Source organism: Mobula hypostoma, chromosome 19 (assembly GCF_963921235.1).
Source record: "Mobula hypostoma chromosome 19, sMobHyp1.1, whole genome shotgun sequence".
Taxonomy (NCBI): Eukaryota; Metazoa; Chordata; class Chondrichthyes; order Myliobatiformes; family Myliobatidae; genus Mobula; species Mobula hypostoma.
The window spans coordinates 50,969,916-51,030,863 of record NC_086115.1 but is presented as its reverse complement, the minus strand read 5'-3'; the positions used below and the strand labels follow the sequence as shown (position 1 = coordinate 51,030,863).

Below are 60,948 nucleotides of genomic sequence, written 5' to 3'. Positions count from 1 at the left end.
TCCCTTCTCACCATATCCTTTGATGCCCTTATCAATCAGGAAATTATCAACTTCTGCCTTAAATATATGCATGGACTTGGCCTCCATCACAGTCTGTGGCAGAGCAATTCACAGATTCACTACTCTCTGGCTAAATATATTCCTCCTTACTTCTGTTCTAAAGGTTTGAGGCTACGCGTTCTGGATACCCCCACCATAGGAAACATCCTCTCCACATCTAACCAATCTAGTCCTTTCAACATTTGGTAAGTTTCAATGAGATCTCCCTGCATTCTTTTAAATTCTAGTGAGTACAGGCCCAAAGCTGCTAAATGCTCATCATATGTTAACTCCTTCATTCCTGGAATCATCCTCGTGAACCTCCTCTGGACTCTCTCCAATGACAACACATCCTTTCTGTGATATGGGCCCAAACCTGTCGACATTACTCCAAGTGTGGCCTGACTAGTGTCTTATAAAGGCTCAGAGCAGAACACTAGCTCTGTAGACATACCCCCTATTCTCTCAATATTGAAATAAGAAATAAGGAATGAACTTACCAGCTTACCTTGCGTCTGCCTGTCTTCACTGAAGCCTTGTGGAGCCAAAGCCTTACTACTCTGGTTCAGACTACTCCAATGACGACCGCTCCCACGGTGACCGCTCTGCTAGGCAGTAGCCCTCTTTTATAGAGACTGGGTTTTTAAAACTCTTTGCTGGAGGTGCACAGGAATGCTTCTGTTGCTTCTGTGCACTGCTCCAATCAGCTACTCCCTTTGAAAAATTTCCTGCTTTTTAAAGCTTTTCACCGGACCTGCGCAGAAATGCTCCTGTTGCATTTATTCAGTACTCCAATCAACGACACCAGTCGAAATATTTACTGCTTTTTAAATCTCTTCGCTGGACCTTCACAGGAATGCTTCTGTTGCGTCTGCAGAGTACTCCAATCAACGACAAGCTTCGAGCCACATCGCCCAGCAGCCCCCAGTTTAACTCTAGCCTTGTCATGGGACGGTTTACAATGACAAAATAACCTACCATCCAGTTCATGTTTGAACTGGGGGAGAAAACAAAAGCTGCTGGAGGAACCACCCACCCCCACCCGCAGTCATGGGGAGAACGTACAAACTCCTTACAGACAGAGGCGGGAACTGCCCCAAATCAAATGGCTGTGGCACCAAATCAAAGAGTAGAAGGGTTATCTGAGACCAGAGCAGGAGATGTAGAGCCTTGCAGTGTGGTGGCAATGGGTGAATCAGGGCAGGAGTGAGTGAAACTACAAGTGAAATGTACAAGTGCGCATGCGCCGGTCGTGCATGCAGCCTGATACAAGCATTGCGCTCCATTCTTACTTTCTTCTTACTTTTTAACTTACGTTAGTTTTTGTTTTTTTTTCTCATGGTAACACGTTGAAGCTGCACCCTCTCTAACATGCTGGTAGAGAGAGTTTTATTTGGGTTTTTTTTAGCGCTGGAAATAGATACATCCCGACACGCGGGACAGAAGCAAGGTCGCATTGTGTATTCCAGAAACCAGCTAATGCCAGCCGGTTTAGTGAGCAGAGCGGCGGACACCCCTGCTGAAATCCGGAGGAAAACACACAGAGGATGCAGAGGGGGATCACAAAGTCGAGGAAAGAGGACCGGGTTGAGACAACACAGACTTATGGAGAAGAGGAGTTCGGTGACTAATACCATTCCGCCTGACCGGAAGTGCACTGAGAGCGGTAAGCGTAAAGGAGTTGGGTGCTTACTGATCTGGTTAACAGCAGATGGTGCAATCTGGGTTATATTATGTTCGAGGAACGTGTTTGTAGACTGGATATCAAACTTTTTACTGTTGGACTTCGGCCATATTCCACCGAGATACAACACTGGGCAGCATGGGAGGTCATTCTTGCCTGTGGCCATCGAACATGCAGCTCCTCCCGTGGAGGGTCAGACACCCTGAGCCAACAGACTGGTCCTGGACTTATTTTCCACCTGGCATAGTTTGCATTTTGTTGCTTGATTGTTTGTGATTTTTGTATTGCTATATTTAAGCTCTATTCTTGGTTGGTGCGGCTGTAACGAAACCAAATTTCCCTCGGGATTAATAAAGTATATCTATCTATCTAACTGCAGATTCACACTCCAGATAGTGCATTCTGTTCCTTGTAAGAATTTTATTTCATGTGGAAGAAGCACCTTTTGGCCTCTTTTGACCCTCGGTCTTCACTGTTGTAATTTTAATTCCACAGATTATTAAAAAACAGATGGGCCGTAATTGCCTCTTCAAACCTGGTCTGCATGTATAAAGTTGGACAATCCTACCATCCAGCATGTGTCCATTCCAGGTGCCGAAAGAATGGTTTAAAATGGTTTAAAGTTTAAGGCATTTAGTAGACCTCAGATGATATATTCCATGGGTATTCTTACACTCCATCCATCCATCAATTCTTCTTAGCTTTTTGTAAGAAAAAGCATTGGCAGAATATTAACATTATCATTTTTGTTTTCAAATTAAAATTAAGCTTCGCTAAATTATTCCAGTGTCCCTCTCAAAACTAAGATCATGAAAAACAAAGGCACCTGACATTGCAAACAATCCAAGCTCAGTATTAAATGTCCACGCCATCGTGGCTGCTGGGCCTATGCCCTGGAACTCCTTTCAGGTAAAGAATTAAAATTCAGGCCTTGTCTGTTTTATCAGGTTGGCACTGAAGATCCCAAGGCGCTAGTATGAAGGCAAATAGGGTGTAAAATGAGGTGTCCCTGCTACAACTTACACAGAAAATCTAATGCTTTGTTGCCCAAGTGAGTTTTTAGTGGTGTACTAAACTGCAATTAATGTTCAAGAAACTCTCTGACCAAAGGCACAATTTTATAAATGTATTATAATTACCTCAGGTAAATATTCCAAAATATACAGCTTTGAAGCGTAGGTGATATTTAGCTTGATTAAACTAATCACATCCAAATTTTCCGGTAACACACACAAAATGCTGGCGGAATGCAGCAGGCAGCAGAACGAGAAGGTTTACAAGGATGTTGCCGGGACTTGAGAAACTCAGTTACAGAGAAAGGTTGAATCGGTTAGGACTTTATTCCCTGGAGCGTAGAAGAATGAGGGGAGATTTGATAGAGGTATATAAAATTATGATGGGTATAGATAGAGAAAATGCAAGCAGGCTTTTTCCACTGAGGCTAGGGGAGAAAAAAAACCAGAGGACATGGGGTAAAGGTGAAGGGGAAAAAGTTCAAAAGGAACATTGGGGGGGGCTTCTTCACACAGAGTGGTGGGAGTGTGGAATGAGCTGCCAGATGAAGTGGTAAATGTGGGCTCACTTTTAACATTAAGAAAAACTTAGACAGGTACTTGGATGAGAGGTGTATGGAAGGATATGGTCCAGGTGCAAGTCAGTGGGACTAAGCAGAAAAATGGTTTGGCACCGCCAAGAAGGGCCAAAAGGACTGTTTCTGTGCTGTGATGTTCTATGCTTCTATAACAGGAAGAAGTACTGTCGACGTTTCGGGCCGAGACCCTTCATCAGGACGAGCTGAAAGAGCGTTTTGTGTGTGTTTCTTGAATTTTCAGCAACTGCAGATTTTCTCGTGTTTGCTAATTTTCTAGTTCTTATTTAACAGCCTTGTGTCCTTTTTGCTTCCTATGCTACCCATGAGAATTCTTCATTATCAGTATTTCAATCAATTAATCAATGGAAATTAATTGTCATTGAACCATACATGAATACTCATGAATACGGGCAAACGAGACAGCGTTACTACAGGGTCAGTTCAGCTTGATGATGTCTTAAATCCAGCTACAGATATCAGGAAAGGGACACCATCCACTGCAAGGATTCCTCAGTCTTGATGAAGAATGGTCTTCAAGGTGAAGTGTGCATTTTTGCCATGCTGTTGATTAAAATTCTGGACTAACAAGTATTAGGTTCTGCTCATAGTGAAAGGAGAACATTTAATGGTTAAGATTACATTAAGATTTAATGGTTACATCAGCCATTTCAACTGAAATATAGATGACATAAGGCTTGAGTTTTCTAATTAGGTGGCATAATTGAGGTAGGAAGAGGAGACAATTTTAAAGTACACACCAAGAATTTTCTTTACTCTGCGAAACTGTGTTGTGAGTCACCTTAAAAATCCCAGGCAGAATACGATCTTCAATTACCAGCACTCTGTACAGATCAATTTCTGCATGTGTAACTCTATTAAACTATTGCAAGTGCTCAGAGCGTAGCCTCTCAATGATGACTTTGACAGCCAGCCCTTAAAGGGACATCCACATAGCTGCTGAAAATTTTGCTGTTTGCAGTCATAGAAAAGGGAGAGTGTTTCCTGTGGTCAGATAGACTAGGCAGGTAGGTGGAGAAAAGTACCTAGAAGAGCCATGTTCTATGTGTAAGGGGAGTGTGGGGTTCTTCCAGGGTTATTGTAATGTTTTCCTGGCAGGAGGTTGCCAGGGAAGCTTATATTTGAATGCCCACCCTTTCAGGAAGCCTGAAATGCCATAAACGGCTTTCAACCTTCCTTAATATTGTTATTCCCTGCCCACTCTGGGTTGCAGGAACAGTAGGTGAAGTCCTCAGTCTCTGAATGGGAATCACAAACCATGAGATGCGGCAGAGAATGGTGGTGACCTGTAATGGTCCCAAAGGCAAGAAGCTGAGAGTGGCTTGATCAACCTCCATAAGGAAAACAGTCCAGTCACACATCTGCATCTGAGGTCACTGAAGGTCATATATCTCAGGGAGGACTGTCTATGTGATGAATAGTCTATGTAGCCATTACTCCTTGTTATGAATATGTGACCTCTCAACTCCGGATAGGTAAGATACTGAGTGATAAGTCCTTTTTTATCTTCTCCTACATTGTGTATGTCTTCCTGTCCTGCTTCCAATAATTCTAATCCAACTCTATGTCACCCAACAAGAAAGACAGGGATGGAGGACACTGTGTGAGACTATAGAGCTGGGATGTAAAGGTTCTGTTGGCTGCTCGTTGCGCAGAACCTACTCTCTCCTTGGCATTGCAGGATCATCACTGGTGCTGCTGAGTGGGCCTGCTGATGGCTACGGGTCTAGAAATGTGACCTATAGACCAATGCTGCTGGGACACAAGCCAGGGCCTGATCAACCCAAGACTCGAAACACCCATGACCCCAGGTTACGTCACTGATGATATGTCTCAGCACACCCCAGGATGTATCTCAGCATCAGTATTAAGTGTAGACATCTTCCCATTGGAAGTCAATTTACTGAAATGAACTTCTAAGGATGGCTCAGTTTTAAGTGTGAGTAGTGTTCATGTTGAGAAGCTGCTGAGCACCGACGAGCAGCTCACTAAGGAACGGTTTGAGTATCCGCCCTTTGAATCAAGAGAGGCCGAGTCTGTAAAAGCAGGATGTCTGTGAGCACATAAGATGCAGTGTTTTTCAGACCAGTGCATTCAAAAATAAGTTGGGAGGTAAAATTGATCTACTTCAGGTCAAACCTGACTCCTACTGTACAGCATTTTTTATGTCGTGCTATGCGAAAAAAATTTCCAGGCCATTTTTTTTTTAGAAAATATTCGCAATAAGGGAGTAGATATGATGTTAGCAGGTTGCAGGAAAAGAAAAAAGATCTGTAGCTTTGTGAACCATTGTTTTTTAAGCAGATCTTCTAATTGCTAAGTGTTGCTCTGGGCTGGCATTAAACAAGAATAATTATTTGAATAATTGTTTATTTAACTTTCGCTCTGGCTCATTAACAGCGCTACACTTTCCAGTCAATTATGCAGAATGAATGTTGTTGCAGTCACTTTTTTTCCACTGATGGCATGCATCTCTGTCAGAATGGGAGAAGTATTGACTTCGCCCTAGAGGGGAGTGACTGAGAGATTTGCTGAGTGTAACACTGATACTCAACTGCAATAAATCGCTGAAAGGATTTTGTCTAAAATACTTCCCAGAGGCAGTGACTTTCAGCAGTTATCCCCATGTTAGATTACTAGTAAGGTATTTGGAATTAAGTAGGAACATTTCATAAACATTGTACACTTGACTACTATTACAGTGGCTTGGGAAAACGGACCACAGCTATTTGTAATTAACATATAATAAAATATAGTGGGAGTAGTCTCCATTTTTTTGAAGTGAAGTTGCAGAAGTGTTTTTTCAATAATTTCATGATGAAATGGAGTGGAATTGCTGACAATGCCCATCAGGGTTAATCTATGAATATTTGACATCACTATGAAGGTACATCGGATGGCGGGGAAGAGATTTGTCTCTGCCCAAGGAGGTGTAACTGCTCCTTCTCTCCACTAACCTGCAGGTCACCCTTCGGCAAGGTGTGGTACCTGCTTAAACCCCCCTCACCTCTTCCCCCCCCCGACCAATCAGAGTCACATGAATCCACGGGAGCAGGTGGTGGATGGCCGGTCCATATCACAAGTCCTGGTGATGCGACCACTGACATCAGGCAGACAATCTCTGAAGAGTATTGATAGTGGCTGGGGTCACCCATCTTGCAAAGACAGTGCCTAGAAGAAGGCAATGGCAAACCACTTCCGTCGAAAAATTTGCCAAGAACAATCATAATTGCTTGTGTCCTTCGACACAGCATATAATGAAAGAACAAGCGATGGAGGTACAGTTATGACAACATTTCAATGTTTAAGGAATTGTACTAAGGACTACAGATAATCCTTGATGCAGGTAACTGAAAAAGCTTAATAACAGAGTAATCTAGTAAAATGTCAATTTTGGATGATAAGACCATAAGATACAGGATCAGAATTAGGTCATTTGGCCCATCGAGTCTATTCTGCCATTTCATTATGGTTGATCCAATTTTCTTCTCAGCCCCAATCTCATGCCTTCTCTCCATATCCCTTCGTGCCCTGACTAATCAAGAATCTATTAACTTCTGCCTTAAATACATATAAAGACTTGGCTCCCACAGCTGCCCGTGGCAAAGAATTCCTCATATTCACCACTTTCTGGCTAAAGAAATTCCTCCTTATCTCTGCTTTAAAAGGATACCCCTCTATAGTGTGGCTGTGTCCTCTGGTCTTAGATTCTTCCATCATAGGAAACATCCTCTCTACATCTACTCTATTAAGGCCTTTCACCATTCAAGAGCTTTCAATGAGGTCTAAACTTCTTCTAAATTCTAGTGAAGACAGGCTCAGAGCCATCAAATGCTTTTCATATCACAAGCTATTCAATCCTGAAATCATTTTTGTGAACTTCCTTTGAAAGCTCTCCAGTTATAGCACATCCTTTCTAAGGGGCCTAAAACTACTCACAATACTCCAAGTGAAGCTTCACCAGTGCTTTATAAAGTCTCAGCATTACATTATTGCTTTTATATTCTAGTCCTCTTGAAATGAATGCTAATATTGCATTTGTCTTCCTCACCACAAATTAACTTTTTAGGGACCTGCACAAGGACTCCCAAGTCCCTTTGTACCTCAGGGTTTTTTTGTATTTTCTCTCCATTTAAAAAATAGTCAACCCTTTCACTTCTTCTACCAAAGTGCATGACCATGTGCTTCCCACCACTATATTCCATCTGCCATTTCTTAATCTAACTCCGGCTTTAGCCTCTCTACTTCCTCAAAACTACCTGCACCTCCACCTACCTGAATATCGTCTGCAAACTTTGCAACAAAACCATCAATTCCACATCTAAATCATAAAGGTATCAGTCCCAGCATAGACCCCTGTGGAACACCACTAGTCACTGGCAGCCAGTCAGAAAAGGCTCCCCTTATTCCCACTCTTTGCCTCCTGCCAATCAGTCACTGCTTTATCTTTTCTGTAATACTACAGGATTGTAGTTTGTTAAGCAGCCTCGTGTGTCAGCAGCTTGTCAAAAGCCTTCTGAAAATCCAGATACACAACATCAACTAATTCTCCTTTGTCTATCCTCTTTGTTATTTCTCCAAAGAATTCCAACAGATTTGTCAGGCATGATTTTCCCTTGAGGAAATCATGCTGACTTCAGCCTATTTTATTATGTCCCTGTAAGTACCCTGAGACCTCATCCTTAATAATCAACTCCAGCATCTTCCCAACCACTAAAGTCAGATTAACTGCCCTATAGTTTCCTTTCTTCTGCTTCTCTCCATTCTTGAAGAGTGGAGTAATGTTTGCAATTTTCCAGTCTTCTGGAACCATTCCAGAATCTAGTGATTTTTGAAATATCTTTACTAATGCCTCCACAATCTCTTCAGCCACCTCCTTTGGAACCCTGAGGTGTAAACCATCCATTCTACGTGACATCTATTTTCACAACCCTAAAGTTTCTCAAGAATCTTCTCTCTAGTAATGGTAACTTCACACACTTCATGACCCCTGACACCAGGAACTTCTACCATAGTGCTAGAGTGTTCTACAGTGAAGACTGATGCAAAATGCTTATTTATTTCATCTGCCATTTCTGTGTCCCCCATTACTACTTCTCCAGCATTCTTTTCCAGCAAACCAATATCCACTCTCCTCTCTTTTACACTTTATGTATCCGAAGAAACTTTTTTGTATCCTCCTTAATATTACTGGCTAGCTTATTTTTTTATTTCATCTTTACCTTCTTAATGACATTTATAGTTGCTTTCTGTTGTTTCTGTTGGCTTTTAAAAGCTTCCCAATCCTCTAAATTCCCACTAATTGTTGCTCTATCATATGCCCTCTCTTTGGATCTTATGTTGGCTTTGACTTCTCTTGTTAGCCACAGTTGTGTCATCTTGCCTTTAGAATACTTCTTCCTCTTTGGAATATATATTCCATTGTGAATAGAATAAACAGCGTGAAGCAAGGAAAAGCCAATGTTGTAGTTAGTGGATTATTAGATTTTATGCAGTCTTCAGTGATCTTTGATGGTGGTCTGTATCCTTAGTGTTTCACTCCCACTCTATTTTCACCATCGTGTCCCTTTGTATAAATCATCTCACTCTTCCTCTCACTCCCATGGACTAAGCTGTGCAAAGCCACAAATAAAATCTCTCTTCCTGTGATCTGTTATTGTTTCTGCCAAATCTTCCAAGCCCTGGCAATGATTTCCATTGTTGAATTTAGACAGAATGAGATCCTTTGATCTTTGCTGCATAGTTTCAATCAAAGGTTTCAACTGAGCTTCCAATACAATAAGTGCAACATTCAACTCTGCCTGTGTGCAATAACTATAGAAATGGAATAGCAACATGAATGTTAAGTGATCAGAAAGATGGGGGATTAACTAAGCAACTCAATCCTAATGTTGGCAGCACTCTGTTCTTCAGTTTCTTCACACCTTCAAAATTTAAAAAATCAAACCTGTCAGGAACTGGAGCACCAGCCCACGGATAGTTTGTACCTCAGTTTTGGGATTAGTTTTTTCCATGGCTAAATATTGTACAGCTGTCTGGGTTGTCACTTCTCATAATAAATGTGTTGATATCCTGCTAATTTCCACTATTCTTGCTGTCACCAGGAGCCTGAAACTTACACTAATTTACCAGTTACTGGTGCTGAACGAGATTACTTCTCCAGATGTTACCTGCAACAAAGCTAAATTCAGAAAGGCTAGACGCATGCTTCCCTAGTCTCCCAGCTCACTGCTTGGTCTTCTGGAAAACTTAGCAGAAATCTGTACAACTTTGCAGCAGTGTGAAGCAAAGGAACGAGTGGGACCATGATCTAGAACAAACATCGAATCTTCAACCCAACAGCAAAGTGTCCTGGTCATGAAATGCTGCATAAAATGTGGAGAGGTCCAAGGTGAATCCAAATGGTTGTTGTGGATATTGGGTGGACAATGGTGTGTTATTTCTGTAACTTTGGCAATGCTAATCAGGCTACTGACCATTTAACAACACTTTCCCCTCAGTATAGATTTGCTTGTGACATTGCAGAGATGCACTTTGTCTCTTTTAGAACAGTAAGCTGATTAACTAGCATTAAATTGGATTTATAATTGGAAGTCAATATCAGCCAAACAAAAAAAAAATTATTGTGATTACCTGTTACTGAACTTATGTAATTCCAGACACTGACGTCTTCCCCCTTCTTTTCCAGTCCAGAAGAAGGGTGTCGACCTGAAACATCACCTGTTTATTCATGACCATTGAAACTGCCTGGCCTGCTGAGTTCCTCCAGCGTTTGTGTGTGTTGCTTTGGATTCCCAGCATCTGCAGACTTTCTTGAGTCCAGAATTTAATAATGTAGGTTGTCATTCAAAACATAAATAGATCAATTGCTCAAAGTATTTCATAAATTTTAACTCCTGTAATAATGGCCCTATGGTGTAGACAAGATTTATACAATTATCTACATGCTACACTAGGAATACACTAGAGTGCTTTGTCGTGAAGTCATGCAGCATGAAAACAGCCCATTTACTGAACACATGGTGACTATTCACACTATTTTATTCCTCCCAATTTCCCCCGGATTCTACCACCCAGCTACACAGGGGATAATTTACAGTGGCAATTAGCCTATCAACCCACATGTCATTGCAACGTAGGAGGAAACCAAAGCACCCAGAGGAAACCCATTTGCCCACAGCAAGAACATGCAAATTCAGCATAATAGACATCACTGCAAGTCAGCATGAAAATCAGACTACTGAAGCAGTGAGATAGCTCTTCTCTGAGGTATGCTTTTGTGGCACCTCTTGCTTTTCTCATAATTCTGTTATGGTTCACAGGTTTTCTTCGACTATCATGTTGGAGAGAAAAAATTAAAGAGAAAGTATTTAAGGAGGAAATATTGTCGGAATACCATGGCTGGGAAGTGAGATTCTGGCAAAGAATGGGCACGTAATGTCCAGCTCACTTCATTCACGTCGTAGTGATTAATGATCACATCATTTCCCTGACGAAAAAGAGAACAACTTTTCTAAAATGGAAACTAAAAGTTTGAAAGCATTTAGAAAATAAAGGAAGGACAGGAGAGACAAAGAATCTTTTATTTAAAGGGTGCCAAAGTTTGTATAATAACAACCATTGTCAAAGAATATAAATATAAGGTATAGGGGCCATTACTAAAAAAAAATGAGAACTGGCCTTCAAAGTGTTTTTAAATGCAATATACAAATCAAGGTATTTTGTACCATCCTGACATCAATCAGGAGGTCTTCAACACCAGGGTGTTACCAGTTAGCACTTCAAACCTGGTCATAGTCATATTTGTTCTGTCAATTAATACTTGTGCAACAAAGAGCTAGCCTTTGCAACACCCTGGTGAAAGATGGATGTCTTGGACTTCTGGGTTTCATCTTCAGAAGCTTCTGGAATTTCAATGTGAATACATTATCCCAACAACAGTTCAAAGGTTCATTTATTATTGAAGTATACAACTCTGATATTCTTCTTCTCCAGATAACCATGAAATGAAGAAAATATGACAGCTAAGAAAAGAACAGCAACACGATCACCAACTTTCAAATCCTTCCTACCCATACAAAAAAAAGAACAAAAACTGAAGAGGTGCCATCTTGACCGGAAACAAAGCGGTATGAATGTTCACAGTTAGACTTGTCAGTTATAATGTGCTCCCATTGCAAATAAGTAATTCTATTGATCCATTTATCCACAGCCAAATAATAGAGTAAATAATGCAATTGTAAATCCGAGCTTGCCTTTGTATTTAAAGGATGGTAAAAACTCGAGGCAAGGATCTTCTTCTACCAGGTTTCCTCTAAGTAACTGCTCATGACGAATAAAGACCCATCACTTCTACAGGACCATTCCCTGTGTACCTCATTCAAAGTCACAGCACTGTATTTGCCCCACAGGGCATCTCAAGGTGTGTCACAACCAGTGAATAACTTGTGGAACATGCTCACTGTTAGGATGAGAAACAGGTTTCTACCCAAACCACAATGTATATTTTCTCTTTACTAATTTCTCTCCGGGAGTAAGAGCATGTTAGAGCGTATTCTAGAGGTAGGCAATATAGCAAATATTAATTTTAACAGCAAATAGTTTTCAGATCTGAATATGGATTGTAGATTAAATTTTAAATGCAGTTATGAACAACGGTCTTCCTGAAGGTGCATTTTAGAGTAAATTGCAGACCAGGAAACATGCAATTGACCTGAGATGTCTGCATAAGCATGAATACGACTCAAAGGCTACAATAATTAACAACCATTTTGGGTGTGTTGGTGGGAAGATCCAGGTATTTAAAAAAAATACATGTAACTCAAAAGAAGCATTATGAAAACAGTCATGACAAGCATATAGGACTCTATTTGGTATATATGTCTTAATACAACACATCATTTGCACCCATCTGATTGGGCATTTCAATATGAAATTCACCTTGGCACAATTACTGTTTCACCAGCAATATTCATACATGTGGCATCATTAAAGATGACAAACACTCACCTGTCCTCTGCACACAGAAACTGAAGCAAGATTTTAACTGTTGTAAAACAAACCCTACAACAAGTTTGGCAGGGACACTAAGTTATTGCTACCTTTATATTTCGAATGCTACTTATCTATTACATAATTGCTGGGTCTCATGTATGGTCCTCAAAATTATTACTAGATGCTGAAGGTAAGCATGCAAGTTCAGCAATAGATTTTATTTAACTATGATCCCTCCATGTAGTGGGTAGTGGCACCATATGTCACTACTACAGGGCATGACAACCCTGCCTTACACGAGTCCTGGGCTCAGCTGGCTCCGGCTGACAGTACCCGGTATGGGCCCCTATCCAGGGTTACAGATCCTACTGCCTTATGGGTATCTTCGGGAGAAGAGAAGGCTAAGGAGTAAGTCCAATACAAATCAGGTGTGGAGCCCCTAAGGCGGTTGGATGACGTATCACGTCACCTCCCGGCAGCTCCTGCAGCCAAGCTGATGCCAAATGTACTGCTTCGCATTCCTTTGGACCACATCCGCGAGGCCGAGAGGGGGATCTTGATGTCTGGGCAGCCCAGGATCTCCATATTTATCGCCCAAGTCTGTGCCCCGGAAAGGGCGCATCCATTGTCTACTTAGACAGACGGAGCCATGAATGATCTCTCCAGTCAAGGGGATGATTTTAACTGTTACACTTGACCCTAATCAGTATAACCAGCCTCCGAATACGTTCAGTATATTTACTGCACAATTAATGACCAGAATACAGCTATTCTAAAAAAGTGTCGTCTTTTGGTTGGCCATTCCTGTTGAAAAGTTACTGGGGTGCTCCGTACAGTGACCTGATCGGGCAACCATTGCCTTTGGCCAGGAGCCAAACCTTCACAGAGTGTTTCAACCCCTAACCATTACACTCCCCTGCTGGGGGGTCAGCACTGGTTGCCAAGTCACAACCCATCTGCTCCTGACTTCCAGTTCAACTCCTCTTGCCTGCGCCATATCAAGCAAGAGGTTCCTTGTGCTTCCTTCTCCATCCTGCTTGGTTCTTGCTCTTTTCATCAAGGCCCAGCACTGCCATCCTTTGTCCCTGCACTCCTGGACTCAGGACTGGTACTTCGTGAGCCTCCACGCACCCTTCCTCCTTTGCTACTGTGAGCTCCACCAGGATGATTTTGTTGTCTTCGGTAGACCTCAGTATGGTGTCTAGTCAAAGTGTGGTTTGCACCACCTCCAGAAACTGCAGTTTCCTCCCCTCATTGGCCCTCATCTCCCAATATTTTGGCAAGTTGGATTTTAATAATTAATATGTTCTGATCCAAAAGCAACAAACTTTCCAACATAAGCAAGATGGCTTTGAAGTGTCATAGAGGGAAGTTTGGCCCATCCTCTGCTTTAAGTGTTAGAAATATCATTCATGGAAAGGCAATAGCATTAGCTATGGGTACTTAAAATGTAACTTTGATGGCTAGGCAATAGATCTAACCAGAGGCATCCTTCAGCTAGTGTATTAAACCATAAATGTTAATAAAGTTTCGCTTCAGAGAAGGTCAAGAACGTTGCTTTCAGACGTCTTGTCTGAAGTGGAACCTTCAGAGTAAATGGATCTGCAAATGTATATGGTGTGAGATTATACTTGTGACACATAACTTTGATGTAGGCAAAATATAAGGCATAAAGGAGCTGTTTTTCAAAAGAGGGAATGAAAAATAAACTTAAAGCTGAGAGCCTATTGTTAATCACAGTGGAACTGATTCTTTAGCGTAGGTTTCAGCGACATTTATTCCGTTCTCTGCACTTTCATGTGCTCTACTTTCTTAAAACATTTCCGTGAAGTTGACAAGGGAGGAGACTGGATAATAGGAAATATCTTGTCTGATTCCAATTCTGGGTCTATTTTTATCAGTAAATTAGAATCCTGAGCTCTTCTTGACACATTAACCTGAATTTTGGGAGCTGAAGAGGCCCAGCAAAACAAGTTTGAAATTAGTGCTGGGTCTTTACAGAAATATTCCGGGCTACCATCATCCCAGTAACCTCATCATTGTCACTGACCGGTGAGGCCAATACTGGGCAGGGTTAGTCTGCTGAGCTGCTTTGCATTGCACCATCGTGATATAAATGAGAGCAGGTCCTCAAAGTTGTGTACCATTCACTGAAGGCAAGCATGCTGCTACAGAACGCGATTCAGAGGGCAAACTGCACGCTGGCCATTTGAGTATAAAAGCAGAGTTGTCTGGTTATAAATGTTTGTAACCCCCAGGTTTGGCAGACTGCAATAGTCTAGGGAAAGACAGTCGTCGTGCCCTCCCCCCCAAACTGGTGAAATCTTGTTTAGGTGGACGCTGCATGACGTGTCCCCTGTTACAAATCAGTACCATGAAATAACAAACAGTACACCATATGCAATTAAATGATTTAGCTTTATAATTCTTAATTTGACTAGAGAGTTAATAAAGAAAACACAAAAAGGGCCCAATTTAATAAAACAGTCTAATGTGCACATTGGAGCTCATGATTTCCCATCCGTTAATTCTCCATCGATTTCCCCCAGGCATGTTGACTCCTGACCCCATTACACGTCCACTCAGTCATGCAGTCTACAACCTCTCCATTCCAGCATCTTCTCTCTCCATCCTCCGTCGAACAAAAGCCCACGAATACCTTGCTCTCGGGCACACAAGAAAGAAAACACTCCCCTCATTGGACAGCGCACATTCCAAAACTCCTGTTATCTCTAGTCATAACCCAAACACTGCTGCTACAGAGAAACCATTATATTAGCAGTGAAACCTTTCCCAAGGCGCTACATGTATAAAGTTGTCAGCGAGACTGTAACTTGAATATTTTGTGCACCTTTAGTCTCGGCACTTGTTGATTAAAGTTTTCACTTTCTGTAACTATCTACCTTTGCCTTCTCTCTATACTGAATTCCAGCAAATCCCTGATGAGCCTGATCCAGCCTTAGCTAGAACTCTCCAGGTGTGGTGCTGCTCCCAAAAGACCTTGTCAAACCACTGTCACCTCCCAGAAAAGTGTGCTGATGTCCCAAATTCCCACCATCGAGATCTGAAAGTTCAATTCAGTTTTTGGTGTCTATTTATTTATTTAGTATTAGGGGAAAAGAGAAGACACATTTATCATTTGGAATCTACTGTTTTCCTACGACAATCTGGTCACTTCTCATTTTCCTATGGCGTGCCACAAAATATTCACATCTTTCACCACTGTTCTTTCCTCTTGCGCTATTGTTTGACTGATAGATACAATGTTGTTATCTGCTCTCCAATCCTCATCTCTGGATTTGGACAGCTCTCGATCCTTAACACTAAATCTGTTTCTGGCAGCAAACACACCTTCAATTTCCACATACAATCCTGCTGCAGATTAACAAGTCCATCATAACACCAGAAGGAAGAGTTGCTAACATTAATCGGGCTAGCAATCGGAGCAAGCTCTTCGAGTCTGTGACGTATTTCAGGAATTGGCTGAAATTGACTTCCCCTTTCCATTATGCTTGAGTTCACCAGACATTAGAGAGTTCTGAATGTAAATTGTGGACAAGAAAAAACTATAATTATGAGACAGTGGAGAGTCGGTAAGACTCTATTTGTCCAACAAGCTAGTGCACACAATACTGTCATAACGCATAGTTACTATATTCTATTCTGAATTTTGTCCTAAGAATACTTAAAGGTATTGCTATTCAGTAGCTGTTTATATGTAAACATACTGATCTGGCCAGGTTCAATAGCAGAAAGCAGGTACCCAGAGCTTAAAGGCATTTATTCCCTCATTCAACAGACACAGTCATCAGGTGTAAAAGGGTTAGTGTTGGTTCAATGAGAAAATTGGTTTGTGGTGGTTGACACAGAATTGTTGGGCAGAAAGGCCTTCTCCATGCTGTATCTCTCTGTCACTCAATGGCTCTAGGAAAGGAGAAGAGAACTGAAATGCTGTTCAATCAGGCCGAGAGGGATCAAAGAAAATTCTGCTCTTTCTTTTGTTTTCTAGCAATGTTATTTTTCTCCCTCAAACTTTGACATCATCTGCAGAATCACTGTGATCAGGACAGATTTTAGTCAGTCAGAGAGGGGAACCAGCCATTTTGCCAGCAACAGAAACTCTGCCTGAAGAAGCTAATGCTCTGCTTGATCAGGTTGTGGGTAGGAGCCTTCCTAAAGTTATCAGGTAGATGGGTAGCACACTGAGCCAGCAACTAGGTAGTCAGAAGTTGCCATGTCGCTCAGTTGCTACTCTTTGCTTTGTCTGTTCATACTGCAAAGAAAATGGCACAAAACACTATTGTCACGTTCAAGCCACTTTGATCATCATAGAAAGGTACAGCATGGCAACAGATCCTTTGGCCTCAGGAGACTGTGCTATCCATCAATCAACCCTCCCCAAATTCTTCAGCTCACCTGCGGACCGATGTTAATTTGCCTCCCGTTCTTTGGAAAGCAGGAGGAAAGAAGAGCATCTGGGGAAAGCACACATGGTAATGACAGTCCAACAAACTCCAGAGGGCAGTATCAAACCCAGGTCTCTGGGGCTGTGGGATACCATTTAACAGTGCCAGAATACTGAAGTGACTCATCAGCTGAACAAAGGGGAAAATATTAAGCTCCAGTCACTGTAATAAGTCTTCCAACAGGACCCTCTTATGGATGTGGAAAACTTATTAATGTGAATTGTTAGTCCTCTTGGGAGCACTTTTGAGTAGTGGAGGAAATTGGCTGCAGCTTTCTGTCACATAAATCTGCAGGGAACCCTTATGAAAAATAGACATTATAATGCTTACATCCTGACAAATAATTGCAACTCTAAACTTCAATGATATAAAGTCCACTCACAACTGATGGGACACTGGATTATGATAGTCACCAATCAATATCCCGGAAGCATTGATGATGCGTTTTCTTTGCAGTAGTCCGCTGAACAAAGTTCAGAGTTCAATCCTGGTGTTCTCTGTAAGGAGTGTGTACATCCTCCATGTGGAATGCATGGGTATACTACGGGTGTTCCGGCTTCCTCCCACAGTCCAAAGATGTACCACTTTGTTTGTTAATCGGTCATTGCAAATTGCCCCATGATTAGCATAGGGTTAATTTGAGGATTGCTGGGGGTGCGGCTCAATGGGCCAGAGGGCCTATTATGCACTGTATCTCTAAATAAAATGAAATAAAAGTTAAAAATGACACTAATACTAAATATTCAAATATTTTTCCTGAGCAGGTCATCTAGGTTAATATTCCAAAATCTTCTGAACACAAAACCCATACACTTAAAATATTCTTCTTCCTCCGCAATACTGTGAGGGCTGCCTTTTTGAATAGAATGCCCCAAGTGCTGACTAACAGAACAAATATGACCATAACACATTTGATGTGCTAAGCGGTAAAGCTGGCAGTCTGGAACTTCCCTCAATTAATATTGTAGTAGTGCAAATTATCTTCACACAAGATGTCGAATGCTTAATTCCAATGTCTGGGGATTTATCTATTACATAGTCACAGATTTGACATAGTCTATTTATCATAGTTCCATTATCTATGTTTGGCCAAAGCATACAAAAATTTCATTTCAGTTTCCAAAGCATATCTCTTAACTCATCCCACTATGAGCCAGAGACCTGCTCCTTTCACAAACAGCTGTGTTACTTCATGCAGCTGCAGCTGGTTTTGTAATTTCAAAACAATTTGTAGTTACACTTACATTTGAAAATGGTTTGACAGCTAGTTCTTGTTTAATGGCTACCATACTTCACACTTCCATTTCCTAACACGATTTATTCCCAGATTTCAAATACTGCTCTTTTTTGATTCCATACTAGTGGTCATCCGCAGTTCCCTTGCTGATTGCCAGTTTTCCATGAGTCACTGTTGTCTTGAACAACCTGAGAGATGAATATTAATTTTTCCAGCTGGTGGTAGTTGTCTTCCCCCCTCCTCTCCTTCACTATTCTCCACTCTTGTTTCCCCTTCACATCTTTCCTTCTTACCTGCCTATTACCTCCTTCTGGTGCTCCTCCCCTTCCCTTTCTTCCATTGTCTTCTACCCGCTCTTATTAGATTCTCCCTTCTTCAGCCTTTTATCTCTTTCACCAATCAACTTCCCAGCTCTCTACTTCAACCCTCCCCTCTCCCTGTTTCACCTATCACCTGCCACCATGTACTTCTTCCAACCCTCCCCCCACCTTCTTGCTCTGACTTCTCCCCTTCCTTTCCATTCTTGATGAAGGGTGTACGCCTGAAACATCAACTATTTGTTTTTTTCTATAGACGCTGCCTGGCTTGCTGAGTTCCTCCAGCACTTTGTATGTGTTACTGTTGGAAATCGCAGGTTTTTTTGTTATACTTTTTATAAGATTTGCTCTTTTTAACAAATTCATATATTTTTCACACACTGGCAGAAAGCGATACAGCAGCCAAACTAACGGTTTATTACCTTTCTCACTCTTCATTGGCTAAGCATTAACACATTACCCACATGATGTAAGTGTTTTAATTATGTAGCCTACTTACTAATTCATTCCTATCTAAGGTATTTTCCTTCCTTATTATAAAAGTGATAGATTTTTCAGAGGCGACATCTGGGCTTCTTTGTTTCTTTATTCCTTTGTCTTACACCCTTTAGCATCATTTCCCACTCTTTATTTAGTTTGTTTAGTGTTTGTACTCTGAAATAAAATGAAATTTTGGAATTAAGACTACTCGTCATTCCTGACTGCTGGAGGAACAATTAGGATCAGAAAATAGCGACAGATACAATGCCATCTTCGCTTTGTAATACAGGTCACTCTTGGCAATTTGATGGATATAGACTTCCCCACTGACTACATTATTTTAATCCTGTTTGCCTGCATGAATTGAGAGACATAGAAATGTTTAATGTTCAAACATTAGCACAACAAAGATGCTTTGATATGGATGTGTATCAGTATTTTCATATGTTACGATATGTATATCACTTTCCAAACCTGCTTGAGACAGCACTGACCATCCTGTCTGCATCTCCATAATGTATGTATTTCACTGTGGCACCATTCACATGCAAATTTCTGGTGACAGGCACATTGCAGAATTCAGAGAGAAGCTTGTGTTTGTATAAACAAGTTCTTCAAGATTGGCTTTCAGTTTATTGTGGTATGTCAGTTCAGCAGAGCCCTTTTGGTTCATTACAGCATGCTGTGAAAGAAATTTCAATTAGTTTCTGGTCAATCTAGCTATGCAATGGGATTAACTTTTTTTTGCAAAAGATTTTTAACTGCAGATTTTCTTTACATTGTGCACAAGGTACTGCTTTGATTGGAAACATCTATTTCCAGTCACACAGAATATTGATCTTCCCCTTTTAGGAAAAATCAGGCAGTGATAGTCCTGCTACACTGGGCTCCATATTCCCTTTAATGCAAGGAGTATTTCATTATTTAGATGCAGTTTCTCTTCCTGGAATGCTCCACACAGCAACATTCCATTTACAAGACATTCGTGGATCTGTTAATGGTTGATTATCAGGTTTGTTTGGCGCAGTAGCATAATGGTTATCACAACGCTTTACAGTACCAGCATCCCAGGTTCAATTCCCTGCTGCTGTCCGTAAGGAATCTGTACTTTCTCCCTGTGACAGTGTGGGATTCCTCCGGGTGCTCCGATTTCCTCCCGCAACCCAAGGATGTACTGGTTATTGGTCATTGTAAGTTGTCTTGTGATTAAGCTAAGGTTAAATTGAGGATTGCTAGCTGACGCGGCTCGAAGGGTCAATTCCACACTATCTCCATCAATCAATAAATAAATAGATTAATTCATTCATTCACCTACAAGTCATGGAGAAAATGATTTATATATGCAAACAAATTGCTGCATTTTTCTCTGAATACAACCCACTGGCTCTTGTAACTGCTCACCTGTAATAAAGACCCACACCAGCTGCAGACATCTGTAAATATAAAAAAAAATCTTTGTTCTTTCACTCAAGTGAATGATTAATGACATATTTTGGCAGGAATTAAAAATGCAAGATTTAATATCGTTGGCTGATTATTAATGTGTGATGTAAAAACAATGCAGAGAGGCATCAGTTGTGATGTCCATCTTTGCCAGTAACAAGCTGGTGAAACAAAAACTGTAATGATTCACTCTGTGCTGTCTTATTTGGGGAACTGTGTGCAATGAGCATCACGGCTTTCAACCTCTGACATGGATTTACTTTGTCAGAACAAAAGCAATGTGTGAACTCAAACTGTCACACCGTCCAAAATTACATCAATGACTTGCAAAAGGGCCATATCCATGGACAGTGCCAAGGCAAAACTGTACAGTTGGAAGAAAACCCAGATTAATTCCAAAATAGTCCTTAAAATGCAACATTCATTCTTTTTTGATTGTATTTGAGAAACTCAGAGGGTGAGTGGAGCTATGATAGCTCTTAACAGTGGCTTCTTCCAGCTCATCTGTGGAAGCAGCTTAATTTCTACCTTTGATGTTTCTCTTTTTCCTTTTCAGGGTAGGTGGGCTGCTGTTGAAGATCTTGACCTGGAGTTACACTCAAACTTTGGTTCTTCACGGTGGTAGGACCTGCTCCCAGGGGCTCGCGTCCGGCTGCTTTTCAAAATCTTAAGGATGCTGCCTAGAAGATGAGCACACTTTTGGGGTACCAAGCCTTTGTGGCCCTGCGAACAGGCTGATTCTATGCCAATACTGCCCACCGAAGCAACGAGGGAGAAAACAGAAGATCGGGAGCAGCCAATCAACTATCGAAGGCTCTGCACTCAGCGAACCATTCTCTCTCTCTCTCTCTCTCTCTCTCTCCTTCTCTCGTTGGTGGGAGAGAGTTTGTTGCCAATTCTCGAGTTGGAGAACTCGGGGAAAAAGGCAACACAGCAGGCTTTATCATCGCAAATCAGCAAGTTGTTTTGCTATGTCACCCCTCTCGCTGAAAGGGGGACACCTCTCTGTCCCTTTATTAGGGAGAGAGAGAGCCTGTCGTATATCGAATTGATGGGTGAACAATTAGTTTTTGTTGTACTGCAGATCATTGTCTTTCTTGGAGGCTTTCCTGTTGCTTGCTTGGCAGGTGGAGGGTGCTGATACTTTTTATGGATGTGGGTGGGGTGGGATGGGGTGGGGTAAGGTCATTGTGCAAGGGAGGACATCCATGAGAATTTTACTCTCATTCATTCATTGGGGCACTCTTCTGTTTTCAGGGGTGTCTGTAAAGAACAAGAATTTCAGGATGTATATCTCCAATATTAAATGGAACTGGTGAGATAAAAACAGAACTACTCTATCCCTTTCTCTAAATATCTAATCTATATTCTACCAAATATTGAATTTTATTGCAACAATGAACTGAGTAGAACTATCAACTACTATTGTATATGTGCACGTGAATCATGGTTTGATGAGTTATAAAATCAAAAATCTAGTCACTGCAAGGAATTTTTCCTGTGGTATAGATGGATGTTGATCTTGACACTATGCAAAAGCCCTGAGATTAAATAGTGATAAACTCACACATTTAATAGGCTTCAAATCACAATGAAGTAAAAACTGATTGCACTCCAATGTTTCTGGACAATGTCTTTGTTTGACCATGGAAAATTAAGTAGTGAAGATGTAAAGAGCTGGACGATAATGCTAATGCTGATAGTGATGATTTATTGAAAGGCTTAAGAGTGCTTCAGAAGAGTACTGTACAGAGAAAATTTGCAAGTATGTTGCCAGGACTTGAAGAACAGTTGAAAAGGTTAGGGCCTTATTCCCTGGAGTGTAGGGAAATGAAGTGATATTTGATGGAGATATACAAATTTATAAGGGACATAGATAGGGTAAATGCAAGCAGGCTATTCCACTGAGTTTGAGTGAGAATAGAACTAGATTCAAAGATTCCAAAAACTTTATTGTCATTCTAACCGTACATCAGCTCTGCAGGGCAGAATGAGACAGCGTTTCCAAGGAGCAGTGCAATCATAACATAACAAACACAACACTAAATAATAAACATAACAATACAGAGTAAAACACAACAGCCACATGTCAGTTAAAATCAAGTTATAAGTGTCCAGTGCAAGTTAAAAGTGTCCAAAGCAGAGTCAGGTAGAGCAGCTATTCAGCAGTCTGACTGCCTGTGGGAGGAAGCTGTTCAGTAGCCCTGTGGTTTTAGTTTTAATGCCTGATGGCAGAAGAACAAATGGTTCATGGAGAAGGTGTGAGGGGTCTTTAATGATGTACCGTGTCTTCTGGAGGCATTGACTCTGAAAGAGGTCTTGGACAGAAGGTAGGGAGACCCCAATAACCTTCTCTGCTCCCCTAACCACCCTCTGAAAGGCTGGTTTGTGGGGGTTTGTGGGGGCTTTGTGGAGGTTGTGGGTTAAGCATGAAAGATGAAATATTTCAGAGGAACATTTCTTCACTTAGGGAATGGTGAGAGTGCAAAACGAGCTGTTAACAGAAATGGTAGATATCAATATTTAAGAGAAATTTGGATGGGTGAATGGATGGGAGGGTATGGAGGGCTATGGTCTGAGTGCAAGTCGATGAGAGTAGGGAGTTTAAGTGGCTTGGCACGGACTAGAAGGGCCTGTTTCTGTGTGTAGTCATCGAGCTCTATGACCCTATAATATTGCTCGCAGCAGGGGACTGAATCTTTAACTGGGTGAGATGAAAATCCCTTGGAGTTTCCACTTATTATTCCTTGGTGTTCTCAGTGATGTCCCCCAGTTTGTTGGAGTAGCTTTGTTTCATTAGCAACAGCTGGCAAGAAATTCGCTCTCCATGAAAATGATGGAAACCTACACTGAGAGGAAGTCCTGAAAAAGCAACTGGATAATTGCTCACCATGAATTCGGTGTCCTTAACAACAGTTTTGTGGTGAATGGCAGCCATTAAGCTGTACTCTGCTGATATCCCTGGATGATGAGTAAGGTAGCACCTTCTTATACCCATCTTCCAGGATCTAACTCTTAACGTGAAAATATAGATTAAAAGCAAATGCAGGGGTTAAGCACAACTGAATACATCATTTCATCTGCAAGGGAAAATGCCCAGAGAGGCCTATGCATGCTTCCATGGATCCCAGAAAGTGACCGAACAGTTAGACAGTGTTGTCAACCATGACAAATAATACTGTATAGAAGCAGGGACACCATGTTCCAACTTTATAAAATAGTGGTCAGAGCTTACTTGGAGTTCTGACCACAATAGTGGTGATCACAACATAGGAAAAATGTGATTGTGATGGACAGGGTACAGAGGAAATTCAGCAGATATTGCCAGGATTGGATTCTTTCAGTTACAAGGGAGACTGGATAGAAGTGGAAGAATCTGCAGGGTGACCCAATAGTACTATGCTAAGTGTAGAGTAGAAAATAAGAACCTTTTCTCCATAAGGATGGGAGAGGAGGAGGATACTTGTGGGGGATAGGTATAAGTGAGAAGTAAAAGGATTAGATGGGATCTGAGGCAGAATTTTTCCAAACAGGTTGTACCATCTCAGGTGGTGGTGAAGTCAGATACTCTCACAACATTTAAGAAGCATCTAGCAAAGGCATGCAAGGCTGTGGAGCAAATGTGCGTATTTGGGGTGCGGGCTGGTAAGTACAATGGTTGCCATGGAGATGCTCTGTTTTAGTGCTGTGTGATTCTATATACCTACACTATGAACTCACTGGAAGATGGATGGCCCCAAATGCTTGTCTTCAAATTGAAAATCTACCTCTAGATGCCCAAATGTGTTCACAATCATCCAGAAAATGTTAATGGAACAACTTGATATGAAACTTGAGACTTTGGTGCTGTTGTGAAAATGGGACTAATTTCAGTGTCCGGAAGATCCCAAACAAATTTCTGACATCAGTCCTCCATCCACACATTTTTATTTTTTGACTAAGATAAATTGTGATGGTGATACCAAAATCACAATATTCTTGAGTTGCTTCAATCAGTTGCCATATATACCTCAGCTTCATAGAAATATATTGCTTTATTCTCTATTAAATGACTGCTTTAGAGATGGAACAGAACATGCAGAGAATCATTATAATTTAAAGACAGCATGTGGTTTCCAAGATTATTCAAATTCTTTTGTGTTCTGTTCTGGTTTCAAAGCTGAGCAAACTGATTATGATTTCCATACTTAATACTATTCACAAAAAAACTATTAATTCAGCATTACAAAGAATGGTATGCCTTTATAGTCTTTTCCATTTGCATTTCTATAAAAATAATTTGAATTTCCAGCATTATTGGTACTATTATCCCCCAATTAGCAAATTGGCCCTTTCAAAATTGTCTCTCTTGAAAAGAACTGAACCAGCGATCTCTCAAAATGGTCCTTTCTCAAGAGATTTTGGTTTTAATTCTAATTGATATTTTCTGGAAAACAGTTCCTTGTTTGCTCACCAAATACAAAAGAAGTCCAAATACAAATTTACATCTGATAATGAACCTTTATAAAGCACTTTATCTTTTCAACACAATTAAGACATGGTACGCCTGCCTCACATAAGCTGTAATTCGATTAAAATATTTGAGTAGTATCAATTGAAATATATTAAAACCTTGTGTATGAAACTCTGAAACTGGCAATATCAAGTGCATTGGATTTATTTATTGCTTCGACCAGCAATTCCCTTGAGTACTTCAGCAATATAAGTTGTTTTGGATCTTAATGTTGACAGAACTCTGAGAGCAGAAGTCTATGGGTAAGTTGACCAAAGGGGAATGTTATGAATTTTTCCTTTGGGCACAATTTAAAGAGTTGTTTAACAAGGGAATATAGCTAGCTTCAAAGGCTTTGAGGGCTTGCCATCAGCAAAGTGTTTTGCCAAGATTCTCTCATAGCAAAAAGAAATAGCTTGACTAAATTAAACGCAATTTTCAAAATCCACGTAGGTAATTCCAGAGCTTGTCCATACCAAATGACTTGTATGTCGAGCTGATTACATGTTATAATCCTAGGACAACCAAAAGGCACACCGACAATAAGAACACGTGATATTTAAGATTAGTTGGCATTTCTCTACGACATGGCATGTTGTGGTTTATAAATCAGGTGCACAAGTTTTATTTAATGCTAGCTGTCATTTCTCTGAGTTCCATCCTTGCTTCCTCAATTTCTTCCTACTAACGCTCTTTCTGGCTATTCCTGCTTTCTCTTCAGCTGCTTGCTAGTTTGTTCATTGCTTCGTTATGTGCCATGTCGTATGACATGGGCGATCATGGTCTTTCCATGACCATAATAGTTCTTGGCAAATTTTTCTACAAAAGTGGTTTGTTGTTGCCTTCCCCTGGGCAGTGTCTTTGCATGACAGGTGACCCCAGCCATTATCAATACTCTTTCAGAGATTTTCTGCCTGGCATCAGTAGTCACATAACCCGGACTCATGATATGTACCAGCTGCTCATACGACCATCCACCACCTGCTCGCACGGCTTCGCGTCACCCCGACTGGGGGAGGCTAAACAGGTGCTACATCTTGCCCAGGGAGACCTGCAGCTTAGCGAGGGAAGGAGTGCCTTACACCTCCTTTGGCAGAGACACAACTCCACCCCACCATCCAGCCTGCTGAAAAGGACTTAATAATTCTATGTATTCCCCCATCCTTTCCAGTCCTGAAGAAAGATCTCAGCCTGAAACATTGACTGTTTATTCATTTCCATAGATGCTGCTTGATCTGCTAGTTACACCAGCATTTTGGGTGTGTTGCTTAATAAGGGTTGTATCCTTATTATGCCTCCTTTTTTCTTCTTTGACAGCTCCTTGGGATTAAGTAGTACCTAAATGTTCATCCCTTCTGTGTGTTCTGAGATGACAAATGATTTCAATGTGGAAATCACAGCCTCTTCTACAGAAGGGAAAGGAAGTGTCTGGCAGGTGGGTTATTTATGAGGTGAAGAATTCACACAGGCCTCTGTGCATTCGTCACATATTGCCCCAACATTGTCAATGCTATCCTGAATTTTTCAGATTCAGATTAATTTCTTTATCACAGGTACATTGAAACATACAGTGAAATCGTAGGTTGCCACAGGCAGCTGTGGAGGCCAAGTTATTGGGTACATTTAGGACAGAGGTTGATAGATTCTTGATTTGTCAGGGCATGAAGGGAGACAGGGAGAAAGCTGGAGATTGGGGCTGAGAGGGAAAATGGATCAGCCTGACAATAACACTATCAGATTCGATGGTCTAATTCTGCTCCTATACCTTATGGTCTAATGGAAATGTGTCATTTTTCATTAACAACCAACACAACGTAACGATGTGATGGAGACAGCCCATAAGTGTCAATGCACGTTCCTGCACCAACGAAGCACGCCCACAACGCTCAGCAGAACAACACAGAACATAACAAAACAGAACACAACAAGCACCAAACAACCACAGCAAAACAAGACCCGTTCCTCCTTACAACCCAAATACATAATCCTCCAACTGCAGGGCAGGTCATCATCAGCCTCCGTTGGACTTGTGGATTTGCAGACATTAGGCTTCACCTTCCTTGGTGGACTCACAGAGGCTCTCAGACCCAGGCTTCTGCAGACTTCCAGACTTTTGATCTGCCTTTGGGCTTCAATCCTTGGTATCAAAACTCCAGGACTTACCAAAGATGATGAAGGTGGATAAGGACCTTGAAAGCTAGTCCTCACCCTCCAGACTCACTGATGAGGAGATTCTGAAGACTAGGCCTCAAAACCTGTGTACCTGGGGATCACCAGCCCTCGAGACTCCTGCCCTTGTAGAACTCTGATCCTGGAACCTGCCGATGACATACTGACTCTTTCAGAGCCGCCATCCCTCATCCTTACTAGCCTGCCAGCTTGACATCTGACCATGTACGTCCCATGTCCATATTTCTGGATTTGAATGCAGAGTGGAGGACTAGACTCTGGCCTGACCTCTACTTTATCCTCATCCCTCTCCCTAAACTCTAACCCAACCTCTAACTCCATCTTGTGTCCCCAAAACCATCCCTACAAACCTAAAAAACAATCAAATCTGAGCTATGACCACAGATATTTTTTCTAGGCTTGTAGTCATTTACTTTTGAGTGGTTAAAAGGCGGATACTCCCATTTATTTCTTTAGTACACAGTAGACAACTTCAATCCTGCTGCTCTAATTGCTACATAATGCAGGGCTTCTTCCAAATAGGATACCTAACACTGCAAATACCCTGACATTGAGCTGTAATATGGCATGGGTGTCATGGTGTCATGAAGTCATCATGGCATCACATTCTTCATATTCTGCATGCTTCCAGGAATCATTAGCTGTGCACACTAAAACCTTACATCCCAAGCTGAATGACTGCAGCATAAATGTGTTCTCAAATATTAGACCCATATTGGAATTACAGAAGTTCCAAAAATCGCACATAAAGTTATTAGTATTTTGAGCTCCAGGAAGATAACAATAGATCGCCTAATATTATCTGATAGTGCTGAATTCTGGATTTCAGCAACTTAAAAATTCAAAAACCAATTGTAACATCCTGGTAAGGATTTTATTGCTAATGTCATAGGGTATTTCATGTAATGATTTTCTCTAGAAGCAGAGGGTTCTGCTGGTAATGTTTGTGTTACTGTTAAAGATAATGAATGCTTAGGAATGTTGTGTCGTCCAATCAGGATGGTGGAACTGGGAGAAAGTTCTAGAGGGTGCAGGGGAGAGGTTTTGTGACAGACACTGAGGTGGGTTGAGGAATGGAGAGACAAGCTTGAGAGAACTGGCCATAGGATTCAATCCAGTGGAAATGCAAAATCTGATGCAGCCCAAAGGGAGAATTCTACTGGGGATTGGCATATACGAGTTGGCACCATGAGTAGATTGGACACAATGGCTTTTGGAAGATTTGAGCTCCAAACTGTGCACATTCGACTGTTTAATTATGATGGGCCCTTTTGTTTTTTTCTTTTTTTTAATAACTGTTTGGTTAAGTTAACATTCATAAATATACTTTCTTTATAATTGTATGCAGTGTATGATCTGTTATTTCTTGCTACCGGATGATTGTATGGGAACAGTAAGTTACACAGTATTCTCATAAATCGGGGTTCAGGTGGGCGAGACATCCCAACCTCACGGGTTTGGCGGGACCTAAGTCATATCTACCCTGGACATTTGGAGTCTGAAAAGGTGGCTTTCTCATCACTAATTCTGGTGGCTGTTAGTAAGGGGCTAACAAGCTACATCTCTAGAGATGCCCAGTAAAAATGGGTTTCACAATGTTTTAATAATTCTCTATGATTCAGAAATTAATTATGATTAATTTAAATATAGTTGTTAAGAACAGAAAGAATCAAAATTATGGAATAGATTAACATACAAATCAAATCCTGCCGCTGTAAGGAGTTTGTACATTCTCTCCTTAAATAAGTGGGTTTCCTCTGGGTGCTGTGGTTTCCTCCCACAATCCAAAGATGTACCATTTGGTTGGTTACTTGGTCATTGTAAATTGTCCCATGACTGGGTTAGGATTAAATAGGAGGGATAACTGGGTGGTGCAGCTCAAAGGGCCGGAAGGGCTATTTGGCACTATATCTCAATAAATAATATTTTTTTTAAATTACCAGCACAGATTCAAAATGCCACAGAACAAATAAGCCCTCTTAAAATGCTGGATGATATGTGTTCTCCTCCGATACACATCCAAATACATTTGCCTTTCATTACATACCTGCTGCTTTCATGTTGCTAGGTGAATTTGTAAAGCAAACAGCTTGTGAACTTCAGTAAGTGAAAGACCAGAAAGCCCTAAGATAATCTGAAAATACAAGGAGAAAGAGGGTTTTTTTTGAGTTAGGAATTTGTAACCGAGCATTACCAACCTCCCCACAGTCACTAGTGTTGCAGTGTTTAGTATAATCTCATACTGAGATTGTGTGGGAAGATAAAGAACAAACCTGAGAAAATTGCTGCATGCAATCAAATCAATTTTCTGGTTGCTGTTCTTTTTTGGAAAACAAGCATACCTACAAAAAAAATCATAAGTGTGCAGCGGGTCTTGTTTTTAAGCATAACATAACAAGGATGAATTTTACATGCAGTTCAATCAGTAGTCTGCACGGTTTGATACCCACCAGAAAATAGAAACAAATATTCCAAGTCATTTCCCGTGTCTAGCCTTATCTTAAATTTGTTTGGCATGCTGCCAGTTATCCAATCAGGACAGAGGGTGATAAAAGCATATATAACCACAGAAGAGGTAAAGGGGTTGGAGATAAGTAATCTTATTGTAGAGCTATGCACAAACCATTACCATCACTATCCCACGTCTTAAAAGCACCCACACTAGATCACTGCCCTTTCTCAATTTTAACCCCTCTCTAAACTTGCATGAAGATAATCAAAAACCCTACCTAGTAAGCATGTGAGCTATCTGGGAATGCACATCAAATAACCAGCTTGATATGAATCTCAGCACCAATGTCTTCTGGGCCTATCTGATAGGCAATTTACTCACTTGTACATGTAATTTACAGTACAGTGCCAAATAGCTATGGTGCCTAAGACTTCTGGACAATACTGTAGTAATTTTATACATTGCACTGTACTGCTGCTGCAAAAAAAAACAAATTTCATGACATATGTGAGTGATGATAAATCTGATTCTGATATGGATCATTATTGTGGGCTGAGAGTGGGAAGGGGGCAGGGAGAGGGTAATCATGGTTGGGAAAAGGGAAAGGGAGAGGGGAGGGAGCAGGAAGCACCAAAGAAGCATTCTGTAATGATCAATAAACCAATTGCTTGGAATCAAATAACCTTGCCAGTCTCAGGGCCGAGAGTGACTGCAACCATGCCACCCCTCCCCCACCACAGCACTCCTTCTCTGCCACCTGTCCCACACCCTTCCCATGGCGCTCCATTCTCACCACTCCCTATTATATATATATATATATACACACACACACACATGCCTAAGGCTTTTACACAGTACTGTATTTTCCAATAGATATTGCAGAAAACAGTATGGCCACTCTATATCTACCCAAGCTGGCTAAAGAGATTAAATTTATTATAAATTTAACTGCTACTTGTAACAAGAAATATGAGATGACTTTGTGGATTATGAGTTCTCTACAGTCTTGCATTAATGGACTTAATTTCCTGCTGCTCTAACTACAAGTCTTTTTGGACTGATTATTTCCTAACTTCATTATTACTTTCAATAACACTCTATTCTGTGCAATTTAATCAGTCAAGTATCTTTAAACAGTTTCTAGATCATTCTCTGCAGCCAATGAGCATAGCATCAAGCTTTGAGATTAAACAGATTGTTTTAAACAGATTCTAGATCATTCTGTGTGGCTAATGAGCACAGCATCAAGTGTCAAGATAGAATCAAATTTCAGCAAATCAAATTGAATGGAGAAGGACTTTCTAAAACTCCTGTTTAAGTTTTTAATTATTTTCTTTTATCTACACTGTATAAATAAATGTGTATATCTGCTATATAATGGCATCATTTGTCATTGTGGTAACAAAAGCAATTTGAACAGACTGTGTGTATTTTATGGTACATGGAGACAGGATCATTCTGAAGCATCTGCCTTCAGTTAATGTTAACCAATGGCTTTTGGCAGATTGACACAAAATCCATTGAGCTCTCTGTTTGGATATGGCCCACCGGAAGTTTGCACCTTCATTCAATCATCGTAATTTCCACAAGAGTTCTCCAACTGGCTGTTGCAACTTTGACAGAAATGGAGGTAAATGGCATAAAAAAAAAGCATCTACATCATTTCTCTGGGGTTTTGGAAGCTCAATTCTATACAAAGCAGTCAAATATTACTCAGTGAAATAGTTCTCTGTCTTCCACGATGCTACCCTAAGGAATTTCCAAGACTTTTTTATTGATTTTTCTGGAAATTCAATCTGAAATAAGAATTAGGAGGCAAAAGGAGGGAAAGGAAAATTACAGAATAATAATTTCCAAGCTGAAGGTGTGATATTTTAGTCACCCAGTTTACTGCACTTTGGAAGATGAGAATGATTAAAATTAAGTGGTAGTCTTGGCTCATGAATCAGTTCAGTATTTCAATGCTCAGAGGAGGCAGAAATAACCACACTATATACTTCCATAACACCTTTGGATGATTTCAAAAAGGGCACTCAAAAATTTTGATTCATTGTTTATTATTTGAAGTCAAATTGTAGTTGAAATATCAGTATGTCACAGTTTTGCCTTCTGATGAATTTTTGCATTGTTACAATAAAGTTCAAAGTTAATTTACTATCAAAATTCACATATGTCAGCATATACAACACTGTAATTCATTTTCTTTCAGGCATACACGATAAAATCCAACAGAATCAATGAAAGACTGCTCCCAACAGGATGGACAAACAACCAATGTGCAAAAGACAACAAGCCTAATAATCATAATAATAAATAAGCAATAAATATTGAGAACATGGGATGAAGAATCCTTGAAAGTGAGTCCATAGGTTGAGGGAACATTTCAGTAATAGGGCAGGTGAAGTTTATTATTATTATTATGAAGTTTGTTGTCTTTTGCACATTGGTTGTTTGTCCATCTTCTTGGGAGCAGACTTTCATATAGTTCAAGAGCCTGCTGGATGAGAGGTAATAACTGTTCCTGAGCCTGGTGGTGTGAGTCCTGAGGCCTTTGTACCTTCTTCCTGATGGCAGCAGCCTAGAAGGGAGCATGGCCTGGGTGATGGAGGTCCCCGATGATGGTGCTGCTTTCCTGCGATACCATTTCATGTAGATATGCTTACGGGTGGAGAGGGGGGGCTTTATCCGTGATGGACTGGACCACATCCACTTCTCCATCAAGATGAATTGATGTCAGTTTGTAGCTTTAGCTTGAGCAATATGGTTTGCCAGGGAGATTGTTTTCTGTCCAGTAGGGAATACTAGCTAAAGCAGTATACAGTTGACTTCCAGCAGAGCCTAGAAATACAAAGCTGAATCCTCTGTCTCACATCTAATCTCTAGCCCCTCCAAAGAAAATTTGCAATTATTTGTCAGGATGGTAAGCATTATAATGTCTACTTTTCATAAGGGTTCCCTACAGATCTATGTGACAAAAAGCTGCAGCCAATTACCTCCAGTACCCAGAAGTGCTCCCAAGAAGACTAACAATTCACACTAAGAAGATTTCCACATCCATAAGAGAGTCCAGTTGGAAGACTTATTACAGTGACTAGAGCTTAATAGTTTCCCCTTTGATCCAGGTGTTCAGTTAATGAATCACTTCAGTATTTTGGCACTGTTAACAAGTTGCGTCAGTAAGCTGAATGTTCTGCACTTTGAGCAATTGTTTTTTTTAAGCTGTGATTAAGCACATTCAGGTTCTATTTTGAAATGAGCAGTTTCAGTTCTGTATTAGGTCGCTTCCTGTGCAGTCAGCAAGTAGTAAGTAGGAAAGCACATTGGCTGGCAGAAGGCCAGAGGTTTATGTTAGGAGCGGGATGGGAAATGGGAAATGGTGAAGGGGTGGAGGCCTTATCGGAAGTTTGAGAAATCGATGTTCATGCCATCAGGTTGGAGGCTACCCAAACGGAATATAAGGTGTTGTTCCTCCAACCTAAGTGTGGCCTTATCCCGACAGTGGAGGAGCCCATGGATGGGCATAATGAAATGGGAATGGGAAGTGGAATTAAAATAGTTGGTCACTGAGAAATCCCACTTGTTTTGGTGAACGGAGTGTAGAGGCTCGGCAAGGCGGTCATCCAATCTATGTCGGGTCTCACCGATATACAAGAGGCCACACCGGGAGCACCGAACACAGTATATGACCCCAAAAGACTCACAGGTGAAGTGTTGACTCACCTAGAAGGACTGTTTGGGGCCCTGAATGGTAGTGAGGGAGGAGGTGTAGGGGTACGTGAAACACTTGTTCTGCTTGCAAGGATATGTGCCAAGAAGGAGATCAGTGGGGAGGGACAAATGGACAAGGGAGTCACATAGGGAGCGATCCCTGCAGAAAGCAGAAAGTGGGAGGGGAAGAAATAAGAAAATGGGAGGGAGGGAAGGATGTGTTTGGTGGTGGGATCCAGTTGGAGGTGGTGGAAAATTCGGAGAATTATGTGCTGGACGCGGAGGCTGATGGGGTGGTAGGTGAGGACAAGAGGAGCCCTCTCCCCGGTAGTGTGGCACGAGGATGGGGTAAGGGTAGATGTGCATGAAATGGAAGAGATGTGGTTGGGGCAGCGTTGATGGTGGAGGAAGGAAAGCCCCTTTCTTTCAAAGATGAGGACATCTCCTTCATTCTAGAATGAAAAGCCTCTTCCTGAGAGCAGATATGGTGGAGATGGAGGAATTGAGAGCAGGGCATTGCATTTTTACAAGTAGCAGCAACACACATCAAAGTTGCTGGTGAACGCAGCAGGCCAAGCAGCATCTATAGGAAGAGGCGCAGTCGACGTTTCAGGCCGAGACCCTTCGTCAGGACTAACTGAAGGAAGAGTGAGTAAGGGATTTGAAAGCTGGAGGGGGAGGGGGAGATGCAAAATGATAGGAGAAGACAGGAGGGGGAGGGATAGAGCCGAGAGCTGGACAGGTGATAGGCAAAAGGGGATACGAGAGGATCATGGGACAGGAGGTCCGGGAAGAAAAACGGGGGCGCGGGGGTGACCCAGAGGATGGGCAAGAGGTATATTCAGAGGGACAGAGGGAGAAAAAGGAGAGTGAGAGAAAGAATGTGTGCATAAAAATGAGTAACAGATGGGGTACGAGGGGGAGGTGGGGCCTAGCGGAAGTTAGAGAAGTCAATGTTCATGCCATCAGGTTGGAGGCTACCCAGACGGAATATAAGGTGTTGTTCCTCCAACCTGAGCGTGGCTTCATCTTTACAGTAGAGGAGGCCATGGATAGACATGTCAGAATGGGAATGGGATGTGGAATTAAAATGTGTGGCCACTGGGAGATCCTGCTTTCTCTGGCGGACAGAGCGTAGGTGTTCAGCAAAGCCGTCTCCCAGTCTGCGTCGGGTCTCACCAATATATAAAAGGCCACTCATTTTTATGCACACATTCTTTCTCTCACTCTCCTTTTTCTCCCTCTGTCCCTCTGAATATACCTCTTGCCCATCCTCTGTGTCACCCCCGCCCCCCTGTCTTTCTTCCCGGACCTCCTGTCCCATGATCCTCTCGTATCCCCTTTTGCCTATCACCTGTCCAGCTCTCGGCTCTATCCCTCCCCCTCCTGTCTTCTCCTATCATTTTGCATCTCCCCCTCCCCCTCCAGCTTTCAAATCCCTTACTCACTCTTCCTTCAGTTAGTCCTGTCGAAGGGTCTCGGCCTGAAACGTCGACTGCGCCTCTTCCTATAGATGCTGCTTGGCCTGCTGCGTTCACCAGCAACTTTGATGTGTGTTGCTTGAATTTCCAGCATCTGCAGAATTCCTGTTGTTTGCGTTTACAAGTAGCAGGGTGGGATGAGGTATAGTCCAGGTAGCTGTGAGAGTCCGTTGGTTTATTATAGACAGCGGTGGATTAGCTGTCTCTGAAGATAGAGACAGTGTGATCAAGAAAGGGATGGGAAGTGTCGGAAATGGACCAGGTGAATGTGCCAACTTTTACTTCTCATCATTAAGTGCTTTGAGAAGGTGGCGATAAACTGCCTGCTGGAACTGTTGCTTTCCTTCTGGTAAAAGTTCGCCCCAAACACTCTTCAGTATGGAGTCCCAGGACTTAAACCTCAGTATTGATTGAAGACCAATAACTTTCTGCCCGAGTAGGGACTGGGAGCGGCTAGAAGGGAAATTGCAGGTGGTTATTTTCTATTGTGCCTTACTGCCCTTATTCTTTTAAGGCTTGGGGGTCTGGGACACAACAAGATGAGTAACAGCATTGCAATTTGTAGAAGGCAGAATCTCAAGCTGCGGTCTATCAATGGTGACTGAAATAACTGCCTTGTATCAGTCGTGCAGGCTGCTTTGTCCTGGATGGTCCCAAAGGTAAGTAGAGAATATTCTTCAACATTAGCTTAATTTGTCACATGAACGTTGAAACATCAAAGCAGTGAAATGTGTTATATGCGTCAACAACTAACACAGTCTGGGGATTGTGCTGCAGACAGCCCACAAGTGTCACCATGCTTCTGGTGCCAACATAACTTGCTCACAACTTATTGATCCTATCCATACATCTTTAGAATGTAGGAGGAAACTGGAGCACCTGGAGGAAATCTACATGGCCATGGGAAGAACCTGCAAACTCCTTAAGACTGCGGCAGGAGTTGAACCCCAATCTTGCAGTTATCACTGTAAAGCTTTACACTATCTTCTGCGCTGTGCTGCTGCCCATCATGTCCCTGCCTTGTCCCTTGTGAAATGAAGAGTTAGACTCAGATTGTTATTACCTGGTACTTCTCCTTAGACTCAACCATCAATGGTGAGCCAAACAAACTTACTCGTGCATTAATCACTTCTGCGGGCACTCGCACCTTTGCACTAACACAACTGCAGTGTTAGCACAACAACCAGCACTGCGTAAGTATGACAAGTCCACACACACAACTGATGGCCAGTCATGAACTCTGCGTGAATTCAGTTTCTGGATTGTCTCAGGATTTACTATGAATGTGATGCAAGCGGACAATTTATGTGAGGTTTCACCTGCATCATTATTCACAAATCTGGAGTAGCAAATGGCAAATTAAATGAGTGCTATTTTTATCAATAAAGATCATGACAAGCAAGAAGTTCCATAATAAATTATTTGAAGATACAGGTTAAAGATCACATACTTTATTCCATGTGGGCAGAACTTTATGAATAAATAACTTAAAGCACATAGATTTGACTGTAATAATATTTTTACAAGTCTGGAATGCTTTGCCTGCTGTGGTGGTAGAGGCAAGTACATTAAAGGCTTTTAAGAGACATTTAGTTAGACACATGAACATGAGGAAGATGGAGGGATAGGAACATTGTGTAGGTAGGAGGGGTTCATTTTTGGGATTTTTAAGAATTTACTTTCTAGCTGGTTCAGCACAACATTGTGGGCCGAAGGGCCTGTTCTTCTGCTGTACTATTCTATATTCTACGTTCTCTGTTGAGCAGCATTTATTGTATTTATGAACAAAAAGAGCCCCAGACATTATTCCCATGACAACCCTAGAAATGTTACAATGCTGCACGCAATGGTCAATTTAAACGACACCCTCATTTCTCGTCAAGACAGATTGACATAAATGATTATCGACAAAGAAGTACAATAAGATTGCGAAACTGGTATCCCAGGACAGGACAACACAATCCTTGTAGCACCCCCACTTCCCTACTCATCAAAAATGTTTTCTTGCTGGAAGAGTGGAAAAGGGATGTTCAGAATATTCATAGGAAGAAACACTCCCTCTAATTGTGATTACTTTTATCTTATTGTTCCAATTAATCAAGGCATCAGTGGAAGTTAACTTTGCTGATCTATTAATCTGGATTGTTTTTAATCTAATATGCCCACTGAGCAGTGGGAGGCAATTTTTATACCTCTTCTAACCAAATTCAAAGGAGAGTAAAACAGACTGTGATGTAAAATGGTGGGCAGGCCCAAGCTATTAGCTTGCCATCAGGCAGATCAAAAATAACCTTTTGTTCTTTTCTTTAAACATAGTGGTTCTCCAACACCTTTTCCTCCCACTACTTTTATTCTGAAATTTTTTTTTGTTTGGTTTAGGATTCACGTGACCAGTATTTCAGGGAATACCACGTATAGTGTTCATTCAAAAAGAAGAACATGCTTGTCCTTGAGTCAGTGCTGTGTAAATTCTTTAGATTTGTTGGTGCAATAAGAATGTCATCTTCTGAAGAGAATTTGAGCAAGATTCTGCTGCGCTGATAGGAATTTGGAGGAATAAGATTGGATCTTATTGAGATGTATTAAAATCTAAGGATTGACCAGATAGTGCTGAAGAATCCAGGGAACGGTCATAAAATGTTAAGCAACACACACACAAAACGCTGGAGGAACTCAGCAGCCTCCATGGAAATGAATAAGTATTCAATGTTTCAGGCCAAGACCCTTCTTCAGAACTGGAAAGGAAAGGGGGAAGACACCAGGATCAAAAGGTGGGGTGGGGGAAGGTGATAGGTGAGGTCAGGTGGTAGGAAAGGTAAAGGGCTGGAGAGGGAGGGATCTGATAGGAGAGGAGAGGAGAGTGGACCATAAGAGAAAGGGAAGGAGGGGGGGGACTCAGGATGGGGGAGACGGGCAGGTAATGTTATCGTTAGGAATGGGCCATTGAGATGAGGAAAATTTTATTTCTAAAAATGACTATAAACTTCTGATGATTGGTCAATGCTTTCAGTTAAGGCAGAGATAACAAGTTTTTGGACTCAAGCAGAAGATATGGGGATCAGGAAGCAGATTGAGATTAAAGTACAAAATGAATCATAATCAAACTGAATGGTAGAACAGGCTTCAAGCACAGTATCATTAACTCCTCTTCATATTTCTTATGTTATTATACTCATTCAAGTATTCTCTATTTTTCTATATATCTTTCCTTTTTTTAAGATACTTCTTAATACCTATCTCATTGGCTAAGGCTCCAGTTTCTCTTTAAATCAGATCTCTGCTTGGTAGTGTTTTGAGAAGTGCCTTGGGGTCCATTTGCTCCATTAAAGGTATTGTAAAAATGGATGTTGTTTTTATCAGAACTACTACCTGCTCACCTCCAGAAAGTGCTGATGCAACTTAACAAGTCAGGCAGCATCCCAGAATGAGGGCAGGGTTTAACATCACCAGCATTTGTTCTGAAAATTGTTGTCTTTGCAGCAGCAGTACAATGTTATACATAATGATAGAGAAAAACAAAGCTATGTATTACAGTAAGTATATATGTATATATTAAATAGTTAAATTAAATAAATAGTGCACAATTCAATTATTCTATGGAGAGAGAAAAAGAATTAACCTTTCAAGTCAACGTGAGGATTGAATAGACTGGATCAATCAATATGAAAATAAAAGGATACACGATACATCCGAAGTAACGGCTCTTTTAGGGTGAACTGATATTGTGATATAGTTCAAATTTCAAGTAAATTTATCATTAGAGTACTTATATGTTACCATATACTACTTTGGGATACATTTTCTTGCAGGCATTTACAGAAGAACAGAAGAATTTCACAAAAAACTATACATGGACAGAAAAAGACTGACAAGCAACCAATATACAAAAGATAAATTCCGCAAGTATTAATTCTGAGAACAAGACATGTAAAGAGTCTTTGAAAGTTAATCTTCATTGTATGGGAGGAATGTGTAAAAAATATGAAAAAAAAACATAAAAGGGCTGAGTAGGCAAGACAGTAATAAATTTAAAAAGATTTAATGGAGAATCATCTTCTAAACTTCGGCAGCCAAGTAATTCAATCTCCTACTGGCCACAGAAGAGTTGTATTATTTGAACTGTATCCTGGATAGGGAATTCAGAAGCAGTGTTCATGGAATCACAGAATCAAAGGGAAGTAGAGCATTGATGATGCCCTTCAACCCACTGAGTCTGTACTGACCGTCAGCCACCCCATTAAACTAATCCGGTATTAATCCCACATTCTCATAAACTCCACCCCCACAAAAAAAAAATTCTGTGTCTCTCCTCCACATTGCGGGGTAAGTTGCACTGGCCAGTATCTGCAGGTATTTGGGAGCAAACCAGAGTACTCTGGGAGAATGTACAAATTGACACAGATAGAATCTGAGGTCTAGCTCAAACTCATTTGTGTCGTAATGAGAAGCAGCAGTGCTAATAAATGTAGCTGTGGGCTGCCTCTGTGTTATTGCACCCTTTAGTGCCATCCAATGAAGGTGAATATTTAGCCATCAAAATTTAGAATCAGTGATAATGAAGAAATTGCACAGATATTTCCAAGACATATATTAACCCTTTCCTACCTAGGACCATTTGCTTAAACTTCCTTCGGATCCTCTGCAAAGCCAGGGCATCCTAGGACAGTGAATCACTATGCTGTGGTTCCATGGTAGCACAGCAGTCAGCATAACACTATTGCATCTCGGGTCATTGATGTTTGGCGTACAATTCTGCCGTTCTCTGTACGTCCTCCCAGTGGAAGGTATGGCTTTTCCCCAGGATTTCCGGTTTCCTCTTACAGTCCAAAGATGTACCGGGTAGGTTAATTGGTCATTGTAAATTGCCCCGTAGTTAGGTTAGGGATAAATCAGGGTTACTAGGGGTTGCCGGGGTGATGCAGCTTGATGGGCAGAAGGGTCTACTCAATGCTGTATCTCTAAATAAAATAAACAAAATAAAATCATTCTTTAGATGTTGTGCCCAAAACTTCCCACAATTTTCCAAACAAGCCTTAGAATCAGAACCTTGCTTTTATATTTCAGTCCCCATGCAATGAATGCAAACATTGTATTTACATTCAACATACATCAAAGTTGCTGGTGAACGCAGCAGGCCAAGCAGCATCTATAGGAAGAGGCGCAGTCGACGTTTCAGGCCGAGACCCTTCGTCTAGTCCTGACGAAGGGTCTCGGCCTGAAACGTCGACTGCGCCTCTTCCTATAGATGCTGCTTGGCCTGCTGCGTTCACCAGCAACTTTGATGTATGTTGCTTGAATTTCCAGCATCTGCAGAATTCCTGTTGTTTATTGTATTTACATTTCTTACTACCTACCCAACCTGCAAATTAACCTTTAAGAATCCTGCACTGGGATTCCCATCTTCCTCAACACCACCAGCCCCTCCCCCTATCTTTGTATCACACGCAAACTTAGCCTCAAAGCCATTAATTCTGTCATCCAGACATTACACATTATCATATAATGTGAAAAGTAGCAGACCCATCACCAAATCTTGCGGTGCTCCTCTACCAGTGGCCAGTTAGAGAAAGCTGGTCTGGTTTCCTGAACCCTCATCCTTGATAATAGACTCTAAGATCTTACCAATCACTAAGGTCAGGCCAACCGGCCTCTTATTTCCTACCTTTTGTCTCCCTCCCTTCTTAAAGACTTTCCAATCCTTCGGAATCATTCCAGAATCTAATGATTCTTAAAAGATCACTACATAGTGCCTCCACAACTTGTTCACTTACCTCTTTCCGAACCCTGGGGAGTAGTCCATCTGGTACAGGTCACTTATCTATCTTCAGCCCTTTCAGCTTCCCAAGCTCCTTCTCCTTAGTAATAGTGACAACACTCAGTTCGCACCCAACACTCTTGAATTTCTGGCATACTGCTGGAGTCTTCCACAGTTGATGATTAATACAAAATACTTATTCAGTTCATCCACCATATCTTTGTTCCTCATTACTACCTCTCCAGTAATATTTTTCAGTGGTCTGATGTCCACTCTTACTTTTCTTTAATTCTTTATATATCTGAATAAAACATTTAGCACCATCTTTTATATTATTAGTTATCTTAGCTTCATATTTCATCTTTTATCCCTTTATCGCTTTCTTAGTTGCCTTCTGTTGGATTTTAACGTCATGTAAATCTTCTAAGCTCTCAGTAATTTTTGCAATATTGTATATGCTCTCTTTTGTTTTAAGCTGTCTTTGATTTCTTTTGTCAGCCATGGTTTCCTCTTTCTCCTGTTAGAAAAGTTCTTCTTTGGGATGGATCTCTCCTGCACATTCTGAATTTCTCCCAGAAACTCCTGCCATTGTTGCATTGTCATTATCCCTGCTAGTGTCCCATTCCAATCAACATTAAACAGCTCCTCTCTCAGGCAAATATATTACCTTTACTCAGCTGTGATAATGATACACTAATTTTTATTTTCTACCTTTCAAAATGTAAGGTGAATTTTAGTATCTTATGATCAGTGCCTCCTAAGGGTTCCTTTATCTTAAACTCCCTAATCAAATCTGGTTTATTGCATAACATTAAGTCTAGAATTGCCTTTTCCCTACTGAGCTCAACCACAAATTGTAGACATTCTTCAAATTCCTTCTCTTGGGACTCAGTGCCAGCCTAATATTCCCAGTCGACTTGCATGCCCTCTCATCTTCCTTCTGAAAGGAAGAATCATTGATGAAGCAGTTGACAGTGGTAAGAACTCTGCCCTGAGGAAGACCTGCAGTGATGGGCTTGGCCTGAAATTATTGACTTCCAACAACCACAGCCATCTTCTTTTGTGTGAAGTTTAGTATGAGTTCATTGAGAAGAGAGGTTCTCCTCTGATTTGTACTTATTTCAGTTTCAGCAAGGGCTTTTGATGCCAAATAGTCAAAAAGACTACTGAACTTCTGATCTTCATATTCAGAGGACCATAGTGCACAGTTGATATAAGTTATGTTACAATCAGTTACTCCAGCATTTAAGTTTATGCAACTATGTCATTAGTTTGCCAAGATGTGACAGTGACTGCTGGTCAAATTATAAAGACTTTTTGAGAAAAAGTCAATAATCGAGTATAGATCCCACTTCATTCTTTCTCACTAGATATAATAGAAGTGAAATATTGCATATAATACAAGTGAAATATTGCACAGCTCACCTGCAAAGATAATCTGACAAATGAAGAACTTGATCCCTTCAGTAAACTGATTTTGTAAATTGGGGCAACACACACACAACAAACTGGGATTTGTTAATAGGAAAGAAAACCAATGTAACAGTTAAGCCAAATAGACCAGCACTTCAATATCAGATTTGCTCGGCTTAGAAATGAATAATTCTTCAGAAATTTTCCAGAAAATATTTCAGTTATGTATGATCCAGTAATAGGAACTTGATACAAATTCCCTCAGGTGATAGAAGAATTTTTGCTGGAGAAGGTTACAAAAATCAGAACTGCATTTTTTAAACAGACCTAAAAGTCCAGTTCCCTCCCTGACAAGAAGTATCCCTCAACCCAGTAATGCAGCTATAAAATAGTAAAAGAATCAGTCAGTAATCAAGCCAACACAGAAACTGAAAAGGTTCATTGAAAAGACACCCGTCAAACCTATTAAGAACATTTTTTTCTGCCTGTATATGGGTCTGAAGAACACATTAAGAATACATAAAAGCAACATCGTCCCTGTGTCAATTGTTACATCAATGATTAATGTTGGGATTGCTGGACTTTGCTTTAATAACCATTGATGAGTTAACCTTTCTTAAAAGCATGTTTTCTTTGCATATCTCCGGACACTGATTTAAATGTTTTACAGAGACACTCAACTGTTTCACACAGGATAGCTAAGTATCTATCTTGAAGATTGTTTTAAAAACAAATCAATTGGGTCTCTGAGTGGTACATTTGGATAATGGTTGCCTAGTTAACGCCATAAATCACTTCAGCACTAAACTGGAAACCACTGCCAAAAGACCAAACACACGTGAAATGTACCAAGCCTTAGAAGGGAATACTTGAAACTTTGTCTTTCCACCTCGAAATGTGATTCAGTGTCTACTGCTGTTCCTTTTTTATTCTTCTCCTAATGTATCCTGCAAATTTTCTTCTCCATCGATGGTGAACATAATTAGCATCACACACACCGTGACCAAATTGGGCTTTGGTTCAGGCAACTGACTCTCACTAGAGTCTTAACTTTGAGGTAATGATTAGTGGGAGTGGTTTCACTGCTACGTACGCTGTATGGTATGGCTGATCTCTTGGCAATTTTCTGTCTCCCCAGTGCTTTTCATATTATCAAGATGTGTTGATGGTTGGACTTAATAAAATCTAGAAGTATGGCATAATCATTTGAAGCATTCAACCCTGCTGTAAAAAGTAGAATCTTGTGCCAATATATAAAAATATTTTTTTAACTTGTGAAGCTTAAGTCCAAAATGAAAACCAAAGTGAAAAAATTGATATTTAGTTGATTTCATGAGAATGCATGAAGCCTTTGATTTGGTTAGAATTAAATTATTTTAAACTTTTTTTGAGCAACACACACAAAATGCTGGAGGAACTCAGCAGGACAGGCAGCATCCATGGAAAACAGTGAACAGTCGACATTTCCGGCCGACACCCTACTTCAAGATTCATTTTTTATAATCTTTGAAGAATATCAAACCGAAATACTCTTGTGCCACATCCCAGAGCGAATCATTTCGATAGTATTATTCATTCAGCATGGTGCTCCCCACGTTTGACTGTTCATCTACTTTCTTTCCAATTCTCCAATTAGATCCATCCATCTGTAACCCACGCATCTCTGTACTACGTCTTCGGTGGTTCTCTCAGTCATCCATCTCAATGCCTCCAGACTTTGGCAGTTGTCATATTAAATCAGCCAATATCGATCTCCTTTTTTATAAAAATGACCAGATATTAATTCTGTGACAAGAATACACATAGATGTTAGCTGTCCTGTGTGATCAGCAGTTGGTCTGCCACCTGTCTTTGGGAGAGAGAGAGAGAGATAAGGAAGACAAAGGAGCAGCATTTGGAGATGTGTAATGAAGGGACGGGAGAGAGAGCTGTCTAGAGCGGCTCCCCCTTTGAACCCTGAACTGTTTGAAGTAATGGACAGGCGATACCCCAGCAGGGGGATAAAAAGGGACAGGTTCGCTAAGGCAGGACACACACGACACCCGAGGTAACGAGACCCTGGAAGCGGTGCGCCTCTCACAAGTCGGTGGGAAGCTTTTGGAACGGCTGATCGCGGGGTCAAGCCATAAAATGCATAGGTTGGCGGGAACCTGGTGTGTGTCCACCCTTGCCCGGGTGCCAGGTTCAGCGCAGGGAAACGATCATATCTGGAAACGGAGGGGTCACGGTCGGTGACCTCAGATGACATCACAAAGGACTCGCCCGAAAGCTGACTGCGAAGGTCTGTGTGTGGAAGCTGTGTTGAATATTCATTCGTTTTGCTCTCTCTCCTCCCCCACTACTGTCCATCGCCATGGCAACGATTACTGCGAACTGAACTAAATTGAACTGAACTTTGTGTCACTTTGAAACTGGTCATTTGCCCCTAGACAACGATAGAGCTTGTTTGATCCTGAATTCTGTATACATGTATGTTTATCATTGCTGAACTGTTGCATTCATTATCCTTTTGATAAGAGTACTGTGTTGCTTGTTTCTTTAATCAAACTTTCTTAGTTCTAGTAATCCAGACTCCAACTGAGTGATCCATTTCTGCTGGTTTGGCAACCCAGTTACGGGGTACGTAACAATGCTATTTCACGAGAGGTGATTACAGGTACCGTGAGGTATTAAAAGACCAGAACTTCTTGTCTAGGAGCTGCTGAGCAACACAATGAGAGAAAAATCAGTAATTGACATCAAGCCCTCCTCAGTTCTTCAAGGAGAGAAAAAAACCATGTTGTGAAATAACCTCCTTTGAAGAGGCACTCTCCTACTTTAAGCTGATTCTGGAATGGCACGGGACGTTTTGAGCATGCAGTCAACATCTGCGTAGGCAGTTGAGAGGGTACCACATCATTCAATGGTTGATGAAGGCTGGGAGTTCAGGTACTGCAAGCTGCAGGCTGATGATATGCATCTCTTCCCTGGCATTAGATAGAGTCAGCCTTTTAGTATTGTAGCTTATTAATAGTTATCATTTAGTCATTATTGTGATGATAAACCTCTACTTAATCCTGCCAATTTTTGCACTGCATTGCGTTACCTGGAACATTAACCTGCAAAGATACACACATTTTTAATTATAATGGGTGAGATGTTCCACCTCAGACACTTCTCATCAAGATTCTATCCAGATTAAGGAAACCAGGAAGAATCACTGTCCAATTTGTGAAGTAACAACATTAATAAATAATTAAAACGTTTTGTAATGTTGCGCTGCTTCTTTAAATAAAAGAGTTTGTGTGTTTATCTCAAGTAGAATAGTACAGCACAGGCCCTTCAGCCCACAATGTTGTGCTGACCCTCAAACACTGCCTCCCATATAACCCCCCCCAACTTAAATTCCTCCGTATACCTGTCTAGTAGTCTCTTATACTTCACGAGTGTATCTGCTTCCACCACTGACTCAGGTAGTGCATTCCAGCACCAACCACTCTGAGTGAAAAAGCTTCCTCTAATATCCCCCTTGAACTTCCCACCCCTTACCTTAAAGCCATGTCCTCTTGTATTAAGCAGTGGTGCCCTGGCGAGAGACACTGGCTATCCACTCTATCTATTCCTCTTAATACCTTGTATACCTCTATCATGTCTCCTCTCATCTTCCTTCTCTCCAAAGAGTAAAGCCCTAACTCCCTTAATCTCTAATCATAATCCATACTCTCTAAACCAGGCAGCATCCTGGTAAATCTCCTCTGTACCCTTCCAAATGCTTCCATATCCTTCCTATAGTGAGGTGACCAGAACTGGACACAGTCCTCCAAGTGTGGCCTAACCAGAGTTTTATAGAGCTGCATCATTACCTCGTGACTCTTAAACTCTATTCCTCGACTTATGAAAGCTAACACCCCATAAGCTTTCTTAACTACCCTATCTACCTGTGAGGCAACTTGCAGGGATCTGTGGACATGTATCCCCAGATCCCTCTGCTCCCCCACACTACCAAGTATCCTGCCATTTACTCTGTACCCTGCCTTGGAGTTTGTCCTTCCAAAGCGTACTACCTCACACTTCTCTGGGTTGAACTCCATCTGCCACTTCTCAGCCCACTTCTGCATCCTATCAATGTCTCTCTGCAATCTTCAACAATCCTCTACACTATCTACAACACCACCAACCTTTGTGTCGTCTGCAAACTTGCCAACCCACCCTTCTACCTCCACATCCAGGTCGTTAATAAAAATCACGAAAAGTAGAGGTCCCAGAACCGATCCCTGTGGGACACCACTAGTAACAACCCTCCAATCTGAATGTACTCCCTCCACCATGACACTTTGCCTTCTGCAGGCAAGCCAATTCCGAATCCACCTGGCCAAACTTCCCTGGATCCCATACCTTCTGACTTTCTGAATAACCCTACCATGTGGAACCTTGTCAAAAGCCTTACTAAAATCCATGTAGATCACATCCACTGCACTACCCTCATCTATATGCCTGGTCACCTCCTCAAAGAACTCTATCAGGCTTGTTAGACACTATCTGCCCTTCACAAAGCCATGCTGACTGTCCCTGATCAGACCATGATTCTCTAAATGCCCATAGATCCTATCTCTAAGAATCTTTTCCAACAGCCTTCCCACCACAGACGTAAGGCTCACTGGTCTATAATTACCCAGACTATCCCTAGTACCTTTTTTGAACAAAGGGACAACATTCGCCTCTCTCCAATCCTCCAGTACCATTCCCGTGGACAAGGAGGACATAAAGATCCTAGCCAGAGGCTCAGCAATCTCTTCATGAGCAGACAAGTGAAAGAAGGTCAGCAAAGATTGCTAGCCTCGCTCACTAAAAATAATTTCCTTTTCCTTTTCTTCCAAGATTCACAAAATGCCCTATTTCTTTCTTTCTCAATTTTTTAAATTAATTTTCAAATTCCTAAACATAACATAACAACAATACTAGTATAAAGAGGCAAACAACAGGAATTCTGCAGATGCTGGAAATTCAAGCAACACACATCAAAGTTGCTGGTGTACGCAGCAGGCCAGGCAGCATCTCTAGGAAGAGGTGCAGTCGACGTTTCAGGCCGAGACTCTTCGTCAGGACTAACTGAAGGAAGAGTGAGTAAGAGATTTGAAAGTTGGAGGGGGAGATCCAAAATGATAGGAGAAGACAGGAGGGGGAGGGATGGAGCCAAGAGCTGGACAGGTGATTGGCAAAAGGGATATGAGAGGATCATGGGACAGGAGGTCCGGGAAGAAAGACAAGTGGGGGGGAACCCAGAGGATGGGCAAGGGGTATATTCAGAGGGACAGAGGGAGAAAAAGGAGAGTGAGAGAAAGAATGTGTGTATAAAAATAAATAACAGATGGGGTACGAGGGGGAGGTGGGGCATTAGCGGAAGTTAGAGAAGTCGATGTTCATGCCATCAGGTTGGAGGCTACCCAGAAGGAATATAAGGTGTTGTTCCTCCAACCTGAGTGTGGCTTCATCTTTACAGTACAGGAGGCCGTGGATAGACATGTCAGAATGGGAATGGGATGTGGAATTAAAATGTGTGGCCACTGGGAGATCTTGCTTTCTCTGGCAGATAGAGATTGGGATTACATTATTGATAATTAGCATTATTAAATTAAGGCATCTGTTAGTCTTGCGAGACCATGGATCTGCACCTGGAAAGTCTTCACTCTCCAGGGCACAGGCCTGAGCAAGGTTATATGGAAGACCGGCAGTTGCCCATGCTGCAAGTCTGCCCTCTCCACAACACCGATGTTGTCCAAGGGAAGGGCATTAGGACCCATACGGTTTGGCACCAGTGTCGTCGCAGAGCACTGTGTGATTAAGTGCCTTGCTCAAGGACACAACACGCTGCCTTGGCTGGGGCTCGAACTCACGTCCTTCAGATCACTAGTCGAATGCCTTAACCACTTGGCCACTTTCCACACAGGTAATTAGCATATCCAAATATAACCTACAGATAACTCAAGTATACCAAGCCTCCCAAACTCTTAATGTAATTAAACATGATAAAAAGAAAAATGAAAAATGTCAAGAAAAAAAACCCAAATTAGAAAAAAACTAAACAAAGCTGGCCTATTATATTATATCGGATACAATCATTAATGTCATTAACTCCGCTCCTCTGTCCATATATTTAAGGTTAATAAAAAGGATTTGGAAAAGGTCAAGTTACATCATATGAAAGTGTTGAATAAATGGAGTCCAAGTCTCTTCAAATTTAACTGAAGGATGAAAAGTGACAATTCTGACTTTTTTCTAAATTTAAACAAGATATAGTTCAGGAAAACCATTGAAATATAGTTGGAGGTTTAGACTCTTTCCAATTTAATAAAATGGATCTTCTAGCCATTAATGTAACAAATGCAATCATCCGACAACCTGAAGAGGATAAATAACTATGTTCCATCATTGGTAAACCAAAAATTGTGGTAATAGGATGAGGTTGTAAATCAATACTCAAAACTATTGAAATAATATCAAAAATGTCTTTCCAATATTTTTCCAAAAGAGGGCAAGACCAGTACATATGAGTCAAAGATACCTCAGAATGACATCTATCATGGACAGGACTTATACGAGAGTAAAAACAAGCTAGTTTATCTTTAGACATATGAGCCCTATGCACCATCTTAAATTGTATCAACACATGTTTAGCACACATAGAGGAAGAGTTAACTAATGGGAGAATTTTCTCCCATTTCTCTATAGGTAAGAAAAGTTGCCTTTCCCATTCATTCTTAGTTTTATCAGATACACCTGGCTGTATTTCATAATCATATCGTAAATAGTTGCTATTAAACCCTTCTGATAAGGGTTTAAACCTAAAGTATTTTCCATGATCTCAGTTGGATATGAAGTCGGAAAAGTAGGTAGCATAGTATTTAAAAAGTTTCTAATTTGTAAGTATCTATAAAAAGGAATCTGGGCAAATTATATTTGTTAGACAACTGTTCACAAGACATGCAACTGTTATCCAAGAATAAATCCCAAAAGCAGATTATACTCTTCATTTTCCATACCAAAAGGGCTTGATCCATTACAGAGTGTTGGGAAAAAAATAAGATATAATAGGGCTTGAAAAAATAAATTTGTTCAAACCAAAAAATTTACTAAATTGAAACCATATTCCTAATGTATATTTAATTATTGGATTAGCCATTTGTTTAGTCAATTTAGAAAGCACAAAGGGAAGCTAAGTCCCTAAAATAGAAACCAATGTACAGATTTACATTTAAGGTTTAACCATTGTGGACTTGGAATTATATCCAAACCCTCTGTCCAAAATATTAAATATCAGATATTAATTGCCCAGTAATAAAATCTTAAATTCAGCAATGCCAAACCACCATCCTTTTTAGACTTCTGTAAGTATTTTTCACTTAGCCTAGGATTTTTATTCTGCCATATATATGAAGAAATTTTAGAGTCAACAGTATCCAAAAAGGATTTAGAAATAAAAATTGGTACTGTTTGAAATAGATATAGAAATTTAAGTAGAATAATCATCTTAGTGGCATTGATTTGACCAATCAGTGATAAAGACAATGGGGACCATTTAGTAAGCAGTTGTTTAAACTGATTAATTAAAGGTAAAAAATTGACCTTAAATAAATCTTCATGCTTCTTAGTAATCTTAACACCCAGATAGGTAAAATAGTCAGTAACCAGTCTGAATGGTGAACGTCTATAAATTGGAACCTGCATACTTAATGGGAAGAGTTCACTCTTCTAAAGGTTCAGTTTGTAGCCAGAAAAGTTACTAAACTGAGCAAGCAGGGATATTACTGCAGGAATAGATTTCTCAGGGTTAGAGATATATAGTAACAGATCATCTGCATATAGTGATAACTTGTGTATCCCATTCCACAAAATGCCCTATTTTACCCCAAAATGTACAGGCGTGGTGCTTGCTGAAAGATTCGGCAGTGAAGTCTGTGCAAGAGCATGAAGAAACAATCTGCTGCAGGAACTCTGCAGGCCAAGCAGCAGCTGTGGGAGGAAAGGAATTGTCGCAGCTTCAGGTTGAAACCCTCAATCAGGATCGAAGAGCCTGGAGTTGCCCATATGCACAGCAGACAATGTAAGAGTTGATGCATTCAAGTATATACCCAGTGGCTACTTCATTAGATACACCTGTACATCTGCCCATTAATGCAAATATCTAATGAGTGGCAGCAACTCAATGGATAAAATCAAGTAGATATAGTCAAGAGGTTCAGTTGTTGTTCAGACTAAGCATCAGAATGATTGTTGGTGCCAGACAGAGTGTCCTGAGTATCTAAGAAATTGCTGATCTCCTGCAATTTTCATGTAAGCAGTTCCGTAGGTGAAAACACCTTGTTAGTTAGACAGATCGGAGGAGAAAGGCCAGACTGGTTCAAGCTGACAGGAAGGTGACAGTAGCTCAAATAACCATGCATTACAACAGTGGTCCACAGAAGAGCATCTCCGAATGCACAACATGTTGAACCTCGAAGTGGATGGGTGGGCTACAGCAGCAGAAGACCACAGACCTACACACAGTGGTCACTTTATTAGGCACAGGAAGTACCTAACAAAGTGGCCACCGAGCAGATGTCATGATTGCTGAAAACATTCCCTCTTGCATATTATATTTATTATGCAAGTGTAGTGTCTCAACTTGGATGGCAAGGCGAAGATATGTCTCTACCAAAGGAGGCGTGAGGCCTGCAGGTCACTCTTGGGCAAGGTGTATCCCCTGCTTACCCCCATGATCAGGGTCATGTGGAGCCATGGAGCAGATGATGAATGATCATATGAGCAGATGGAGCACATCACACTTCATGGTTATGTGACCACTGATGACAGGCAGACAATCTCCGAGGTGTATTGATAATGGCTGTGGTCACCAGTCTTGTAAAGACACTAACCAGAAGGCAATAGTAAACTACTTGTGTAGAAAAATTTGCCAAGAACAAGCATGGTCAAGACCGTGATCGCCCATGCCATACAATGAGGCACATAATGAATGAATGAGTGTCTCAATTAGTTTTGAAGATTTAAATAAGATAACTTCTTCCCTTTATTCTTGGTTGCTCCCTCTCCCTCTCTCCCCTCCTCATCCCCCGCCCCCGGCCAGGTCTTGCTTCTTAATTCCTGATGTACACTTCGAAGGGAAGAAAAACAAAATTCTTCACAATATTCCTATGTCCTCCCTCTATTACCTTGTGCTTCTTGTCTTTTAATCTCTCCAGCAACCCCACCCATTGATTCCTTTCCTCTTCATCTCTTGTTCTATGTCTTTAGGACTTAACTTTTCCCAGTTCTGATGAAATGCCTTTGACTTGAAATATTGACTCTGCTTCTCTCTCCAGAGATGCTGCCTGACCAGCTGAATCTTCTGTATTTTTAAAAAATTAGATCTAGTATTCCTTTAATGGAATTAAATCTTTGCATTCTATGGATACAGAAGTTTCCTATATTCTGGGCAAAAGAAGCCGTGTGGGGATCTCTTGCTCAACAAGATATCATCTGGTCAGCTGAATTTGTTCCACGTAAAACAGCAGGCTCTAACAGCTTCCAGGAAACATTGATTGTTTTGTACTAAGCATCTGTATTTATCTGTTTACCAAACAAATTTACTGACTTTGCTTCACCATCCTCATCCTTGAATAGAATTGAATCTTGCCAAGAATTCACAAATGATAAAGGGAACGACTACTATATCTTGAACTTCTGCAGTATGGAATAATATGGTAAGACCTGACTCCTCACTGATACATCAACATCAGTTCTCCAAATACAGATGGTGCAATTGTACATGCATTATACCTACAATAGCAGTTCATTAAAGTGCATATTCAACAAAACATATTTTGGTCGTACAGTAATTTAAAACATTTTGATGTTTTCTTTCATGGTCCAAATTTGCTTTGAGAAAAATAAATCAAAGTGACAGTAGGTAGGATGTTAGCACTTCGTGCAAAATTACTGCTGGTTGTTTTTTATATAACCTGCTTTTATGTAGCACAGAAATTCTCACAAATAGTAGTCATCTACCAATTTCTAAATTCTGCTTACTGAGTCAGTAATGTCTAAATTATTCACAGAAATGAATATTTATTAATGTCTGCTGGCTTCTACATCTTCTGAGGATCCACTATAAATTGCAGAGAAACAGGCCTCATTTACCTGTAGTTTATTTAAAGGTTCTTTTACCAGATTAGTTCCTTTCTTGTGCCAATTGTGGTGGCAAAATGATGACCACAATATGTCTCTAGTAATTCAATAATGGCATGGTACTACCATGTCTGCACAATCCCATCGGTATAAAGCTTTAATTTAAATCCATTGAAGAATATGTGGATTGAGGTGGTGAGGCAAGTAAGAAGCCCCCAATGCATCAGTTAAAACCCCCGAAATAAAACCAGAGCACATGGTAAAGAATTCATCACTGCATGGATTAAATGCTAGCAGGGAGAGTCACAGCAAAGCACAGATGAATAGATTATTTTTGTTCAACTGGTGGGATGTAAGTTGTGATATTTTCGAGTACATGTTGTATAAAGCACCAAAGAGAATTTAAATCATTCACTTTTTTTGGTAGCATCTGTATTTTATAAAGAAAATATGATTTAGGACAATTCAGGGTTCAGAATTTTGAACCATGCTATGTAATTTATTAGAAATAACAATAGACAGGAGGACTTTGGGACTGTGTTGTAACACGTGCGCTTATAATTAGCATGACCAGAATTCCAAAATGTCTTTGGACAGAATTCTGCAAAATAATACTAATTAGTGGAATAATGATAGAGTAAAGAACACATTGATCTGGGGCCTGAGATGTCAGAATCAGAATTAACATTGCCAGCCTTTGTCATGAAATTTGTTAACTCTATGGCAGCAGTACAATGCAATACATAATAGAGAAAAAAGAAAACGGAATTACATTAAGTATATATGCACGCATATATTAAGTTGTTAAATAAGGAGTGCAAAAACAGGAAATAACAAAAAAACGTAATGGGGTAGTATTCATGGTTTCAATGTCCTTTCAGAAGTCGGATTGCAGTGGAGAAGAAGCTGTTCCTGAATTGTTGAGTGTGTGCCTTCAGGCTTCTGTACCTCCTTCCTGATGGTAACAATGAGATCAAGGCATGACCTGGGTGGTGGGGGTCCTTAATGATGTACACTGTCTTTCTGAGGCACCACTCCTTGAAGATTCAGGTACATTGATTGTCAAAGAATGTATAAATTATACAACCTCGAGATTTGCTTGCTCACAGGTAGCCACAAAGCAAGAAACCCGAAAGAACCCAATTAAAGACAAGTTAAAATAAAATACCAACATATGATGCACAAAGAGAAGGAAACGAAACACAAAATATGCAAACAATTGAAGTGAACAACAACAACAGCCTGGATACTATGGAGGCTAGTGCCCAGGCTGGATCTAGCTAATTTTACAATTCTATGCAGCTTACTTCGATCCTGTGCAGTAGCCCCCTCCCCTCATACCAGACGGAGATACAGCCAGTTAGAATGCTCTCCATGGTACATCTGTATAAACGTGTGAGTGTTTTGGATGTGTTTTGATACGTGTTACTTCAGCTCTGTTCAGTAGTTACACATTGGAAAGCTTTGGTTTTAAGCTCGATCCCAGGTCTGACGATTGTGGACCAGTTTTCAAAGACTACTACATTTCAGGGGATGCCATCTGGTGATGAAATGCTAAACTGAAAATCTTTCACCTCAAACACAGACTATTGAACTGAATATTTGAAGGATCATAAGGAATTCACTCACTGTTAAGTTGTTTCCTTTAATTGGAACTAATAAATTAAAACCTTGATTAAAATAGTACTTAAAGAGTGAGATTGTGAGGATGCAATAAGGTTCTGGTGGTCTTTCTCATCCAGGCTTTGCAATACAACTAATTGAGGAATTATTGACATTTGCTGCCATTTTTTTGTGAAATATACAGCCATTTCAGGATACGTCCATATGTATTGAGGAATCCTGAAGCTGCAGTATGTAACTTTGCCCTTCAGCAGGATACATAGGGAGATGCTCATTGCCTGGAAATTTTGTGGAACAAGTATCATTTGCTGCTCAGCAGCCTATGCCTGTATGTTGCCTAAGCTTTATGTGTGCATCTATAGACTACTTCATTTGCTGAGAAATTGCAAATGGAACCTGACATTGTGAAATCCCAGTGAACATGCACGCTTTTACGTACACGGTATATGATAGAAAGTAGGTTATTAACTCATAATCAGTTGTATTAAGAGTTAATGACCTACCCATTTGCTACTTAATGTTTGATGTAATAGATTAAAAGATCTAGTGTTTTGCCTATTAAATATTATTTAAATATTGTTTGTTTCTTTTCTATCCTGAATGTGATTGGCTGCTCACTCAATTTATTGAACTGCTGGGCACCAAGGAATCAGCTACACTACAGCTTCGCAGAACTGACGTCAGGAGGGTGCAAGTACTTGCCACAGAAATTGCTGAATTCTGTATAGGCCACTTCCAGTACAGGCAATAGCCAGCATGACATAATGTGGCTGATTACAAATTCTGGCTCTTTGCATCAAATAATTTCCAATTTCTAACTGTAGAACAGAGGAATTCTGAGAAACCCCACATTTTCTAGGTTGTGACTTCCCTCCAAATTCTGTCAGGATTGATTGGTCCTCTTATTTATCCACCACTGGTTAAAATCCCCCATCTATGTGATCACGACTAGCACAATAAAATGTTTCTGATGCCTTTCTCTCAGTTAGACAATCAATTATAAAGCTCAGTAGACTGAAAGCAGGTGGCTGGTCTGAACCTCTTCTATAAACTTGTTTTTACTTTCAGTCATAAATATGTTAATCTTTCTTACCAATCCTATTTGCATCACCATCAAATACCTCTTCCTTAGTGTCTCTGACTCATGCTGCGGCATTTCTGATCTTCCGTTACTCAGAAACAATTAGTCATTACATTGTCTTAGACGCTTCCCATTACCTTTTGACAAATTTCCTTAATGCAATCATAAATCACACGGTCAGCATGCTATTTTTGACTCATTCACTTCTGTAAAGGTTGTGCTAAAATATTAAAATTCTGAGAGTAATAAATATCAACTTTCTGTTTCAATCATTCTTATTAAAATTATTGTCAATCATACAGTGTTCACTGGCCTTTCCTGCTCCTTGGGTAGGGAAATCTTTTACAAATTCCTACCCATGCTTCACATCAGTCCATGATGTGATTCCTCTCTATCTATGTAATTCTCTCTGGCTCAAGCTTCTCTGATGCATTCCTAATAGTTCTGTCATTGGCTGCTATGCCTTCGGTTGCCGAGGTCACAAATTCTAAAGTTTATCATCTTCCCTTCCCAGATCCCTTCTCCATGGGATTGCTTTTCATAAGCTACTCCAGCCTTCCAACCCTCCAGTTGTGGCTTCTTAAAATCCAGCACATCATTGAGATCTTTGTGACTTCATCTTCTAAGGCAGATGATCTATCATAATGGAATTCTCTTCTGTAGCCATTGCTTAATGTGTTGAATATTTCCAGCATTTCCTGTTTTGCTTTTATCCTTAGGATCTGGAATTTCCTCCCGGCTTCTGTTTGCTGCATTAAAATTCTCCTTAAACTCTACCTTCCTGACCAAACTTTTTTTCCTTGACCAATTGTTGTTCCGCCCTAGCTTCTCTCTATGTAGCTTGGCATCAGATTTTGTTCGATTCAATGCCTGTGAAGTGCCTTGGAACAACCTGAAAGCTGAAGTTATTCTTTTTTTCCCCCATTTAGAGTACTTTGAAAGCAATAGAGACTTCCGAAGTGCTGTCAAATTGTAACAAAGTCTCATAGCTAATTTACACATGTTCCATCATATGACAACCTGTCTGTAATTGTATGATTTCTTTTGGTGATTGATTGATAAACATGGGCAACATGGTGGTTTAGATTTTCCTGAAACAGGGCCAAGATTTCCATTAGGTACCATAATCTTAAAGATGGATTGTAGTGAAAAGGAACACAAAATCCGCGCCCCCCCCCCCCCGCCTTACAGAAAGTGAGTGCAATTCAGAGCACTGCCAACTCTGGTAAGCCTCATCAAAGTGTACAGTTTCCAATTATTTTTGAATTTCCAAAGTTCTGCTTGCCAAACCAAGTTATTGTTTTTTTTTACTGTTTGCTTTCTGACCCAGATTGACTTTGATGGATCAGATTGCTCAAGAATTCAAAGTGCTTTGAACTCACATTTGGATAAAACTCTGTGTAGAGAAACGGATGAAGCAATGGCTCAAGGCTCTGCAGTGCAGGAGAATTATAATAAAGTTTAAACTGGGGGATATTGAGGCAGACAAGCATTTCAGCAGATAAATGAAAAAAAATTACTGGAAGAGATTCAAAGGAGATTGGAAGCAAATCAATTTATTACTAAAAGTTCAGAGGCCAAAATATTCATCTCAGGAGAGATCACATAAAGCTCAAAGAGCGAAATACAATACAAAATAAAAATTAGGCGAAGGAAAAAAAATAAACAAAAAGCAGCTGGAATAGTTAACAAAATAGGTTAGCAGCTAGTCCTTGATTTTGCTAATTGTAGAAAGGTTGGGGGTTGTTGACAATTTTTGTTAACAGCAATGACTTCAGATTAATTATAATATGGTCTTCACATGGAATAAAACCCCATTAATGCTTCTTAAACAAACTTATTGTAGCACAACTTCTAAGGAACACCTCCTTGTGAACGAGTTTTCCATTTTTATGTCTCACAGACGTCAACCTTTCTGCTCTAAATAAGGTTGTCAATTTAATGCCGTGATTTATGCCAGCAATTCACTCTCTAGTAACCAGAAAAGTCCTTGTTACTCAGGAGCTTGTCAGGCTCCTTGTAAAAGGATTATGTGAATCCAAATATATCGCATGTTCAAAGAATCAGCTTGAAAAAATAACTGCTCCCTGCAAATGTGTTGGTTTCTAAAGGTAATCTAGTTAACAGTTAATTCTTATCTTCACTGTCAGTGAGATAACCTGGGGAATCTGCACAATTCGTTCTACAGTTTTACCTATCAGTAATGATGAATATTTCTTCCCTATGCTTTATTTTCAAACAGGATTCAAATAAAACAACATTTTCTTTATTGGCAGGATTTCCTGCTGGCCACACATTTCAACTCAATGTCCCATTCCGACACATTGGTCCATGGCCTCCTCTGGTGTCTCGAAGAGACTACTTTCAGGTTGGGAAAGCAGCATCTCATATTGTCTGCTTAGCCTCCAAACTGATGGCATGAACATCTATTTCTCTAACTTCCAGTAAATTCTCCCCCTCCCCTTCTCTCTTTTCAATGCCCTATTCTGATTCCCCTCTTAGTCCATCTCTTCCTACCTGACCATCACCCCCATCTGGTGCCCGTCCTTCTTCCCTTTCTTCCATGGTCCACCGTACTCCCCTATCAGATTCCTTCTTCAACCTATTACCTCAACTACCTATCAACTCACAGCTTCTTACTTCATCCACTTCCCTCACCTACCCATATCATCTGCCGGCTTGTAGTCCTTCCTCTGCCCCACCTTCTTATTCTGCCTTCTTCAGCCTTCCCTTCCGGTCCCAATGAAGGATCTTGGCCTGAAATTTCCACTGTTTATTCCCCTCTATTGGTGCTGTCTGACCTGTTTCTCCAGTATTTTGTGTGTGTGTGTGTGTGTGTGTGTGTGTGTGTGTGTGTGTGTGTGTGTTGTTCAAGCATTCCAGCATCTTCAGAATCTCTTGTGTTATTATTCCAGTCCTTTCCTGATTTTAGACTAGCTTTAATTTTATCTGTTCTAATTAAGATCTCTACTTGGCCAAGTTATGATAGATTTGGAACAACGAGCCAGGATGTTCATTTAAATATCCAATGGCATTTATGAAGTAAAACCCATCTAAAGTAGTAGGAATGCACCAGGTTATTCAGAAATTGTAATATTGTCTTACAAGTATCAGGACTAGGTGAGCAGCTGGCATATGAGATAGTGCTTAGCTGAGTGAGTTGTCTAAAGTGAATTTCTTATGTTAATCTAGACAAAGAACAGGCAAGAAAATTGCACAAGGCCCCGGCACCATTTTGCATAAGTTCTTGGAGTAGGGTCCCGTAGCCTGGAATCAATTATGTGAACTTGAATGGTAGCAAGGAAAATAGGGAATTTAAATAAAAATTATTAAGTAAATCTGGAACTTTGGAGGACTTTGCAGGAGGAGTGATCACAGGTGCTACAAGAATGCATCTCCTTCCTGTCTACTGTCAGATTTCTGCACCGTTCATTAATCCATGAATACTACGTCACTAATCTTTTTTTGCACAATTTATTCACAACTTATAGTAATTGTTGGGGTGTATGGGGTGTCAGAGAGGGGTACCTCTGGTGGGGGAACATGTCGCTTCCTTTTCAAGGCGGTTAGTCCACCTTTGGTCCCCACCTGGCACTCAGCTCTCACCTGTGGCTCCCCGTAGCTGTTTGCATGCGACAGCGGCCACACCCCAGGCCATGGCTTCGACAAGCCAGCTAAACCAGGCGAGGGTAGCCGACGGGTCTCAAACCCTCGGTGAGATAGGGAGTTGTCTATCCCAGCATGTGAAAACAGACTCCGGTGGATTGAGCGGATGAGACCAATGGAAGGTCCAATAGTCAAGAAGGCGGTCTCTGCAAGTGTCGTGGAACGTGTAGAGTAGGACAAGACACAGAAGACGTCCTGGTCATCCACTGCGCCTAGACCATCTCCAGCCGTCTCGACTCTGTCTTGCCACTGGATCCAGATGGGAATTGGGAAGAGAGAGTGAGGCTGACACTGTGCAACTCTCCCTCACTTAAATCCAATCAAAACTGCTGGAGTCAGTTATCAAGGATGTGATAACAGCACATTTGGAAAGCGGTGAAATGATCGGACAAAGTCAGCATGGATTTGTGAAAGGAAAATCATGTCTGACGAATCTCATAGAATTTTTTGAGGATGTAACTAGTAGAGTGGATAGGGGAGAACCAGTGGATGTGGTATATTTGGATTTTCAAAAGGCTTTTGACAAGGTCCCACACAGGAGATTAGTGTGCAAACTTAAAGCACACGGTATTGGGGGTAAGGTATTGGTGTGGTTGGAGAATTGGTTAGCAGACAGGAAGCAAAGAGTGGGAATAAACGGGATCTTTTCAGAATGGCAGGCGGTGACTAGTGGGGTACCGCAAGGCTCAGTGTTGGGACCCCAGTTGTTTACAATATATATTAATGACTTGGATGAGGGAATTAAATGCAGCATCTCCAAGTTTGCGGATGACACGAAGCTGGGTGGCAGTGTTAGCAGTGAGGAGGATGCTGAGAGGATGCAGGGTGACTTGGATAGGTTGGGTGAGTGGGCAAACTCATGGCAGATGCAATTTAATGTGGATAAATGTGAAGTTATCCACTTTGGTGGCAAAAATAGGAAAACAGATTATTATCTGAATGGTGGCCGATTAGGAAAAGGGGAGGTGCAACGAGACCTGGGTGTCATTATACACCAGTCATTGAAAGTGGGCATGCAGGTACAGCAGGCGGTGAAAAAGGCGAATGGTATGCTGGCATTTATAGCGAGAGGATTCGAGTACAGGAGCAGGGAGGTACTACTGCAGTTGTACAAGGCCTTGGTGAGACCACACCTGGAGTATTGTGTGCAGTTTTGGTCCCCTAATCTGAGGAAAGACATCTTTGCCATAGAGAGAGTACAAAGAAGGTTCACCAGATTGATTCCTGGGATGGCAGGACTTTCATATGAAGAAAGACTGGATGAACTGGGCTTGTACTCGTTGGAGTTTAGAAGATTGAGGGGGGATCTGATTGAAACGTATAAGATCCTAAAGGGATTGGACAGGCTAGATGCAGGAAGATTGTTCCCGATGTTGGGGAAGTCCAGAACGAGGGGTCACAGTTTGAGGATAGAGGGAAAGCCTTTTAGGACCGAGATTAGGAAAAACTTCTTCACACAGAGAGTGGTGAATCTGTGGAATTCTCTGCCACAGGAAACAGTTGAGGCCAGTTCATTGGCTATATTTAAGAGGGAGTTAGAAGTGGCCCTTGTGGCTACGGGGGTCAGGGGGTATGGAGGGAAGGCTGGGGCGGGGTTCTGAGTTGGATGATCAGCCATGATCATAATAAATGGTGGTGCAGGCTCGAAGGGCCGAATGGCCTACTCCTGCACCTATTTTCTATGTTTCTATGTTTCTAAGCGCTAGTCTCGACACCATCATAATGGTGTTGAGGTCCTCTTCGACGTCGACGATGGACGAACATTGTAATTGTTATGACTGCCACAAAGCAACAAATTTCACCATATATGTTGGTGATAATAAACCTGATTCTGATTTCAAGAAAAGAAATACACTATCATACCTGGTCTGACCTATATGCAGCTATAGCCTCAGCAATATGGTTGCCTCAATTCATGGGCAGATTGAGATGTATAATAAATCTTCGCAATGGCTAAGAAATTCACTTCTTGTGAATGAATGCGTAAGAAAGGAATAAGGAGGGCCAAATTAGTACTCTGGATAACACACACAAAATGCTGGAGGAACTCAGCAGACCAGGCAGCAACTATGGAAAAGAGTAAACAGTCGATGTTTCGGTCCTTAGCTGTCCTGCTGAGTTCCTCCAGCATTTTGTGTGTGTTGCTTGGATTTCCAGCATCTCCAGATTTTCCCATGTTTGTTAAAACTCTAGATCCTATTTGAATAATATTCAAGAAACTATATAGACAAGCTCTATGTAGCTCAATAGCTATATCGTTTTGAGTTAGGCAGAATAGGCAAATCTTTACATTAATAAAGAACAATGACCTGACAAAACCAAACACGGTAACATTCCAATCATTCACGCCTTACTGCCTTGGACACCCTCAGACACTAACAGATTGTTCATTCTGTGATGCATTGTGTAAAGCAGTATGTGATTTCTGACTTATAGACAGTAAATAGTGTTAAATGGTGTAGAGTACCCTGACATTGTATCGAGTTAATGCCAAAGCATAGAAAGCTATAAACCTAATGTATGTTAATGGGATTTGTAGAATCAGTTGACGTGTATGTGGTGGGGTGAAAGTTCTGTACATCATGACTCTGATTTTGTGGAATCACTATAGGTATAACCTGCAACACTCACTTCCTGCAGAGCCTTACTGCTATTTCTTACATTTTTAAAGGTACCTC

General features: G+C 40.9%; 1 long non-coding RNA gene across 1 annotated transcript; it reads right to left on the bottom strand.

Moving 5' to 3' along the window:
* Window positions 1-19,456: 19,456 nt before the first annotated feature.
* LOC134359035 (uncharacterized) lies at window positions 19,457-29,064 on the bottom strand. The gene is made up of 3 exons (XR_010021004.1): window positions 28,999-29,064; window positions 20,228-20,259; window positions 19,457-19,508 (listed from the first exon to the last, which is right to left on the bottom strand). It is a non-coding gene; the product is annotated as an uncharacterized LOC134359035 (long non-coding RNA).
* Window positions 29,065-60,948: the final 31,884 nt, after the last annotated feature.